The sequence below is a fragment of the Lonchura striata genome, chromosome 4 (assembly GCF_046129695.1).
Source record: "Lonchura striata isolate bLonStr1 chromosome 4, bLonStr1.mat, whole genome shotgun sequence".
Lineage (NCBI taxonomy): Eukaryota > Metazoa > Chordata > Aves > Passeriformes > Estrildidae > Lonchura > Lonchura striata.
In genome coordinates, this window is record NC_134606.1 from 32,009,327 (window position 1) to 32,061,114 (window position 51,788).

Consider the following 51,788-nt stretch of genomic DNA (forward strand, 5'->3'; position numbering starts at 1 on the left):
AATGTTCTCAATGCAAGGAAAGCCTTTTCACAACAGGAGGTCTCATCACCCACAAGGGTGGACTCCCTTGCTAGCTCGGTATCCTCTGCACATCCAGGGATGCTGCCACAAAGGATCATCAGAGTACACAGCACCTGAAGAACAGCTCCCCCTCCATTTGCTGTACAGCTGGACAGCACACAGCTCCTTAACCACTCCCCTGTGCCACTCCCTAAACAACCCCGGTGTCCCGGCACTTCTCCCACCGATGCCGGCCATGCATCATGTATCTGCACAGGGAGCTGCACTGCTTGCCTACCTGAATACCTTGTGTGGGTGTGCATAGAGCACAGATACAGACAGATACGTGTGTGAGGGAGATATATACGCCTGTCTGTCTCCATATACAGCCTTTTGAAATTACTACATTTCATATCTCCTCCAGCCTCCAAGTGCTCTTTATCATTTATGGCTAGGGCTAGGAATGGCACATTGCAACCTCAATGGATTTTATTTGCTGTAGTTTGAATCGGGATTATCAAAATCCTGTAGTAGAAAGCTTTGGTCTCTACATTGACTCCACAGCTAACGGCAGTTTGTAAAATCTGTTGAAATCCAAGAGCCGTCTCTTGAAGTGAGCCAGCCGCTTGAGCCTCGCTGGGCTCAAAGGATCTGATCTGTAATTGTCCTCGTTGTGGAACTACGACGTTGTACTTTTCCAAAGGCAACGACAGCTCTAGCATGCGCATGTAGCGGACCGAAACCAAGACTCCCACCTCAGCAGAGGGGCTAGAGACGCAAGGAGCGATTCAGTCCGTGCTGGTGGAGCTGAGCGGCAGGGATTTCTCTCTGGTCTCCGGCAAAACCTGCTTTGAGCGCTGGGTTTGTCCCAGAACAGTGCTGCCTCGCTCCCCGGGCCTGGCTCCAGCTCTCGGTGCAGTCCGGCGGGCCCAGCGCGTGTTGCGGGAGGCCGGCGACCAGCGGGAGCCGCTGCCGGGGGGTCGGTGGCGGAGCCCCGCGCCGCGCCGTGCCGTGCCCCGGCGCCGCGCCGTGCCGTGCCGTGCCCCGGCGCCGTGCCGTGCCGTGCCCCGGCGCCGTGCCCCGGCGCCGTGCCGTGCCGTGCCGTGCCGTGCCGTGCCCCGGCGCCGTGCCGAGCCGTGCCGTGCCGTGCCCCGGCGCGGCGGTGACGGGCGCAGCGCTTCCGCGCCCGCCGCCGCAGCCCTGCCCCCGCCGCCTGCGCGGCCGGCCCGGCCCGGCGGAGAGGCGGGGGGATTTCCAAGCGGCGGCGGCCTCGTCGCTTCCTCTCCTTGTTTTGCTTTCGATCTGGCCCTCTCTCCGCCCGGGCGGAGGCACTGAACTTTTAGTTTTGCTCCCGCGATTATTCAGCGCCTGTTTTCATTTCCATTTCGCGTCCCCTGGCAACGGCGGTAACCTTGAGGAATTATATAAGGGCCGTGAAAACGGGCCGGCAAGGTAATTTTGAATTGTTTGCTATATTTTTTTGATATTTATTATTTTCTTCGTGCTTAATTTTCATTTTATTTTTCCGCATTGCTGCCGTTTCCGTGTGCGGAGCAGCGGGGGCTCCCGGGCAGATACGCATCGGTTTTAAAAACAAAAGGTCGGGCTCCAGCGACCGGGGCCGAGCCCGATTCCGCGGCCGCGTTTGAGAAGGGGCGGGGGGGAAGGGGAGACGCGGCCGCGGCGGAGATGGAGCGGACGGGGGCACCGCCGCTTCGCGGGTGGGGAGGACGCTCGGGCGCACAGACAAAGGCGGGGGCGTTGGGTCGGGAGGGCCGCGGGCCGGGCCGGGCCGGGGGCCCCCGCACTTGTTGCGGGGCTGGCTGGCGGCTGCGGCGGCTCCGATAAGGGACGGGGAGCGGCGGCGGCGCGGGCGGAGGGGCGCGGGCGGGGGTCGGCTGGCGGGGGGGCGCTGCCCCCGCGGGCCGGGGGCGGGCAGGGGCGGGGCCCGGCCCGCCTCGCCGAGGGCCCGTTACACAAGCGGCGGGGCGGGGCCGCCGCCCCCCGCCCCAGCGCCGCCGCCCGCCGCGCCGGGAGGGAGCCGGGGCGCCGGCATCCCACCCTCGGGGGTACGGCACGGCACGGCACGGCACGGCACGGCGGTGGAGCGGGGCGATGCAGCGGGGCCGCGGGCGGGCCCGCGGGAGCGGCGGAAGGAGGAAGTGGCGCGGGCGCTCGGCTCCCCGCAGGAGCGGCTCCCGGGCGGGCTCGGCGGCGCGGCCCCTCGCGGGCTCTGTCCCGAGCAGGGAGCCAAGCGCTGGACGTCAGAGCCCAGGGGGAAGTTAGGAACAAGGATTTCCTTTGTGCGCAGTACGCAGGGTCAAATTTCCAGCGGTTTGCGATGGCTGGGATCGAATTTGCAAGTACCTGAAGTGTTAGATCCCTCGGCCCAGATTCCCAGAGGTGCTTAGGCCTTTGACTCTTGTTTTGATTAGTGTGAGCTCCTAAGCAGCAGAGTCTGTGTCTTAACCTTAATTCGTTAGACACAGAGCTCAGATAAAGGAATTCCGGAATGCAGAACTTTCCTTCCGGTAAGTGTACAGTTGTAATTTATAACCCACCTTACCGTGCTAAGGTCTTGCAGACAGCATTCTCTTGAAGGTATGAGCAGTTGTAAATGAAAACATCGGTTTCTGGAGATGAAATACAACATGTTTAAGTTTACAGTTATTTTATTTAAGTCTTAACAATCTTTGTCGAATGCCTGTTAGTACCATAAAAAGAGAGTTGAGTGGAGCAGTAACATTTAAATTCACCCTAACACAGAGACAGTCACACAAAAGTAGCAGAATTGATGTGTGAGGCAGATGGTCTCAGTCTGAATTGCTGTCTTTCTTTGCCACCAGCTCCGTCAGATGCATCAGTGTCCTTCTTAGGCCCCTGCTTGTAACATGCTGCCAGGGAATTACTTCATGTGCCCCTTTTTGCTGGGAAACCATGATGAATGTTGTGAGAGCTCCAGCTCCTTAGGCACAGTATCACTTCATGCGCCACACTGCAGCTCTTCAGTGAGCTTCAGGCACGGCAGGGTGTCAGCCTGCTGAGCCCTGTGTTATCTCCCTGAGGCTGGGGGTCCCAGCAGCTTGGCAGATGCAGGTAGAGCAGTCAGTCACTATTATTGTTTGGCACATATATTAGCACTGCTACCCAGTTACTTGCTGATGACAGAAGTGACAGATTTTAGATGTCAAGTCAGTCTCTAGAGAAGAGCTATTCATCACAGGCCACGCTGTGTGGAAATGGGTAGCCAAGAGGAATGTGAAGTAACATTCAGGCTGTTAGGAAGGGGAGATTAAAGACCCCTTTCTCCATTGAGAAAAGGTCTTTAATGTGTGGGACCAAGTGGAGTTAGGGGCAGTTTCAATACAGAGTTAAGAAAATGATGAAGAAAAAACGGTGCTAGTATTAAAGAGAATTTTTTTTTTTTTTTTTTTTTTTTTTTTTTTTTTAGTAAATACAGCTTACATTAGCTCTAGAATAGGCTTTATGTAAATAAAGAAGAGAGTAGGCTTTATGAAAATAAATTTGCAGCCAGGCTATGTATGCCTTCAATGAAAACATTTACTTATGTATACTGTCTGTATATTACTATATGTTTAAAAACCAAATGGTGAGGAAAGGCTGATGGATAAGGACTGTAAAGTTTGCCATGACACTCTCTCTCTTGAAGTGGTGCATCATCATGGTGTTAAAACATCTTCATGATAGACTACTTAGAATATCAAAAACTTTGTGGATGCATAGAGAGGACTGAGTAGCTTGTTATGTGCATGGTGTGGGAAACTTTTTGTTAAAGAGGAAATAGCTGTTTGGGGAAGTAACATTGGGACCCATGTCTTGATGTTCTAGGCCTGTGTAGGAAGAGTAGAGAGACTGGGGCTATATGACTGACTGCCCAACCTAGATGTTGACAATAACTGTCATATATTAAGGGAGTGTAGGGAAACTCCAAGAGTAGGAAATATGATTGTTAATGAGAGGCCTCAGTTGCCCCCATGTAAATTATGTCATGGCCCAACATGACATTTGCCCAGGTGCCAAAAACCTCTTCTTTCTGGGTGTAGCTTGTACAAATACACTGGGGTAAACAACTCTGGACAAGGTACTGCCCAGCAAGAATTAAGTTCAGGATTTTTCATTAAAAATCCCACCAGTTCTGACATGACACTGATCATAATGTCTTTAAACTCAATGTTGTTTCAGGAGCTGCAAAGGCAAGAGTTGTTGTGGCAGTGTTTACTCTTCCAAAGTAGTTCTTCGTATAGCGAGGAAAGAAATTAATCAAATGGTGAGAGGCAGCCAAAAGTGTAAAATAGTTGCAAGTCTCATGTAAATCTGCAAAGACACTAATAGTAAAGGCTCAAAGCAATTGTATGTCATCCGTCAAAAATACCAGAAAGCTGAGCAGGCTGACAAGCAAAGTAAAGCAGCTCAGTACAAGTGAAAAAACCTCTTTCAAATGTTAAGGTTTTGTCTTCAAATGGGAAAGGTGGAAAAGAACATTAAAAATGTGTCAAACACAATTAGGTAAGCCAAAGAGTCATGCTACTAAAGGCATGAGAACAATTAGAATATATTCTTTGAAGCTCATCAAACCCAGGAAGCTTGCTGATAAGTTATCCATGTGTAGGAGTGCCCAAGGAAGATAAAGTCAGTGGAAGAGTGAAACAAATTCTCTAAGCCTTGCTTCACCAAGAAGGTGTTTAAGGAGAGTCTTTTGCAAGAGGCTTTCTATTTTTTTTAAAGAGTGAACATGTCGAGGAGTTTTCCAAAGTGAAGTGTCTGTGGGACAGGGTATGAGAACAAACCATTGGGAAGAATGAAGTAGGAAGCAGGAGGTGATACTTGTTGCAGAGTTTTGAAACAACCTAAATGGAAAGTTGCCTCTTGTGTGTAACTCCTTGGGTATGCCTGCTTTGGTGCTCCAGAAATGGGATGTGATAAATGAGCTGTCCCTTTTTCAGGGTTTCTGTGGAGACTCAGAACTCAGGATGGGCATCTTTCGTTGGTCGGTTGGTTGCCAAGGGTTAGTGAATGGGACTAGTGACCATGGGTATAAATGTGAAGCAGTGACAAAGACTAGGCCTGACTTCTGTTGCCAGGGACTTGAGTGTCATGGCTCTTCCAGCATTCCCTAAAGGTAAAGCTGAGCTGCTGTCTGGTTGATGCAGTCCTTACTAAAGCAGGGCCAGTTTCAAAGTGAGATCAGTTTGCTTTGGGCTGTGTAGTCATGGCCAGTTTGCTCAGTGAAAAGAGGTTGTACCCCTCAGTCTGGCCAGGGCCTATGCTATTCAAGGGATGGAGGAAGGGATAGGTAGGAATGTGACAAGTTTGCTGGTTGTATTAACTCATTTGGAGCATGAAAATCCCAAAGACCGAACCACAAAGTCTGCAGAAAAATTATTTTGAAGGTGTGGAGGTAAATTTGCAAATGAAGTTCAGTACAGACCAATTTCAGTGTAATATTCATGGGACGGATTGCAATCCTAATTTTTTGCACACAAAAATGAGGTATGAACTGACTTTCTACTCAGAAAAAGAATCATACAACTTGTATAATCCAATGAAAAGATAAGCTCTGTGCCAAGATGTGGCTAATAAAGGACAGGACAGGTTAGGAATTATTAGGAAGGAGTTAAAAAAAGAAATAGAAAGCACTATCATACCACTACAAACGCATATTGCTCCCCTCTCCTGATTCAGGAAGTAGTGAAATTAGCTGAGCTACAGAGTAGGATGTCAAAGATGATGAAAGGTAGGAAGGAGCTTTTGTGAAAGAGTAAGTAACTTGGAAAAGAAGTGACTTGAGGGACTGTGGGGATATTCTTTAAAATCATTAGTGTCATGAAGAAAGTGAAGAGGCAAGATAAATGAGACACAAATAAAACAATTGGGAGGCAACTTAGAAAAACCAGATGTTTGTTCTGCAATACATAAATTGTGGTGCTCACAGCCACTGCATGTATGTCAGGAGTTTACTCGGGTTCACGAGTGATTAGTCAGTCTTTTGGAAAGAAACTTGCTGTGCAACTTAGCAGTCAGGACAGTTCCGTATCAAATTTTGGGCATTGACTGCTGACAGAGAATTACTGCAGATGATGATCAAGAATCATTGCTGAAAACTGCTAGTAGAAATTTCCAGTGAGAAACATAAGCTACAGTCCATTTACAGATAACAGAGAGAAGCAAGACCGCATATTGCCCTTTGTTATGTGAAACTTGTAGCATAAGATTTTATCAATTTACAGGAAAAAATTAACCTATGATAATCCTGTTTAATCTGGGCTTGCTACCCCAGCCCTTGTTAATCTGACAATGGTTACAGTCAGGTTAAGTGTATCCTGTATGCATTTAACATTGCATTGGAGTGGTACCCCTGCAAAATTCCTCTGACATTTGCAGGATCAGAACCTCAGCTTCTATTTTGTGCATCATATATCAAAAGTCATAGTCCATTTCTAGGTAAAGATACAAAACTAATCATGTGTTACTCCTGCTTATCTCTGTGTCTCATTTGTAAAGATTGCTCTTTTGAAACCTGATTCTTCAAAGGTCTGCAATGATTGTGATATTGAGGGCATAAACCATGAGGCAGTATTTACAGAAGTTTTATTGTAGCTAGTACTGCTATAAACTGTGATTAGTGCAAAACATTTTCTGGTTTGTCCTTTGAGATCTCAAGTGCAAAAACAAAACAATAAGCAATCTTAAAAGATTCTGGATACTGTGAAGGAGAGGAATGGATTTGTTAAGTTGCATATTCCTCATGTATGAATAACATTATGAAAAATATTATTTGGTTTAATTAAATAAATTCCTCTTGGGATTTTTTGCTTTTGTTTTGGTTTCAGTTTTATTTCATAAATTTTATTGCAATGTATGAAGGTTCTTCTTTGTATTGACTATGTATAAACTCTTGTGTTAAGATTAAAATAGCCATTAAAAAAACATTGAAATAAACAATTAACAGTTAGTGGAATTGAATACATGATAATAAATTAGAGTTTAATGTCAGCCCATGTGTATGTAAATATATATAGACAGATGTACATATCTACATATATATAAATACTTAAAATTAAGATATTTTGTATGTAGCATAAATAATACATTGTCCAGCACATACTTCTTATTGATAAATTGTGAAAAGGTTTTAAAACTTGCTCTTAAAGTTAGTGCTGGATATCTTTGCAATTTCTTGGAAGCTCATGTAAAATTTCTGAATTACCTAAAAATTTTGAATAACCTAGAGAAGAAAGAAAGAAGTGGTAAGCAGTACAGTAAAGTTTGATTTCTTAATTAGTAATATATTGCAAGCCCAGTTTTCTGTATGCCAGAAATCTTCTAACTCCTTTATTTGCTTGGGAGCAGATTGCATTAAATCAGTCTTTAGGACAACATTTTATCTTGTTGCAGTTTGGACACACATCTAGGAGTAAATCTGCCTGCATGTGGCATATGGTTTCACCCCGGGTGCAGAATTTAAATTTTAACTCTTAATTTAACATGCAATTGTTGATATATAGGTTGCTATCTTTCAGGATAAGCTTGGAAGTAATAATTTTCATATTGCTGTCTATTAAAGAGTGGGACAGATCACGGTTTTTCAGCTAACCTAGACAGGCTTGGTTTTGTAGCTTCCAGCATATTTCTGGTGTTAGAAATGGCGTTAAGGTGTGTCAAAACTGGTTAAATTTGTTCTTTGTTCTGAACTGCACGTGACAGTGGATGTTGTCCAACCATTTCCCTTTTGCTGTAAAATTATTTTAAGTACTTTTAAGAGACTTAGATACTTAAGATTAATACAGCACAAAAGAAGGAAGGGTTGCTTACGCACTTGGTTTTGAAAAGTGTGATCTGTGGTTAAGTTCTGTTTTTTCGGTATGTATGGAGGGATATATGTGACTTGAAGGGCCAGATAAGTGCACAGAAGACAAAGCCTGTACTGTAATATTTCTGTTGATATTCTATATTCACAGCAAGCCTCCCAGGCAAGGGAGGCTTACAGCAGGCAAGCCTCTTACAGCTTTATCTAAACAAGATACTGCCTTTGTTGTTAAATAAATTAAGTTAGAAATGAATTTAGCTCTTTATGTGCATTTCATGCATATATGTGTAACACATTTGGTGCGTGATGTGGGCTTTTGTGTATTTGGTGTACTGGCTGCTCTTTAAAGGTGTTTTGTTGAATCCTGTATTCAGGACTTTATATGCAACTGAGAAGTTAATCAAGTGGAAAATAGTGATGTATTGAATTGAAATGGATGAGACATATAAATTTGTAAAATCAAAACTAAACAGCTCCACCCCAAAACACTTTCTAAAATTGTGACAACATCTTAAAAAATTTATCTAAAATAAAAATAATTCTGCAATAGGAAAATGGGCAGGATAGGAGAGTAATGTTTTTAAATTACTGACAGCTTGCCTGTAGCATTTGAAATCCCAACAGTGTTACATGAAAAAGATGAAAGCAAAACTTGAGGATAAAATTGAAACCAAATAAAAACAAAAGTGAAACCAACTCCGTTGGTTTTCATTTCCCAATTGGCAAAAATGAAGTAAACACAGAGGAAAGAAGCATGAGAGGTTGAAAAATTAATTCAGTTTTACCATTTATTTAATGTGTCGTCTAAATTAGACTGCTGTATGGCAGTACTCCCTTAGCAAACAACACAATAGAGGGTAGGGGCTGCACTCCCTGTTTTATCCTGGTGCCACTTTTCACAGCCAGAGGTCTGGGCAAAGGCCCTGCAATATGGGAAGTGGCATCTTCTTCAGTCACAGAAGTGCTGTTTTGAAATGCCGTGACAAACACGTACACAGAGTACAGTGGAAGTGATGACATCCAAGATGATGAAAGGGAGTCAGTAATTCAGCTGGCCTGAGTTTTAGTCATGTTGAGATTCGAGTTGCTAATAGAATTGGGTGTAAAATACATGGTTGGTTTGGGTTTGTTTGTTTGTTTGTTTTTTGTTTTGTTTTGGTTTGGGTTTTTTTTTGCATTCCACCTTTGGGGTCACCCACTTAGATGGGGGCAGATCAACAGTAACCAAAAGATGTAATCCAGTATCAGCTTTGCTAATGGCATGAGGTTACTGTGAATGGTTTCACTCAATTTCCACAGATCAGTCAACAGCTAGAATAATGTACTTTGTGACGTTGAGAACTACCTGGTGAATTAGTCAAAAGATGGACAAACATTGGATGGCTGTGTAATCTGAGATACATTCATTTGAGATTTCATTTCTCTTTCTTCTATTTAGATTTGAGATTTCATTTGTCCTTCTCCTATTTAGAGATGCATGCTCCTGGCTGTACTGAAAAAAGATTGTGTGTTGACAAGAAGCTTGAACAATCTCTGCTGCGCTAAAGGTGTTCTGGGTGAAATGAAAAGCTTTAATTCCAGAGGTCCAAATCTCACACATTTGAATACATTGCATTCAAGCATATAAAAACTAAATTTTTTAGATACCAGAACAATTCTGAGATTTGAGATTGATAAGAGAATCCAAAGAAGTCTAACTTTGATAAGTTTAATGATATTTATGCAGCTTTGATGAGAAATGAGGATGAGTTGAGTTGTCTCACTCTAGCTCAATAGTATTTTAGGAAACTTCTGAGATAGAAATAGCTGCTGCAGATCACAAAGTGAGGCTAATTGCTGTTGGTCTGTGGTCAACACAAAAGCTTTAAATTAAAAGCACATTTTGTAACCAATCCTATTAACTATTCATATCCTTTATGTCCTGTGGCATAGGAAAGAGTAGCATTTCTAGAAAAAAGAGCATTAGATCATATCATTTCAACAAGAGTAAATACAGCATTTAATACTTAGTACACTTTCTGGGTGTACAAGAGAAAAATATTTCTTTCTTAAATTCTCCAGTGTCAAGCAATATCTCTGTAATAACTATTTCAATTTATTTTTTATGCTCAACACATGTGTGTCTTTCATGGTGCTATTTTTGTAACTGTAAATAAGTTCATGTGACAGACATGTTTCCAGCTCACAGTGGGTGATTCAGAGGATTCCAGCCCCCAAGTCTGTGCCTGCCATGATCTGTCTGTAAAGAAAGTGTCTACTAAGTAATCATAAGAGTGTTTTTTAAAAATCTGAAATAGTGTATACTTTTCTTGAATACTTTTTCTTAGAAGTAAAGGAGAAATTGCTGAAAGGGCCGTTTTTGCATCTCTCAGTGAGGCTAGGCAGTGGTAGTTTATGTCTTTTACTTGCTGGATCTGAGTGTTGCGCTAACAATTAGAACTTTAGGTAGCAAAGGTGTAGTTGTGGGTTAGCTATTAACTTCAGTGGTAGAAACTGCCCTTACCCAGACAATAAAATGAAAGCTTTAAGCAAATATTAAATCACACTTTAGTGTGCAAATAGTTCTTGCTGTGTGTTGCAGAACAGTATGTTATACAAACAAAGGTAGCTGTGGGAACAAGCCCAGTCCGAGCAAGGTGGATTATATCAGGTGCAGGTCATGGCCAGTGAATGTGAAAACTTCCTTGAACACATTTCTCAGTATTTGCTATCTGGAATAATTTTTTTTCTGCATCCTTGAATGCCTCTAAAATCTCATTGACTTCTTGCAATCCTGTCTGAGCCTCACAAGCCGTCATCATTGTGAGAACAGTGAGCTTAAGCACTTTTCTTTTACAATGGCTCTTTTCTAATGTATAGTACCCTATAAAGCACTCACCCTGTACTTAGGCAAAGCAGTGTTAGGCAGGACACTGAGATAAAGACTACCCAGCTCTAAAAGGTACTCTCACTGTTTAAGATATTGCAAGTATGTGCATGCATAATTTCCCACTGCTTTCAGAGGGATCCATGTAGCAAAAGTGCTTGTTAAAAGTTTTAGGGATGTCTCCTGTAAACCTAGTCATGGAGCTCATGAGAATGCCATTGAGTTTCATCAGTGAAGTGATTGTTTATAATTTTTTGAGCTTTAATAGCCTTCTAGTTTTCACTTTGCCAGACAAGCCCCTCCCAAACTTGTCTGAGTGAAATACAGGAAAGTCACCACCTCTCTTTTAGGCAGCATTTGAGAGAAAAACATTTAGAAATCCCAGATACTGAAGCCAAATTGTGGTCAGTAATCAGATGTAACACAAAGCTTAAGAAGAAAACAAATCAGATATTGCACTGATTGTAACTAATCAATTTATGGCTGCTTTTGAGACTCCTGAAGGAGGTGGCAAGGGATAGTGTCTCTTATGTGTCAAGATATGTTGCCATCCTGATGCCTCCAGAATCTGGCATCTCCCATCTTCACTCCCTGCAAGACTTGAGAAAAAAAATGAAAGAAACCCCTAGGAAACAAAATATTCTTTTAAAGCTGAAGCTAAAGCAATCATTTTGGTTTGCCACCAGACTAGCAGACATCCATGCATGTGCAGAGAAGCATTGTGGCAAGGATACTGTGGAGATGATCTTTAGCAATCTGTTAAAAGCCTGGCCCAAATTCCCAGCTGATGTAGGTTGCTGCAATGCCAGAGAAGTGGATGTTCTCAACACAGACGTTGTGTTCTTCAAGTGTGATATTGTTCAACACAGGAGCCATCACAAGGGAAATTTCATTGTGGGTATTGAGAGGCTGAACCTTGCTTCATTATGGCTAAGTCCAGAAGCAAAAACGGAACAATCTTCTGGCTTTATTGTATTAAAATAAGATGGATTTTTTTCCGTGAACTTCTAGTCTGCAAATCCAAGGGCTAACTTTAATGAGACCTGAGATCACTGCAAAATAACGCCTCATACCTTTGCTGCTGAGGGAGAATAAGCTCTATATGGAAACCAAATGAAAGAGTCTGTTTTGATGTGTAACGCCTGAATCCCAGCCAGGGCATGTTAACACCCTTTGGGTGGAACAGAAATGCTATAGGGTTGATGAAACACACTCCTTATACAGTATGAGTTCTCACAGAATTTTTTCCTGGGCGTGTTTAACATGCAGTGTGTAATGCTGATTTCAGTACATGTTTAAGTTACTTTTGCATTTGTTTTCTTTGGCTTTTGTTTTGTTTTCAGGGAAAGTCAGGTTGGTTGCTTTTTGCCCTCTGTTGCTTGAGGATAAAAGGGCTTTTCTTCATTCTACTTTGTGTATCGTTCTTGGGTACAGCAGCAGGAGAGGAGCACATGCTGAATGCTTCCCTCCTCCTCCAGCTGCCTTGCAATGAGGTGGGCACAACCTGGACACTGCATTGCAGGCCCTTGGAAGGTTAGGCAGCTGTGGCTAGCATGAATCTGTCATGCAGCAGCTTGATTTCCCAGGTTTTTCACCCCACAAAGCTTTCCCCTTAGCAGCCATAGTCCTGTTGTAGCCCTGACACATTTCTTTTGGGAACCTAGGGAAGCAGGTGAAGTATTGCCTGGTGGTTGCCTGTAGAGCTTCTTCTTAATGGCCAGGCCATACCTTACACCACTTACACCTGTGCTCTCCCATCCTGCCTACTCCCCAGTTCTTGGCTTTCTGACCTTTCTTGATGAAGTTGCCTCCTTACTGCAGGCACTGGAGTAAGTAAGGTGAATTCCTGGCTGCAGTGACTTCTTTCTTGGTGAAGGACAGGAAGGACATAGTCTTCCCTGCTGCCACCAAAACGTTAGGAAAGAGCAGGAAAGATATTGTTGTTGCTACAATGTGGATCAAAGTGTTACAGCCAACACAGGAGCTGGGTCTGTGGAGCAGACTGGCCATGGTGAATACTCAACAGAGCTCACAGTGAGAAGTGCTTAGTTAGAAACAAATCTGCCAGTGATGTCTGCCTCATCCCTCCCTGTTCAACAGGGCATCACTGACCAAATAATGGTAAGAAAAGTGAGGCACCATTACATGCAATTAAAAGACCACAGAGCATAAGTTTTGCTTTCTAACTAGCTATGAGTCCAGAAAGTCTGTTACTGGTTTTTATGGGTTTTCTTGCTTCGTATCTAAGTGAGGATTTCACATTGAATCTGTAACCCTTGTACCTCTAGGAATGGCAATGCCCACTTTTCCTCATTTACTACTCTTTAATGAAGTGTTTTGCTGTTGGTTCCAAAAAATATATGGATATTTGCATAATTTGGGATTATCAGAAAGAAGGCATGCTCTGCAGCACCTGTGGTAAGATCCTCTTCCACCTCATGGCAGATAGGAAAGGTACCAGGCAGAGGTCTTGTCTCCCCACACACTGCGGGCAGGGGGAATTCAGGTGTCCACAGTCAAAGCAGATGAGTAAAGTGCACTTCTGTTTTCCTTTTAGTGTCAGTCTCACATTTCTGAAGTATTTCTGGGCAGATGAGTCTAACAGGTTTTTTTACCTGAGATTAGGCTCTATTACTCTGATGAGTTTGACTTCTAAGCAGGGCTTTTCTCAGAGTACAGATGGTGAAATCTTTGAAAGTGGTATTCACAGCAGAATATCTGAAAAAGGTGGTCATACTGCAAAATCCTATATGAAGGCAGAGTTCAGTCTGTGACCAAAGAGCAGAATTTTGCTCCAAGTACTGTTCTTTTAAAAAAGATCATGTTTCCATGTATGCTGGAACAGTCTTGGCACAGACACAAATACAGAACCCAGTTCTCTGAATCCTAAATTTAGCATATGGTCTCATTTCAGCATATCTTTTTGGTCACATGGCGTGATTGATGCTTTTCTTAACTGCATCAGCCTTAGTAAACAAAGGGAATAGTTTAAAAGTTTATCAGCAAAGCACAAGCAAAGATAACTTCTCTAAAAATAATATTGCCTGTTCTGTATTTGCAGAGAAAAAATAAATTGATACCATGCAATATTCTGCACATACCCTCTGAGGAACAGATGTTTTTCCACAACTTTGAGTAAAGGCTGTGACCTACTTCACAAATGTGCCTCCAAGATCTTATCCCACCTTAACTTTTCACAACCATTAGTAATATATCCATATACTGGCAAAAATTTTAACTATATGCTTTGTGTTGGGGAAAGAAGAACTGCTTTTCTAGAGGTTTTTTTAGTTTTTTTTTTTCTTCCATAGGAATATACTTTTAAGAAAGTACCCATAGACACAGAGTAGCTTGTATTTTTGGGATAACCTTTGTGCCTCTTCAGTTATCCAGATGCTGCCAGAGTGAAACTGAAGGAAAGAGCACATTGTGTACTGCTCAGATGTAATGCCTGCCATGCCATCGCTTTCACTTTCTGTCTACAGCTGCTGTAATTCTAGTGAAGAGCTCTTCATTCTCAAAGGTTACACTTTCTGTATGGCAGGAGTGTTATCTCTGTGAAGGAAAAAACAAGTCAGACTTACTAGAATGTTCTTGCGGCGAGTAGGGAGGGACTAAAAGCCCTTTATCAATCATTACGGAGTGAAAATATGTGTATATGCATATTGCAACAAGCTTACACATTGTTGGGGAGTAGCCTTTGTCATGTTCTTGATGTTTCTCGTTGTAAAAAAATAGGCTGAACTGGCCACAGGATCAATAGTGCAGTAATTAAAACTTTGAAGAAGAACAAAATAATCCCTCCATAAATTGTGGTGGCAGCCAATCCATGGGCCATGCTTCTTGTGTGGGAATGGCTTTTCACAGGTTCCCAGTGGCCTCCCCCTCTATGCAAATCCCAGTGAGCTGGGGCTGATGTCTTGCCCACCTGCCACTGGTTTGGGAATAATTTTATTGATGTCTTCATGTCCATTGTTACATTTAAGCACCCACCTCCAAAACAGCAAATGCCCCTGACTGTAGTCCCCTCTAATATTAAGACATGTGGTAAAAATAGAGCAAGAAAAAGGAAATTATATTCCTGGAGCTACCAGTCTTAATGCATTTGTAGGAGGCATAATTAAAAATAGTGATTTTTGAAGACTGGCTGTCTTACTAAGAATGCCTTACTAAGAATCATAGAGTGATATCCTAGCAGGCAGTCCTACTTGCAGTGTTTGAACAAGCTCCTCTTTTCAGATAGGGTGGAAAAATGCTTTCTGAGGTCCCATCTGCAGTTGACTGTGTTTCTTGGTGATTAGTCTTCCTTTCCTCCATCATAAGAAATCGTAAGAAAAAACAAACAGGAATTATTTTCAACATAATGCCAGAAAGACTTCAACTTTGGGTCTCTGGGAATATTAATCATTTTCATGTGAAGCCTGATAAGTTCCTGGACTTCTTTAGAAAGCTGACTATGGGAAGAGTGGAGTTAGCATACAGCAAAACTGGGATGGGACCGAAGAGTGATGGAGTACAAGGTGCTTCTTTGCCACTGGTGGAGCTGGTGCTGCTCCTTCCCTCTGCTCCTTCCTTCCTCCCAGCTGGTTGTGTTCCTCTCCCTGACTCCATCCATGGTCCCTGCAGTGTGGAGGAAGATGGTGTCAAGTGACACAAGGCAGGCATTAAGCCGTGTTTCTTCTGATTAACCAGAGTGTGAAGGTTCAGGCAGTCAAGAGTAACCAGGCTTCTGGAGAGGTTTCTTTAGGCAGCAGATGGGTACCCAAGCTCAGGAGATCATGGCGGTGGGACCTGGATGCATTGGCAGCTCTGAAAATACCGTTAGACACGCACTTTCCCCGGGTTCAAAAAATACCAACAGCTGTATGTAGCGTCTTCTAGGTGCAAATGTGCAGGGAAAGTGCAACATTGAGGCTGACCAGGAGTGCGAGATGGGTGGGTAAGTGCTTTTAGTTTTACAGCCAGCACCAGATGATAAATGTTGATGTTGATGTTTTGTTGTCCTTAAAAGGATTGACTGTTCCTACTTTTTTACTTTCAGCTGGGTAAACACTGGAGAGAGGCTTGCAAGAAACTTGGCATACCTGTTGTTTTGTAGGGCTCACCTTAGTTTCTGATTTCGTAGGTTTGTTTTACAATTGATATATTTTGATGGATGGTGAAGCTGGCGTGGTGTTAGGCAATGGCCCCTGAAACTTGAAATAGACATGCGTTTGCTGCCTGTTTTGGAGCATTTCAAATGTCTTTACAAACTGGAATGACTCTTAAAGTCAGGTGATTTAATCTGACTTTAATCACTGATGGACGGACTCCAGGTCCTCCCACCTGGAGCCAGGCTTCAAGTGCACCCAGTAATGCCATTTATGGACAGACAGGAGCTACTTTTAAGGCACTGCAGATGATGATGTTTCTTTCTATACAAATTAATCATGCATTTGACAGCTCTGGATGGAGATACTGCACCTTAATTTCTCACACACAATTACTTGGTAGAGTTGACTTGGTATTTTCAATAAAAAGGGTGTTGTTGACATGCAACTGACAAAAACCCTGCTCCATTTTAGCACCATTGTGGTCATTGCTGTCCTGAGGCAGACAGGTCTGGGAATGTCTTCTGAAGACATCCAGCTTTATTTTCAGCAGCATGTGCTCTAAAAGGAGCGTGGGTTGGGGGTTTTGTTTTGATGAGCAGAAGTACGGCTGCACTTGCTCCTTTGTGAAGGACATACTCCAGAAGATTCTCACTGTTCCCTCCAGCTGAACATCATTGTAGGACTATTTTTACCTGGGTTTGAATTTATGGAAGTAAATTCAATGAATCCGATGAACAGGTCTTGGGAGCCACTCCTCTCTTCTCACAAGCCAGACTTTTCTCCTGATTACCTTGGATTAATTTGTCTTGGTGTGGGTTATGGACAGGAAGGTGTGTGCTGACAGCTGCAGTTGCTAATCCCAGAGGAATCTCAGCATGCCAAAAAAGAGAGGAGCACCTCTCAACAGCATCTGTAGGGGAGCAGCTGGGGAAACCCCCAGGAATGTGGGAGGGAAAAGACAGGTTGGCTCAACTCTGGCATGTTGGGCAAGACTGGCTTCCTTGTAGTAGCGATTGTTGGCAGCTTTCTTGTTTCCTGAGATATATTGCTTTTGTGCAAAGGCAGTTTCTGCTTCTTCCATGTTGCCTGTTCCAAGTGGGATTGATTGCTGCTACTTTCAAGATTACTTTTTTGCCTTCTGTCTAAGTTGTTAATTCAGATGGTTTGAAATTTGTCATAGGATCTCATTACCTGAAAGACAAGTCCAACAGCTAAATGGGATCATTCATATTGAGTATTGAACCTAATGCACAGTGTTTCCAGGAATTTGCTCAAAGTGCATGCATACTTGAAGATTCCTTACAAAGAAATGCATTTGTTGCAGATAATTCTTTCTGTCTTGTCAGACAAATAAAAATTTGCTCATGTTTTTAGTACATTGCCATTTGCATTTTTCAACTTTGACTCAGACTGTAGTAGGGGAAGATGGTAGAGATCTCCTCTACACATTCTGCAGCCTGGATGAGGATTGTTGGTTCCAAGGTGGGGGGAATGCAGCAGCATGACTACATTGTTTGCCACCAACCTGGGGACGAAAATAGTTGAACCCACACCACCCTTGCCCAAAAAACAACTTCCCTCTTACAGAGAAGGGGTATGCACAAGGGCTTGTCTGTTGTTGGATTCTTGGGGTTGGTTGTTTTTTTATATCTGAAGTGAACCTGAAAGGGAGCTGAGCAATTGCATCCGTTTTCTGAGCTATTTTAGAAATTTGTAGTTTACTGCAAGGGGCTGCAGCTGAAGCACGGGTGACCAGCTCCGTGCAGTAGTAAACAAAATACTAATATATTTGCTAAGAGATTGGTGTGACCATGGCTGCTGGTAAATTCTCTGAACACATCAAAGAACCTTATTGTTACATTCAGATTTTAATTCCTTATTAGTTTCAAGGAAATACATGTCCTCAGAGCAATGAGAGGAAACTTTGAACGTTTTTCTTCCTCTTGTGCTGGGTGTGGGCTTGATACTGCCTAATTGTTAGTCTGTCCCATGCCTGTACTCCCATAGGAAGAGAGAACAAACCCATTTACAGTTGTGCCATTGCTATGTGTTTTCAAATTTTTCTTTCTCTTTTTTATTTTTAAGATCAAAGGCGTCAAGAATAGTGGAGCAGAGAAGTTAAGAATGATGCAGAGAACACAGATGTGAAGAGCAAAAGAGAGAGGAAGGAGCTGAGCCTGGTGCAGAGGGGGCAAGGAGAAGCAGCAGCCTAAATGCAAGTACTTGAATGTGGAAATGATGGGTTCCAGGGTGCTTAACAGGCATTTAATGTGGTGTTTTAATCTGCCTCTAGTGCCAGTTGGTTAATGTTTTAAAAATTTTCTGCCTCAGGTTCAAGACTTTGGACTCTTATGTCAATAATTTACAGCTCTAAACAGGGAAGTGGCATTGAGGTCATGTGTGCATGTGAGAGAGAAGAGAGAGAGAGACAGAAAAAGAAGTCAGTTTGAGTCTTAACTGGATAATAAAAGGTGGCGTAGTGTATTTGAGGGGTGTGTGAAGCACTCACTTCATATCTGAACAGCATTGAAATGTAAAATAACAGCTAAAAAATCAGTGAGTGGATTGATCAGAGAAAGCTGGAGGGAGGGGATGAAACTACTCAGCCAGAATCAAAGTGCTCTGCTAAATTGCTGTGATGTAAAATTTACTTTTATTAATCCTAGTCAAGTTCATGGGACTGAAATTGCAATTTGAAAGCCCTTTTGTTAGCAGAAGTATCATTTTAGCTAGTACAATTATGCCTCCTGCTTGTGATATTTTTTCATTATATATTTTTTTTCTTGGCAAAAAAAAGGTCTTCTGGAAATGCAGGTATGTGGACCAAAAAAAAGTGTCTCCAAGAATGGAAGTGTTTTTCTTTGTGCCTTCTGGTATCCCACCTGTATCAGCAACCAAACTTTTGCTGGTACCCGATGTCATCTTCAGATTAAGGTTTTCCTAACAGATGTGTACCAGAAGAATATTTTCTGCCACAAAGAAGACTTTATCATCTCAGTTGCTTTAAGGGAGGTTCGCACATAGATCTGAAATAATGTTTATATTTACAATTGTTCAGCCTGCAAAGCTTTAATAAGTGTACTGTGTAGAGGTGGAGGAGCTGCCTGGGAGTTCTGCCTGGCAAACAAGTAACCTTGTCCCTTGTTCCCTGCAGCTCCTTCCCACGTGGGTGACAATGCCTGTCGAAAGGATGCGGATGCGGCCCTGGCTGGAAGAACAAATCAACTCTAACAGAATACCAGGGCTGAAATGGCTAAATAAGGTAAGGGGGGATGTGCATACATGTGATGAGGGGGAACTTGATAGCAGTGGCTGAGGTCTGCACAGGTAAATCAGCTCATTCCTGGTTTTCAAAGGGGTGACAGGGAGGAAGGGCAAAGCTGAATGCTTCCTGCTGAACCTGTTCCTCCAGTCTTGTCTGCCAGATCTGAATCCTCCTGCTTTGGCCTGGTAGATTTGTGGCTCATTTAAAAGCATTTTCCAACTCTTTGTTGTTCAAGTGAATGTTTATGAAGACTCTGCTTGGACTTTTTTTTTTTAACCTGGGAGCACATTGTTCAACAAGTAGCATCAGAGGCATGTGTTCAAAATACTCTCCTGAGGAGGAAGACTATGTTCTGTGTTAGGCTGAGTTGAAGCAACAATCTGCTGTTTCAGACTTGTGTGATTTCTCTGACACTTCTCAACTCAGAAGAAAATAGGGTGACTTTTTCCCTGCCAGACTCAAACCTAATTATTTGAGATTTTAAATAGCAATGAATTGTGGAAATGTTGCATGCTTTCTGCACTGTGCAGGAGAGTAATTCACCACACTGAAAAGCATGAAGCTGTTGTTGCTACAGAGGCTACTTTATTATCAGAATGGGTGGAAATGCAAAAAATCAGGGCCAGAAACAGGAACTGCCTGTCTGATTAAGTCACTAAGCCAAATAGTCTGGTATCCTCCCTATAGCAGTAGTAGTTGTGGTACTCAAGGTGCTCATTTTTAGAGTTAAAGAATGGCAATTGAAATTGCTACCTTTTCTTTCAGCTTTCAAAGCTAGAAATGCTCATGACTATGAAATTATCAGGAGCACTTTAAATTTCATCTATGAACCTTGTTTCTCAGTAACTTCCTGCATCAGTGACTCTCATGCTTTGGCTGGGTAAATAAATATTGTTTTATCCATTCCCTAGTTAGCTGCACTGTGAATTTGAGTAGGTCCTTGATCTTGCATAATGGGGTCATAGCTGAAGAGGAGACAGGTTTTTACTGTTGTCGTTGTAATTTGAGTCCCATGTTTGGGTCCTTCACCTTGAATATCTCTATTTTGGTGTTAGGTTTTCTACTTACCGTCTCTGTCTGCTGTCCTTTGCTGGGCATTCCTGCCTAATCCTGAAATAATTTTTCCACCTTGAGGTTTATTAAACTCTGATTCCCCACTTCTACCCTCTGATTTGGCATCAGCCTGGATTGCCTTTGTTATGTTTAGCAAGAAAATTGCACTCCTGAGCATTTCTGTGTAAAAATGTTTGTATATTCATTCCAACAATCAATCATTAAACCAAACATATTTTTATTTTTACTTTAAATCCTGACCATAAACAAAGCCATGCATGGAATCAATGAAGTGTCATGTGTATCACAGCCTGTTCTGCATCCACAGAATCAACCTTATAGGCTGTAGTATTTTAATCAGAGTTTGGTAAAGGATTGTTCACAGTTTAGATAAGAAGGTGTGTCAGATTATCAAGAGAATGAAACTCATGTGTGTGCACAGCTTTTAAGGAAATAAGGTTAATTAAATAAATAAATAAAATAAATTATTACCATTCTGGATTGTCATTGGCTGTCTGTTCTTGGGGGCTTTTTCTGAACTGAAGAAAGAATTAAATCTCTCTCAGTTAGAAATGACATATCAAGCATGGGTGACACATAATTCTTTCCCCTACTGTCAGTTCATCATTATGCCTCCAGAGCAAATCCCTTCTTATAGGGCTTAAAGCATAAATACTTTTGTACCTCTTTGGTGAAAATGTTATCCTTCTGAGTGGCATGAAGTAGAAAGGGAATTTCTTTGCCTTCTCTTCTTATTTCCCTTTACCTTTCTTTACCTTTACTTTCCCTAAATACTTTTACCTTCTTTACCTTTCTTTACCTTCCCAGAGAGACAAAATTGGGAGGTGTTAATGAAACAACATAGTTCAGCAGAGGGCAGAGGGGATGTCAGGAGGGGGAGTAGGAGAGGTCAGTGTTCCTCATGGATCTGGAAAAGGAAACATTCCAAGCTGTAACAGAGAGGCAACCTACTACTTTGATGGATGCTTGGAGTATTATCTTGGAGTTGGATGCTACTGTTTAAGATTTGTCCTGACTTTATAGCTAGTATATGGTCTCATGCTCCAAGCATTTTGCAGTGCCAGAGCTCTCCCAGTGATCACAGAATATTCTGATTTGGAAGGGACCAACAAGGATCCTCAAGTCTAACTCTTAAGTGAATGGCCTGTGCAAGGATTGAAACCACAACCTTGGCATTAGTAGCACCATGCTGCTGTAACCAGCTGAGGTTTGATCTACTTTCCTTTTCATGCCTATTCTAAGAATGTCACAGCTCTTCCGTTTTGGTATTCCCACTGGAATTTGGTAACAATTCCTGTTACAGTGCAAAGTTTTTGTGGGTTGTATTTTTGACTTTAGGTGAGGCTAATTTTTTAACAGAAACATGAGATTTCTACACAAAAGTCCAGTGATGGAATGCTGGACCAGTCAGCACATGGTTTTCCAAGTCTGAGAGAAAGCACTGATCGCCCCTTCCTGTTCAGGTCATTATTAGGCAGCACTGGCTGAAGAAAAATATAAGTAATGTTTGATAATGTGTGAAAGAAAGAAGTATTATTTAAATAGAAAGTATCCAGGCAAACTAGAGCAGAGCACTCTACTACATGGTATTGATGTAATCAGCTGTCTTTGCAGGATATCAGGGAAGATTAGATATTTCGTAGTTGATGAGATAATCTGTAATATCTGTATGAGAGGGTAAACTCATATATGCATTATAAAATTATAATACACATAGCTTCTGTGAGTTTGTTCTTTGTATTATAATTTGGTTTAATTCCTGTGCTTGAAGACGTCTTGGGAAGAACTTTCTGTAATGAACAGAATCACTTTAATGACCACTTAGACTGCTGCTTAGTGTCCTTGCAGCTTCTTTTGAAGCAGTGAATACAGTCGATGGTGACAGGATGCTATGTCTGGAGTCTTGTTCAGTCTGCTAGGTTTTGAATTATCATATGGTCTATTTTAATCTGGTCTATTCTTAAAGTTCTTGTTGATAGAAACTGTTTCCTATTGAAGTGATGATTTTTTTCCTATGCTTATTATAGTCTATGAAAGAGTAAAGGCAGGGAAGCTTATTTTAGGTCTGATGAATACAGTAGTGTTGTGGACCACAAATAGTGGCTTTGAGGCTTTCTTTTGACTGCTTTGAGTTGGGAAAAGAAGTATCTCTGTTGATGATTTACTTATATGTAGAGGGAAGAGTAAAGAGGCAAAAGACACGTGACAGAAGTGATGGAACTACATTAAGAGGAATATTGAGTGTGAGGACTTGAGGAGAATGAGGAGCATGTTAAATCGTTGCTTGCTCCAAATTAAAGATGAAGCCAAGCAAGAAGGGAAGAATGCAATTCTGAACAAGCAAATATGACAGAAAGGATTAAAGACAAGTTGAAGGATAAAACACAGGCTCAGAAGAAGAAAGATCACATGGGAAGGAAGGGAAATGAATGGAGCCTTGGCATGAGTGAAATATTAACCAGACAGTCAAGGAAGAACAGTGGCTGTTGGGGAAAGGGGAAAGGGTGAAAGATTTATCTCACTCGGCCAGAATCTACAATGCAGTCATTTAAATGAGAGCTGCCTGTCTAGAGTTGTATGTAGTCTGCAGAGAGAAATAGGCTCTTTTAGGGTGAAATTCAGGCAGCATAGCTCAGGTGGCTGCTATAGGAGGAGGGTGCATTTTGCCCTGGAAGTACTTTTCTCTTCATAGACTGATAACTGGATCTGAACCTGCAGTGACATAGTTTATAGTGCAATATGTCTGCATGTGAAGCTAGATAAGTATTCTTCCCAACAGGGGAGAAAAAACAAGTGTTGTGGAACAAGCTTGGTTTGTATGGCTTTGCAGAAAACAGCATGAAGAGTTCTGAAGCAGCCCTCTAGGTCAGGACAAAGAAATTTGTTACTGTGTTGTATGACATAAAAGCACATCTGATCTAGTATCCTTCTGGCCCAGTATCCTGTGTGCTAAGTGCTTGTAGAAGGAGTGTAGGAAACATGTTATTCAAGCTCTGAAAGTCATTGGGTCCCCAGAGCTGGAGCTACATCCTAAAACTGTCATCTTTAATAGTTGCCAGGGATCTTCCATGATCCCTTGGGGAATCAGTTTATACCAACACCACGTAAGGCATGCCCTGATTTAACTCTGTGTTAAAAAACAAATTTTCAAAAAATCTTTATTTGCATTTCTTTAAATGCACTTTTCTTTGGTCTAAAGTTTCTGAACTAAAATGTGTTTAGGTATCTTCAATGCACTTCTTCACATGAGTGTCTGGTTTTTTTTATCCCCACTGGAGAGATGTCTACTGCTGATATATTCTTTTGCTTGGCATACAAATTTGCAAGATCTCTTTTCTTCACCATGCTAGTATTTATTGTCTGACTTCTAAATCCCTTGATTTTGCTCTGTTCCTATGGTTGTTTAGTTTCAGATATATTTTTTCTAATCATAAAAGCGTGTGTGCTGACAAAACAATGCTTTGTATGAAAGCCTAGAAATGTGTAGTACTGTATGTTTTTTCCATGTGTCAGCTCGGAAAGCTGCCAGGCTCATCTTCTGTGAAGTGGCTTCTGAGTATTTCATACACTTGGACCGTGCTCTGCTTTGGTGATGCCAATGGATATTTTCCTGTTGATTTCAGTGACTGTGACTCTGGGCTAGAAGGGAGCAAAACACTTGGAGATGCTGAAACTGTGCTTATAAATTAGTGACTTAAAATCATCAGAAGATTTCTCAAGTCTGTCAGTGTTGGCATTTCCTGTTTGTTTTCCCTTCCAGGAGAAGAAGATTTTTCAGATTCCCTGGATGCATGCTGCAAGACATGGTTGGGATGTTGAAAAAGATGCTCCTTTATTTAGAAACTGGGCAATTCACACAGGTATTGGAACTCTCTTTTTGTCGGACATATTTTCACATTGTTTTCCCTTTTAAAATTCCATTTTCATTATTTCTTGTCTTTGCTTTTACTAACAGAGAGTGAACTCAAGTTTCCAGATTTGTGGGAGGCTAAGTGTTTTTTCAAGGCCTGTGATACTCTCCAGCTTAATTGAAGTGCTATAACTCATTTGCATTGAGGAACACAGTAAAACATAATTGATTTAAATGTTAGCAACTGGGTTCAGAACTGTCAGGAGTAGTGCACAGTCAGCACTTTGTAGACATAGGCCTTCAGGCTTTTTATGTCTTTCTATGGATTTGAGCCAGACATAATAAAGGTAAATGCTGTGCAAGCTTTTCCATGCTGTTATGGAGTCACATCAGATCTGCAGTGCCCTGGGTCTTTCTTGAGCACAAACCGTTCATCATCTGTCCTAGAAATGTGCATGAGAATGAAATCATAGCACTCTCTTGCAACCTCAACTATTGTTAGAATGCTTGTCATGGGAACCAAAGGCCGATACCTTGAAGCTAACCTATGCTGTTATTGATTTGCCTCAAATCTTCAATCACATGTCATATGTGTCTAACTTTTCTTTTCTTGTTCAGGAAAATACCAATCAGGAGTAGATAAACCTGATCCAAAGACATGGAAGGCAAACTTCCGTTGCGCTATGAACTCCCTGCCTGACATAGAAGAAGTGAAGGACAAAAGTATAAAGAAAGGAAACAATGCCTTCAGGGTGTACCGGATGCTGCCCTTATCTGAAAGACCTTCCAAAAAAGGTAGAGGGGAGAGCTTTTCAACATGAAATGCTGTTGAGGGCATTGTGTTGAGAAAAACACCTACTGCAGGTAGCTCAGTATGCAACAAGCCACTAATGTAAGCTACACATGGTGCCCTGTCTGGCTGGGAAATGACTGGAACCTAGGAACAACTATATGAAAAATGGGCTGCATTCAGAAGAGAGAATCAATGAGATGCAATACCCCCAAGCTGTTGATACTTGTCTGTTAAAGCTGATGGAGTTGTGCTCAGAATCTAGTCACAGGTCTCCTTCAGTCAAGGAATATGATTAAGGGGTATTAAAGCTCAACACATTTAACTCAGTAGGGGTCATTCAGAATATGGTGACATTTTGGTAGCTTTTCTCAAGCAAGGGTACAATTAAACTGGCTCTGTCTTGAGCTGAGTGAGAGCAGTACACTCACTCAGAACATTAAACCATGAAACCACATTGTTAGTTACAAAGACCATGAAAAACCAACCCATAGAGCATGATAATGGTGAAATGGGAAAGTGTCTGAATCCCCAAATTTAGGAATTTATTCTCCTGCCTGCCAGGAGAAGACCTAACACCAGGTCAATCTTGTAAGTATTTGGTTTCTTTTGAAGTAGAAACATTGCTTTATTTAGGGCTCATGAGCTTTCATATGGCTTCCTTACTGGTTTATGCAGTAGAACAATGGTTTCCTTGGTCCTTTGGTGTCTTGTGCAGTCTAGAATTTTGGATGAAAAGATAATCTATAAACTAAACACACAGTGTTCCTCTAACACCTGTGGCTACAGTTTGCCACTTAGATTGAGAAGTGAAAGACAAATTTTCAGTTTAAGGTCAGTGTGACTGGAAATTATGAACCATGGCATTTTTGGGGCAGAATCATACTGTGAAAGGGAGATCAATGTGCAAAAGGTAGAACATTTATTTTGAAACTGTTTCCAGTCTCTTGTCAATAGCATATTTTGTTTAGGCCCATTCCTCTGGACCATAACATATCTCTTGGCAATAGACTCGTGTAGGAGATAGAAAAGTTCATCTTTAAAGCTGAGATTCTGGGAATAGGGTCTGTGGCAGGAGAAGATTCTGCAGAAAGTCCAGTAAAACCCTGACACAGTTTGGGCCTCATATATATTTTCACATGCCCTTTTTTTGTGTCATGTGGCTAAACATGTGTGGGAGCAAAAGAACCTGGCTGCAAACATTTCTAATTTTCTGTGGTATCATGTAGTAAAGATGGGAAAAGCTCCTGGGACATGTCTGTGCTAACACTGGGGCAGAGCTGAGCTTGCACCAGCAAGTCTGAGCTTCTACATCAGGTCAGAGCAGGGGCAGCAGCACTGGGGTCTGCCAAGATGCATATTTTGTGAGAGTCATATGCAGTATGGTTTTGGAGATTTCCAAGTCCAGCATGATTGCATAAGCCACTTTTGCATGAATTGTAATATGTATTTCCCTACCAGGTTGCAACTATTTACAAAAATATTGGCTGAAGTTTATGATGATCTCTTTTCACATTCAATCAGTTAACAATCTCCCTTTTCCTGTAGCTACAGAGAAAACATCAGAAATGTGATGAGGCATATATTTTAATTTTTCTTCCCTTTAAGAATATTTTTCTCCCCCTTTCTTTTTCTTAACAGGCCTTTTTTTTAAATTTGTCATTCTTCCATATTTTCACTTTGATTTTTTGACTGCAGTTGCTTTCCTTGGTCCCACAGTGGTTCTCTTTTGTAGCCTTTTAAAAAAGAAACACAAAGCCAGTGCATTCAAGGTGATTTTTTTGCTGCCCAAGCCTTAAAGGAAGGGTAAAATTAAGTAAAATGTGTTCTCCCTTTGCTAGGAAGTCCTGCCATTTTGAGGCTCATTTTGGGGCTATTTGTTGGTGAATATAGAAACTGTGAAGGATAACTCATGGCACACAGGACTTTATGAAATCTTCCTTCTGTTGTTGCAGGAAAAAAGACAAAATCTGAGAAGGATGACAAATTCAAACAAATTAAGGTAAGAAGTGTCTGTTTAATGGTGCAAGAGCTTGTGAATACAGTCTGTTGCAAATATTTTTTAACAGCCCCAACAGTATATTGTGGTGGGTACTTGCAAATGCTTGTGGTTGGTTAAGTAACTACAGTTACCCAGGATGTTTGGGGTTGGTTTTTTTTGAAATGTGAAGGCTGTTAAAGCCATGACTTACGTCATCAATAGACACAGCCCTTGTGTTACAATGACTGGAGGTTGGAAAACTGGCAGTCTCAGCAATACATTTGCCATTTGTTTGTCTCTGTAAGGAGAAGTACAATAATTAGGGAAGGAATGCTTATGAAGAATAGAGCTACCTTTTGGAGCAGTTAATTCCTGTGTGTAAAGCACTGGAAATTAATTTTCATTTAGGCAAGGGTCAGAGCTGCACCTTGTGCTCATGCTGTGTCTGTTAGAAGGCCTCACCTGTAAAGCTCTTCAGCTGCAGCCTTGTTCAGAGTGTGGGCCCAGACTGAAGTCTGCTGTCCCTGCAAGGCATGGTGTTTCCTGGCCCCTGCCAAGGGCCTCTGTGAGGTGGTCAGTATTACATATCAGCAGGAGCTAGTCCACCTTCAATTTTTTTAACAAAAAAAACAAACCTCAGATTTCAGACTCTCATCTTTCAGTAAAATTTGTGTCCTTAGGCTGTGTGTAGCAGCTGTGTCTACAGTGCAAGGGCAGATCGGTCCCCTGCTGCTCACTTGTGGAGGGCTGTGCCATTCATGCCTGGGTTCAGGCTCTGCAGCCTCTGGCCAGGAGATTCTCTGGGCCAGGTGAACCCAGAAATGTGGGAAAAAGTCCTCCACTAAAACAGTTTGGAAAGCCAGTGCTGCCACAGTAGTTGTGACTTGTGCAGTTTCACATCAGAATGGTGTGACTTAAATTGTGTTAAAGGAGCCACTCTGTAACTGTGCTGCTTGGCTCATGCTGCCACGTGTGCTTATTATCAAGTGGTAGCTGATGTTCAGAGGGAGCCAGTAAAATTGCTTTGGTCAGAACAGAGCAGTGTGCCAGCACATACACTTACCTACCAGTGATACCTCCTGTTAGTTCTTGTGGCTCTGAGCTGGGGCCAGGTAGTATTGTCTGTTCCCCCATTGTGACAGATGTGTGCAGTGGCTAGCTTGGATTTGGAGAGGTGCTCTTCCCGTACTCAGCCACTCTTAGGCTGACTGTTGAATGTTGAAGGCTGTAGTAGTGAAGGGTAGTACATGAATTAAAGCAAATGCACATCTCTGAGCATGAAAGCTTCTTACAATTACTTTGCTTGGTGATGTGAATTCCTGAGATCCTAGTTGCATGTTTTGAATTGAACACCTCACAGTTACCTTGAGAAATGTCTTTTAGTGGAGCCCAGTGGGAGTCTACTCCACAATTTGCCTGGCTGCAGTGGCTGAATTTCTACCTTATCCTAGATGTATACTCTTGACCATGCAGCTCCACATTGAGAGATATTTTTTTAAATCCTAGTAACAGCTTTCTCTATGCATTTAGCTTAGGTTAGACATCTGAACACTGAAAATTCAGGTGATTTAACAGCAACTGTGCCAGTATCCAAGTCTCTTTGTGGGTCTGGCACCATCACCTGAGTTCTAAGATGCATATTTGTTTCTGAAGCTTGAAAGGGGCTACTAAATAAACTTCTCTGTAATCAATCATCAAAAGAGTTGAGGAAGTGCTGCATACACAGTATTTCCATGGCGGCTGCTGTGTTTGCTGTGAATTAAAGCAAACAGCACCAGATACTCAAGGCTCCAGTGTGCAGCCCTAATCTATCTCTGCAGTTGTGACCCTCAATGGGTCAATAGCAGCTAATTTTATCTTTTCAAGCTCTCCAAGTCTTTGACCTATGGGCCAGCACAACTGGTGCATCTCATCAAAGACCTAGTTGCCATTAACACTTAACTCTCCACCCTTCTGATGTGCAGAGGAATGTTGCAATAGGGTGCATGTTTGCCTTGCTTTAGTGTCTGGGAAGGTGCTTGTGTTGAAGTGACAATGCTTTTTGAGTAGATCACAATCACAGCATGTGACATCCAGAAAAAAACCTGTCACAGTGCCCCCAGTATTTTGACCCAAACATAACAGTTCAGCAGTACTGGAATGGGCTGGCACTGCAGGTCTTAAGGCTTACCTTTGCCCTACCTTTGATGAAATGCTTTAGAGCAGTGAAAATGAGCATGGTGTGGACAGCTCTTCACTTCTGTGGGTGTCTCTGCCTCAGCAAGCAGAGGACAACTTGCAGCCTTGCAGGGCTGGTAGAGTGAGAACAGAAGACTTTAGACATTGTAACCAATAAACCTGTGAGAGAGTCAATACCAGAGAGGAAGTTGCACATGCAGAATAATCCTTTTAAAGAAATCCTGAGTTAATGGAATTAAGTTTTTGATGTCTACTCTGAAGGGATTTTTTTTTATTCCCACTCAAGTGTATCAGGCTTACAGAGAGGCATCTTATGGAAAGCTCAGTCTGTGTAGAACAGGTGGTGTTTTGCAAATGCTGTTGCCCTGTGGTAATGTTTATGATGTGATCTAAAAGGCTGTATTTAGTGTAAACACTTTGGTTTGCTTTCAGGCTCGCTATAGAAAAAAAATTAAGGCTAGAATTTAGTAATTGCTGTACTTAGAAACTAAGGCTTCCTTTTAGAGAGTGCAAAGAGATCGAGCATATTTGGAAGGGAGTGAGGATGAATGTTAAATAGAATACTGTTTTAAAGCAGTGTTTCTTCCTTGTTTGTTTCAAATGTTAATCTCTTGTAGTAAATAGCTTACTACTTCCTTGCTCTCAGAAGGCTTACTCTAAATTTGAAAATTAAAAATCGTTTTCCTTTCAAAGAACAAGATTTAGAAATTAATTCGTCTCGGGCTTCTCCTCAGAGAAATATTTGTTTTAAGACAGTGTCTTGCAGAGAGCAGGGGGTATATGGCAAAAAAGAAGTAATGGGATTTATTACCATCTCAGAACAAAGAGATGAACTGTCTCCTAAAATAAAGCAACCCTGACCCAACTGTACTGTTTTCATTCTAGCAAGAGCCAGTTGAATCATCTTTTGGGATGAATGGGCTAAATGCTGTCACTTCTGACTACTTCCTGTCCTCCAGTATAAAAAATGAAGTTGACAGTACAGTGAACTTTGTAGGTAAGTACTGCTATGCTTTTTTTACATATTAAGCACACAGGTGACTTCAAAAACCCTTTTGGTCTGCCAGACTTATCTTTCCATCAGCATTTTGCACTTCGGGGAATGCCACGATTGCAGTCAGGTAGACCCATTTCTCAGTAGCCTAGGCCATGGAAGGTAGTGGTTGCAGGCCAGCCCCACCACCTTGCAGAGACAGTGAGCAGTACTGTGCCACTGGGCTGGTTGTCTTGAGAGTAAAGCACTTACAGGCACTCTTAGCTGGCTTCTCAGGGTGGGCACTTATTCTACAGGGTAGTCCTCAGCCATGAGGAGACTGTAGCCAGTGTCACATGGAAGTTAAACTGCAGTCAGATGGCAGTTTCCCATTGCTTAAAGCAGAGGTTTGTATAGAATACCATTTTATTTGGGAGTTCAATCCAGCAGGCAAAATATAGGAACTTGGTTCTTTTCACTGACACCTCCATAGCAGAGATAGTTTTTGACATCACTGAGCTAACGAAAAGGGTCATCAAAGACTGCATTTAGAAACCAGTACATTAGAAATTAGCTGTCATCTCAGCATGTGAATAATTGGTTGTCAGTAGAATAATTGGACTGGGCCTTGACAGCTCTTTTTTGGCTAAGGTTGTCACTGCAGCAAGAGCTCCTAATAGTATGACCCATTTTGTCTAGAATTCCACTTTTAAATATGACAAATATTTTAGTATTCTGCTTGGAGAGATGGCAGAAATCATGTGCAGTGACTATTTTTGATCCTCATTCCTTAGGTCACAGGGCTCTGCATAGTCATTCCCCTGAAGTACTTGTGTAGCTGAGGAGTTTGTTAATAGTTTTACTCTCTTTATGGCAGTTCATTTAGTCAGCTGTTGCTTTGTCAGAACATTAGAACATGCTCCTACTGTTATAGCTTGAAGGAGTAGCACTATAGTGCTATTAGTGCTTCCTGTTCACTGACTGAGGATCAGGTAGGAACATCCATTGTTATTTAATTATTGAGATGTGAGGTGTGCTGCTTATCCAGACTGGAGAAAGAAGCAGTTATTTAGGACTGCAGGAAGGATTTTAATGTAAACAGGGAGGGAAAGGTAAAATAGAATCATTCTGCAGAGAGACAGGAAATCAGCTGGTGGGGATGAAAGACAAACAGCACCTGCAGAGTTTCTGACATACGTGCAGCTCACTGAAAACTGTGGCATATTGCCCAAGTGAGCAGTATTTTTTGCTGTGCATTTTTATCTCTCAGGGTGGGTAAGAGTTTGTCAGGTATTGAGGAAAGAGATAAAACAGTGCAGATGGCCTGCTCATACCCTGAGCGGGTTGTGCAATATTATTTGTCTCTCCCAGATAAATTAACTGTGTGTGCTCTTGCACCACTCTCACCACACTCAATAAAATCTGGTTGTTTCTGAACAAGGAAAGGTGAAATGAAGGGGAAATTAAATATATGAAACATAATTGTAGTAATTGTAGTGACCAACTTAAAAAAACTCTATCTGGTATGTATGTAATTTTTTCTGTGCTGGCATTGTTTCTTTAAATACACATCTAAGTTTTGAAGATCTTCCAGTGGTTACCTGGCACTTCACAAAGCAAAATAATATGCATCTTTTACCTGGGAAAAACACCTGTCACTTTTCTTTTCAAAAAGCCCTGTCTAAAGATAGAATGAAGGAGTGGATTGTCTGTATAAACATGTGCATTCTTGTTTATTTATCTTAGTTCATGCAGGAATAGATGCTGTCTTTTGACTTTTCAAATTTAATAATTAGTATATTCAGGTTACTTAGCTGGAAAATTGCAAGATCTGTTGTATTTCATTGCCTACATGTTTTTCCCCACATGGGTCTAGGAAAAAATGGGCTGTTTGAACAACACAGCATTGTGTTTGTACAGAATTTAGCCTATTGTTTCCTTTATGTTCTGTGAATAAATATCTTAGTCTTTCTCTTGGGTAACCATGGTTTCAGGTTAGCCATCCTCTGAGATGGCTCCATCCCTGTGCATTCTTCTAAACTAACTCATTGGCTTTCAGTTCTGTGCTGGATTAATGCATTTATCATGTATTCATACAGCTGGGATTAAAGGAGGAGTTGTACAAGACAGAGGAAATTCTGTCAAGCAGTTTCAGATGAGTGAGATTCTGGCTTTTATCATACTTTTGCTTTGCTCAGTAACTTCTTGGTACCTTGGTTTGTCAACCTTTTTCAAAAGGTTGCAGTGTAGAACAATTAATATCTGCAAGGCATTTCAGGACACTTAGAAAGCATCCATGGTTGCTTCACTTTGTAGAAATAAGTAATGCTCCTTTGACATAAAATTTCACATACTTTTTAGGTATTAAATATCATGTACCTGGGGAAATAGGAAACTCCTCTGTTAATAACCAACCAAACTGTAGCTTTCTGTCACAGATCATGGGGATTGCAGGTACAAATTTATTTTATGCATACCATCAATAGCATTGTGAGGGTCAGTGACAATAGCCATATAACTGGAGCAGAAATTTTTCATAGATTCATGTCGTATGTACATCAGAGTCCCACAGTGTTTTGCTTGACCCCGTGGCCTGATTTTTGTATGCTGGTTCTGGCCTTCTGTTGTATAATTTACATTAGAGCATTCAGAGACCATGGGATGGTTTACAGCTTGCTTGTTGAGGATTGCAGATTTCCTTTAGAACTGTCACTGAAAATTATATCCCCTGAAAGCAGGTGGTGTGCATGGAGAAAAGTGCTGAGACTATTGAAGACTCAGATACCAAGCAGGCTCTTAGAAGTTCAACAGGGTTGAGATGTTATCAGTAATCACTTTTGTTGTTTCTAATCCCAAGTTGTAGGACATCCACACCTTGATGGAAGCACTGAGGAGCAGGTGATAGTTGCCAACCCTCCTGATGTTTGTCAGGTGGTAGAGGTGACAACAGAAAGTGATGAACAGCCCCTCAGCATGAGCCAGCTGTATCCTCTACAGATCTCCCCTGTCTCATCCTATGCAGGTAAGCAACTTGGTGTTTCTTTACACTCCTTTTTCTGGAAATGTTGGGAAGATGCTGTTGGGGGAAAGAGGGCTCTGCCAGGCTAGCTAATGAAGATTCAGAAATGGATACTCATCTATCTTCTGAATTGTTAACGAAACTCAAAAATACACAGTCCTCTGCTCATTTCCTTGGGGAAAAACTTGACAGATCTGAGTTTGGAAATGTGAGCTACAGATTTAACCTGTGAGTAATGGAAAAAGAACTTCTTTGGGTATAACGCAGAGATCTTTTAGAGGGGGATTTTCAGTGGTACAAATGACATGCTCTCTGCCTTACTAAAGATCAAAGGTCTTTTTTGCTCTGTTTACTCAGTGTCTAGCACAGTGTGCAGTGTTTAGGGCTGCACTAATGGTATGTATGCAGATATGGAGCTGAGGGCCCACACGGAGTGGGTCTGTCTTGCTGCAGACGAGAAGAGGCATGTAGTTACTGATAACAAGTGATCTTTCAAGCAGCAGAGTGTGGACATCTGGCTTCTAACGTCTGCCAGCCATCTGGATTCTCTGATACCTAAAAAGAGGATGAGATAACAGGCTTCCCCCTACTCCCTGTGAGGGTGGTTATGGTTTCCCTTTTCATCTGGCCTCTTATTTTCATATAACTGTTAGGAAGTCTTTGGCACTCATTTATCCCTTATCCAAGTCTAACAGTGTGTTCAGAAGTTTCTATGGGAGAACAGACAAAAATGTATATGTGTAAATGCTGTATAGAGTTCCCACAATCATATAAGACTTATTTCATAGGAAGCAGGACAAAGCCATATTGGAAAGTAGAAGAAGTTTCAGATACAACCTCTCCTTTCTGTTTTAGCATGGTGCTAATTTGCAAGCTTTAGGAAACTAGGTAGAAACACAAATAGAAACACCTTTTAAGGCAAATTTAAGTATTAATAGTTTGCCATGCATTTTATTCTTTTACACATGGGTTTGCCTTTGACTTATTAGACTGAAATTTCTTCCAGACACATTTTTATAAAGTATGTAATTTTTATCTTTGGAACCAAGTGAATAGTATGATGTTCTTTTGGACTGTCTCCACTGTTAGTCTCACACATGTTGATAAATGATCATGCTTCCCAAAATGTTTAGTCTGCAATGACCAAAGATTTAGAATTTAGAAGACCTTTGCAAAGCATAAGGCAGGGAGATATGAGTGCTTAAATTTATTAACAGAAGGGAGACAAGGACCTTTGAAACATCTTCTTTGCAAATGTGTCTTGGAAAACTTTTCTATCTATGCAAACATGACAATTATGCAATCTTTTATCTTCAGCTATAGGATGTAAATTCTAGAAATGCAAACAGAAGTCACTGTATTGGTCTGGAAGTCATAGTGGTTTCTTGGACTGTAATGATAGAGAAGGGTGGTCTGCTGACCATCTTGACATGAGCAAATCATGACCTACCTGCCTAATGTCATTGCAACCAGCCTGCATAAGGAAAATGAAGGGTGATTGAAGTACTTCTGATATCCCCTTACACTGTCTTAGTACCTTGGTGGCCTTCAGTTGTCCTAACTTATACCTGGATCTGCTAGCTCAAAAATCAGATAGCAGAGTTTCATGCCACTGGCATGCTTTTGAGTACATCTCAAGACAGCTCTTGATGATCCTGGCTACTGTAGCTAGAGGCCAGATAGAAGTACTGCAAGGGAGAAGTCCTGGGACAAGTCTTATTTAATGTATTGATGAGCAGAAGATATATTGGAGACATGTTTGTGAACTTCACAGGTGACAACAAATAGGGCACACCAGTTGATATGTTTGAGGGCAGAACCGTCATTCAGAGAGTCCTGGAGAGATTGCTGGAATGGGTCAGCAGAAACCTTATGAAGTTTAGCAAGGGCACATATGAAGTCCTGTGCATTGGAAGGAAGAGATCTTTACAACAATAGCGGCTGGGGCTGATGGTATGGCGAGTAGCTCTGCAGAAAGGTGGGTAGGCAGTGAGCTGAGTGCGAGACACCAGAGCACCTCAGCCACAGAGAAGGCCAGCAGTTTTCAGGAGCATGGCCAGTAGATCTAGGGAAGTGATTATCCTCCTCTACTCAGCACTAGTTGTGCTACTTTAAAAGTATTGCATCCAGTCTTGAGCTCCCCAGGCTAAGAAACATACAAACAAACTGGATCTAGGGCAGAGGAGGGCTACGCAGGGTATGGATTCTCACTCTGTGAGAGGATAGAGGGACTGAGGCTTGTTCAGCCTGGAAAAGAGATGATTTTGAGGACTTCATAGCAGCTGCCTCTACTGCAAGGATGTTCCTGAGAAGGCAGAGCCAGGCACTTCACAGAAATGCATGGTACGAGGATGAGAAACAGCAGGCTAAATTGAAACAAAAAAATATGGTCCACCTGGATATAAGAAAAAGTATCACCTGTTTTACCACAAGGACAGTCAGGTAGTGGTGCAGGATACCCAGAAAGATGGTGCTGCCTCCATCCTCAGAAGTTTTGAAGACCTGAAGGGAGAAGGCCCCAAGCAACCTAACCTAATCCTGTAGCTGGCCCTGCTTTGAGCAAAAGGTTGGGCTGTAGACCTTCTGAGGTCCCTTCCAGCCTGATTTGTTCTGTGAACCACTTTTTGGGTTTGTTTTTTTTTTTAAGGATTTGCTTTTGAGGCCGGAGCAAGGACAGGAGTCTGTGTGTTAGAACCCTGAAATTTCCCAGACACTCTTGTGACTATTTCTGCTTTCCACACAGACCTGTATAGAACCACAGGAACCTTGGCCTTGTGCTTGTGGGTTTCCTCTGTCAGGTGCTACTGGCTGAATGGCAGGAAAGAGTATGATCATAGCAGCTGTACAGGAACAGTTAGTTGAGCTCTTCTAAAACAACAACCAAAAAAAGTAGCCAGATATGTCAGCTGTCCTACATAAATCTGGTTTATTTCAAAACACCTCTGGTTTCTTTCTGAGGTTACTCAGGCAAATTACGTGAGTCACCCATGTGAGTTTTTTCATATATCCACTGATGTCTGTGAAGTCCTTTTGGTTTTTATTACCGAGGCTGTTGTCAGCTGCCTGTTGTGTTTGACACTGATTCAAATACCCTTCTTGATAGAAATAACCTCTCTAGCTTTCCATGCCTTCATGGCCAGCTTTCCTGGCTTTGCTAACTATAGTGCTATCTCTTACTCAGCATTTTGTTATGTATAAACACCAAGGATGGATTCCTTTTCAGCTGCATCACTCTGTTTTTGTTGTGACACGCTTCTTCATGTCAAAGAATATCTGTTACTTGTCTCTATGTGGATTCATTCTATTGATTCTGTCTTCTGGGCTGTTTCTCCTTTGTGCGTATTAATTTTCCTTCTCGTCCCCCCAGTATGGCTTAATTAGCCAGCGCACATTGACACAACTTTCTCTGCCTGGGTCAGTGAAGGAGAAGCCCTGCAGTGCATTAACTTCACAGGTCATTGCAGTTAGATTTAATGTTTTGGACTGTTCCTCTGCTTACTGCACACTGTGGTAGAGACTCTGGCACAGGAGAGGTGCTGGCTTTGGAAGCAGCAGTCTGGAGTAGCTGGGCTGGAGTAAAAGGACTTTGAATACAGTTTAGATCCTGGAGTCTGAGCAGTGGTTCAGCCCATTGATTTACAGTCTTCTGCCTGAACCTAATACTTAACCAAACCTTGAGAGGATGACAAAGTACTGCCAGTCTCTCTGAAGATGTGAAGGGTCACAATCCATTAGGCATGATCCATGCACTCTTAGCACTCATGTCCAGTGTAGAGCATGAGATTGGCCTCTGGGAAGGTAGAGTTGTAGGGGCTGTGCAAAGCAGTTTGCATGCACTAAAATGCATAACACAGAGCTGAGAGTGAAAATTGGGGTTTCAGAGCCCTCTTGCCTGCTATGATAATTCATCACATCATTCCTTGAATTGTGTGATTTCTGTGTTCCTTTGGATAAGCCCCATCTGTGCAGCCCTGCTGTGGGCTTTGGAGTGTTGGTATCCTGATAGATGCCTAGGGTTATCCTCCCAGGAAACAGGACACTGTGGTTCAAAACCCCACAAGCTGAAGGAAACCTGCAGTCCAGGCCTCCACTGGATTAGTCTGGGGAACCAGTGGCTGTGCTGAAGGCAGCAGGAGCCATCACTGCGGACTGACAAGAAGGGTTTCTGCCCTGTCTCAGAGGTATCTGAGGCACAGCAGTCTCAACCACTCATGGGCCAGGAACCTGATCCTCAGACAGCAGGGGATGTGTCTTCAGGCACATGTAGGCTTAAAAATACAATAAGACTTCCTGGATTTAGGGCTCTTCTGCAAGGGAGGGCTACAGCTGCAGGAAGATGGCTGTCCCACTGGAACTGTACTGTATTTGTGCTCTGGTTCAAGTGATGAGGGTGAGGGAGGCCGTGTGCAGTGGTGGGGAGGTGATGGGGCTGGAGACTATTCTATTGCCACTTGCTCAAGTGGGGAGTGAAGGGTTAAGAAACAGGCTGGAGAGTGGTAGCAAAATCAAAACTATACCAACTGTACCAGAGTATATCAACAGTAATAAAGCCCCAGAAGTGACAACAAGCGCTTGAGGTGGCAGGCTGAAATAACAGTTCATGGAACAAAACCACATTTATCTCCTCTAGGATGGAGTTGTTACTGATTTTGCCTGGAGATAAAGATTTGGACAGAACTTTGTCCATGGCAGGGCCTGGAGTGGCTGTAGAGGGCAAGGGAAGGGGGGCATCCCCTGCTTGCTGGAGAGTCTTCCCAGAAAGCACAAATCTACTTCTTCCCTCTCTATTACTGTCTTTTCCAGAATAGATATGTTAACTAGGATAACCATGTGAATTTACCCCAGTTGTTCAAGGCAGCTGTGCTGTCTAATCCTGCTGTGGCAGGGTCTCCATGGTTCTCCATTGTTTTCTGGTTGTTTGACTTGATTCTGTTTGCTTCCACTTGTTGGACATACATCAGTCCTCTTGAGCTGGAATTTGTTACTATAGATAGAACAGCATGAGTTTCATTTTTGTTTCTATTTTGTTTGACAGAAAGTGAAACAACTGACAGCATTCCAAGCGATGAAGAAAATGCAGAGGTAAGTGCTTTCTGGATTTTTAGCAGTTTGGGTCAAGGTCTCCCTGAGATATTTAACTCCCTTCTCTATTGCAATTCTGTTTACCCAGGGAATATTCATTTTGGTAATAGCTAAGGAAGAAAAGCAGTCCAGGAAGGTTCAGGGGATACAGACGATTGTCAGAGACAGATGATTGTCAGAGAATTAATAGCTCTACAAATTAACTTCTCATCTGTCCAAACTACAAGATTAATTTGCATAATAATATGTTCTGCAGTGCCATCAAGAGTGCCAGCTAGTATGTTAACATGATGCATTGAGGTTGCTGGGTAGTGAGTATTTTATCTTGGCTGAAAGCTCGCTACTTCATTTTCCTTAAATGGCACCTGAACTCATATAACTGGAGGAAATGCTTACACTTATGACTGAAATGAACCTAGAATATTTGAGGTAGGTGGGGCAGAGAGCTTTCCTGAGCAGTCAGTTGGGTATTGCTGGGTGAAAGGAATCCATGGGGAAAATAACCTGAGCTGCACATATACAAAAACACCTTGCCTTTTATTTTGGGGCTGTCATCAAGGTGCCAGACCTACCAATCTCTATGTGTACCTAAAAGCCAAATTAAGCTCATTGAGGGCTCTTGGATGCCCTGTGCTCCAGCTGTATTTTTGCATAAGGCCTTTTGCAAAGCTCTCTCCTGCTGTGTCCCTCACCAAAGGCTCTCTGAATCCTCCTTCTTGGAGGACTAGCAGTTATACATCTGTATAACAACATGGCTAACCCACCTGGTCTCTGGTGCCTTGGCTGGGGTAGTGCCAATGTGTAGACTGCCAGTAGTGACTCCACAGACCTCCTTCAACAGAACATGCCATTGCAGCGTCTGTGGTGGGCAAACAACTGGATGATCATCTTCCCTGTGATGAGGGATGCAGTGTCAAGTGACAGTGGTTTCCCAGCAGCCTCACCTGTATTGCTAGCTGTATTGTGTTGGGTCTCTGTGCCTGCCTCTGGTAACAGAGGAGACACTACCGTTTGAAGTTCTAAATATCTGCATCTATTTTTGTCTCTGGCATACTGGGAATAAGACCTTTATTTTCCATTCAGAGGAGCTATAGATAATGCCTCTTGAGTGATGGAGGGCCAACAAAATTTAAGCCCATACATGACATCAAGAAAGGAGAAATGGCTGAGAGCAAAGTTATCCTAAGCCAGTGACTAGAGGCTCAGGCTCCTAGAGGTGCAATAATTCCCATGCAATATGTGGATATTCCTATCTTCATCTTGTTACTTGGAGTACTTCACGAAGTTGTGTTCTCTTACACAGTCTTCCTTTCTTCCCCCATTTCTAGGGACGACTTCATTGGCAGAAAAAAAACATTGAAGGCAAACAGTATCTCAGCAATCTAGGAATGAGGAACACTTCTCATATGCTTCCCAGCATGGCAACTTTTGTAGCCAACAAGCCTGACCTCCAAGTCACCATCAAAGAAGAAAGCTGCCCACTGCCTTACAATAGCTCCTGGCCTCCTTTCCCAGACATCCCTCTGCCACAAGTAGTGTCCACAGCCTCCACAAGCAGCAGCCAGCCAGACCGTGAGACACGGGCCAGCGTCATCAAGAAAACGTCAGACATCACTCAGTCAAGAGTTAAGAGCTGCTAAGCCTTTGACAGTGTGGTTTTTTAGCTTTGTTTTGTTTGTTTTTGTATTTTATGTTTCTCTAGGAGAGGTTCATCCCTTGACGCACAGAGACAAACCCTAAGGTAAAGCCTTGGCAATATAAAACTTTGCAGTGTCTGACTCCAGTGCCGGATTGTTTTTAACTCAGGACTCCAGCAGTCAGTGTGTATACCTGAACCCATATTTCCAAGGTTGCTACATAGGAGAAGAACCCAAGAACTTTGGCTCACTCACAGGTTCCAGTGTTTCATAAGAGGACCAACCGACCACAAGGGAAGTGATGCTGCTGCACTTCTTGCTGTCAAGGCTGTGATGGAACTGAAAGCCTCAGAATGGGAGAGAAAATGTGAACTAGCTGGAATATTTTTAAATAAAGAAAAATCTATTGTGAATATTGTACATAGTGCAGTACTAGCAAAGTTGCAGTCTGCTTCTGCACCTTATTAAGAAAGCACTTACAAAAGGCCTTTTATTACCTTGCTCTACTTAATGGCACATTGAAGGTCCCTCTCCACCTGTATTCTTTTCCAAGGCTATTCTTGCTGAAGTGTCTTTAAAGAATAGAGGGAGGGAAAGGAAACTAAAACTTTCCATGTGGATTTCATACGTTCTGAGACTGCTTTCATCATGTTTGTTTCTAATCTGCTATGCTTGAATGCCGCGTGGTACAATAGAAAAAATAAAAGAAACTTATTACAGAGATATTATGCAAATTCCCAGATTTAAAAAAGAAGAAAAATACTCTAATTCTAACCAGAGCAAGCTTTTTTATTTTTTATACAGGGGAATATTTTATTCAAAGTAAAATTCTAAAGTGAATATAATTTTTTTTAATCTTTTCTACAGCAAAATTTATAATTTTAAGATTCAGTCCTTGGTTATCAGCAGTTATGACATCCTTGTGGCACATTTTTTTTTAATTTTGTAAAGGTGAAATAGCTTTTATGAGCTCATGTAGCAATCAGATTATCCTGTGGATTGATAATAAATATGGTATATAGTTAAATTTTTAATAATCCTCTTGTTTGTCTCTCATTTTAATCTTTCAGAAGCCCCAGATGGCATGGGTTTGATAGGTGAATGTGACCTCTCAGAGTGAGCAATTAGCATAAGCTGCCTTTACAATTTCTGGAGTACCCATCCAACAGGATGGGAAGTGCTGTGCTTGAGGCAGCTGAAGGTGGAAAGGGCAACTAGAACTGAAAGGTCACTTATTCAAGTTTGGCCTCAAATGTAGAGGTTGGGAGCTGGGGCACCTGTTCAGCTGTTACTCCGTGGCTGTGCTTTGAACAGGTTACCTCGTGGAAGGGATTGTGTCAAAATCTATCCCCCACCCAATGCAAGCTCAGCCATACTTCCGCCGCTCCTCATAGATCCTCATGTGGCTTGTTTGCAGCTTCCTTATCTGGAAAAATCTCATTTTGCAGTCTCAACCAATCAATGGAATGAATCAGAAATCAAGCTAGCATTGTCCAGGGCTTTCAACATAATTGCATGATGGCAAGTTCTGATTCCTGGAAAGCTGTAGTGTATCTAAGTAAGGGTGCACAATGACTCGTGTGGTTGTGGCGATGGGCAGGCTGTGACAGAGAGAAGTTGAGAGCACTCACCTTTTTGCAGTTTTTTAAGCTGTTGGGTGTGACACAGATTGATTCAGGTACATAAAATATGTGGACAGAGTGCCCTTCAGATGTGATTACCATTCTCATACCAGCCTGACAGGTGTGTGAGCTGAGAGCAGAGTATATTGGGCTGATGCGCAGTCACATGCACAAAAATGACTGTGTCACAGGGAGATCTGTTACCTGTGCTTGCACAAAGTCATAAAAGCCATCCAGCCTTTAATAACATAACTGCCAGTTCAGCTCTAAAACACTGGGAACGAGGTGCCTGTCCCTTAGCACTACAAGCAATACAAAGTTAATCTTGTGCAATTCTGTGATGTGCTCAGCTGAGATGCCTGCGAGAATCTCTGATGAGAGGCAGGTTAAGGGCCAGGCTCTCAGTACATCCTTACATCTCACTTCCTTAGATGCCTCAGGAAGACACTCCCTGCCCCTGTGCTGCTTCTGGCATCATCCCACTTGGTAGTGCAGGTGGCAGGCCAGGTTGGCTTCATCCCTGCTGCCTCAGGTTAGCTGCTTTTGCCGTCTGTCTGTGAACTACTTTTGCCGACTGGATTTATTGCAAGGGGCTAGTGAGGGGAGTGCTGCCACATGTGTGGGTGTTTCTTAAGCCAGAGAGGGTGTACTGTCTCCCTGCTGATGCTGCAGCAGAAGAAACAGCTCAATGACCTTTCTGGTGAGTGCTTTGAGGGGGATTTCCACCTCTGCATTAACAGCAGCAGGTGCACAATGTTTCTGTCAACAATAATGAAAATAGTAGTGGGGAGGAAGGAAACCATGGGGACCACAAATAGTGCTTTGCCCAGGACCCCAGACTTTCTGAGGAGGCAAAGGCAGTTGCACAAAGGCTTGGGATGCACAAAATTCAGCTATGGTACATTACAGCTTTTCAAATGAGTTTTTTTTCTGTGTGTGGTAGCTTTAAATAACTCAGCAAAGGCACAGAAAGGCCTATCAAAGTTTGGTATATTACTTTTTGATGAGTAGCTGATAGGTCGCTCCTTTGTGCTAGTTCTGCTCTCAATAACACACCCATGATCTAAATAATTCAGCAGCAGCTAAAAGGTGTGTTGCTAAGCTTCTCACCACTAAAACTCCAAGCACTGCCCAGCCTTCTTGGTGAATTTGTGTTCAGATCTAATTTTGGACTGGTGTAAGAAGGTGAAATGTCAGTGGAAATAGCTCCTTGTTTTATACAGGCTAATATTGCTGTAGAGACAGTGGAGAGGAATCTGAGTCACTGATTTTATTTTCATTTTGTAAGGAGCACCTCTCTCAGGCCTCTGTGCTCTAGCTGTTCTCGAGAACACCAGATAGCGCCTTCATTCCCTCCACTCTTGAGGTACGGTTTCTCTTATACCCCTCTTTCTGTCCTTTAAAGTTAGTGCCTTTGTATATATTTCTCCAGACTGATTCTTAGGAGAAGATGAACTTTTAAGGTGTCCAAACCAGATAGAAGTATTGGGATTTGCCAAGGTGCTGCCCTGAAATGTGGAGGAGCAGCAGGAAGTTGGGCGGGTGCTATGTGCCCGTTTAGAGATATTATCTCTCACAGTCAGTGGTGTTAAGTTTCAGTTTTCGGTAGTATTTTTACTCTCGGGCAATTTCTTTCTTTCTTTTTTTTTTTTTTTAAGAACTTTAAATATTACTGCCACACAAGTCACTCTAACATTTTAAAGGCCACTTTTTGTTCCTGTTGCACATGACAATGCACAGGTCTGTCAGATACTTTTCTGAATACAGTTCTCTTGAGGGCAAGAAAATATGGACATAGAAACAGGGGTGTAGGCTTGTTTCTGTTCAAGCCCTCAAGAGCTGATGGCTATTAAAGCGTATTTTAGTGCTTGGGGTGGGGTCAGCCTCAGTGCCCTGGAGGCTGTGTCAAGCTTCCAGGTGGTCATGGCATTTGTGTGCACATTCAGCCACCCGGGGATTTGTGGGACTGCTGCAGCCCAGCCCAGCTCCTCCTCCCTTCATTTTTGTTTTCCATTTGGCTTCTGTTATAAATGAAAATTGATCCAGCCAAATTAAAAACAAAAATAAAATATTTATTTTGCAATCAAATTCTATCTAGCCAGCCACAAGGAAAGAACAGTGCCGAGCCTGGGATCGAGTGTGCAACAAGAAGTCAGCCTCAGTAGAGGTTCCCTCTATGCCCACACAGCACCCTCCTGGTACGAGCAGTTTTATAGGGAAAATTCCACCCGAGGCCAGGGTTTCAGCAATCAGTCCTTTTCTTTCCCTTCAAAGTCCCACACATTGGTGAAATTTCTTTTCTTGACGTTGGGGTGGAACAATGCAATGTCCGGTGTTGATGAATCCCCTGGTGTAGGTACGGGAATGGCATTCACATGTATTGGCCCGGAGGATTTCCATGATATCAGTGTCAGGTCGTTGACGATGAGCAGCACCTGGGTGCCCATCTCCAGACCAGCCACATCCATTTACTTGTAAATCAGGTTTTAACATATGCCATGTTTCACTTACGAGGGTGAGGGGGGACTCCTAATACAAACGTGTGTGTTTCAACAAATATTCAATATTACATATACCATATTAAAACTAGCGTGAATTATATCCACTACACATAACACTTCCCTTCACATCTTTGGTTCCTTTAGCCATTTCACACGTGCACTATATGACTTCTGCAGCTGGAGTTCGCTTCATATCCTTTCCAGTCTGGTCCTCCTTTGTCCCTCCTCCCTGGCTGCCTTCCTGCCCTCTCCGCCCATCATTCTGTAGGGCCCTGCCAACCCCCTTTGCCTCACCCTCCAATTTTCCCCAGGGGTGTGACTTGGTGCTTTCATCCTCTCCTAAGTAGCCTCCAGCAGTGTTCTGGGCATCTGTAGGGAATACTTCAATCCTGTACCACCCTTGGAGCAGTGTGCTGGTTTTGGCTGGGCCCAAAGTCTTGGACTAAATTAACTTAATGGACATTCTGGAGACACTTGATGGGCATTTTATGAGCATTTTGCAGGGAAAGATATATGTGTATTTTTCAAAGGATGGGAAGGAAGGAGGTGGTGGTTTATTAGGATGTATTGAATACTGTGGGACCTAAGCATGACACAAATGGTGTAGGGTAAGGAGTGGAGAATGTGCTGGTTTCGGCTGGGGTAGAGTTGATTTTCTCCACAGTACTAGGAGGAGTCTATGTTTTGGATTTTGAACCAAAATTGCCCACTGTGTCACCTAAGCCTTTTTGCCTCTAGTGGACAGCCATGTGATGGAAGGGGATAAACCAGTTCACACGGACTACATAAAACATGGCATGGAGCAGCCCTAAGTCACCAGTGTGGGGCTTTCCCCTGCCCCAAAACACCGCCCTGCTCCTCCCAGTGCGGCTCACAAAGCATGGGGGTGTGCACCCGCCCCCTCCCACACAGCCCGAGTGCCTCTGGGGGTGCTGCATCCTCCCGTGGGGTGCTGTGGTACCCCACTGTGCACAGCCACAACCCTGCTGCTGCGAGGACAGAGGACCCTGCAGATGATGCCTTTCTAGGTGGCTTTCCCTAAAAGCCATTTCCCTGAACGCTTCCGCTGCCCCAGCACATTCCGTGTGACTCATCCTTGTATTTGAACATTTTGCAGCTTCCTTTGGCATTTGCCATACTTTTCTGGAGAAAATGAGGTAATTCCTGTTTTGCTGGAAGGCCTTACAGTGCCATGGCTCTGTGCATTTTGGGACAATATTGCTACTCCCGTTTGGAGACACAAGTTTCTTGGTATCACAGAGAGACTTTGTGAGCATTTGGTGCTTATTGGTAGAGGAAAATTTACAGGGAAAATATAAATTATGAGCATTTCAAAGGGTTCTTCTAAAATGAAATATATAAAATGAATTCTATAAAATAATAGAATCTCCTGAGGTTGAAGAGACCCACCAGGATCATCAAAATCCAACTCCTGGCTCTGCACAGGACAACTCCAAGAGTCACACCATGTGCTTGAGAGCATTATCCAAGCACTTCTTGGACTCTGTCAGGTTGATGCTGTGATCACTTCCCCGGGGAGCCTGTTCCAATGCCCAACTACCCTTTGGGTGAAAAGCCTGATATTCAACATAAACCTTCCCTGACACAGCTTCCTGCCTCTCCTGTTAGTCCCATCACTGGTCACCACAGAGAAGACATCACTGCCTGACTCTGCTTCCCCTCACAAAGAAGCTGTAGACCACAATGAGCTCTCCCCTCAGTCTCCAGCTGACTGAGACCTCAGCCACTCTTCACACGGCTTCCCCTCAAGGCCTTTCTAACAGAATGAATAGTTCTACAATTAATTGTGTGTAGATATGGCACTTAGAGACGTGGCTTAGTGGTGAGCTTGGCAGTGTTAGGTTAATGGTTGGACTTGATGATCTACAAGTAGATGATTCTATGATTAAAATATAAATGCAATTTTTCTGAAAGAAAAAAATTGAAATACTAGTTTAGAATTGGTTACCTAAAGATCAACAACCCACCCTGCCATGCCTGCCCCCTCGGCTGTTTGGAAGAGTCTGCCAGGGTACCCTCATGTCCTGTGTCAGGCTGAATACACCCTCCTTTGGGAATGCACCCAAATGTCCCAGCCAGCTCCTGCCACAGCCAGAGCCAATGTGCTCACAACTGGCACAGCAGCTGGTAAATGTGAGCTGGGGAGCTCCCCACACTGGGAACAGCAGGGCTTCTTTCACACAGCCAAGTGGCCACCTCTGCTGAAGTTATCCTCACCTGAGCTTCTTCATTTCATGGGTTTATACTTTTAGGTTCCAGATGGGATAGAAGAAAAGCAAAACCAGAGCAGCATGATAAATAGTAGGGAATTACATTTATGGCAAATCTGCATTTATTCTTGGAAATCTGGTTAACTAGGTTCTAAATAGTTTTACTTAAATCTCTGAAGTTTCCATCTGAATAAGGTCTTTAAAAGCAGAGAGATGATAATAAATCAAGTTCACTGCAGGCTTAGCTGCAGGGACAAATTATCCCATTGCACTGATCCACTCTGACTGTATGCAGCAAATGCTAATTTGAGGTAACATAGCTTTGATGAAAGAAAAAAATGGGGATTAGCTAAAGGAACATCCATCCCAGTAAGTCAGAGTGATGCAATTTTTATTTAGATGCTTTAATTAATCAAACACCATCTTCTTGTGTAAAGAAGCTTCTTGCTGCTCTGTGGGACCCAGAGCATTCAGGTGCAGGACAGCAGTATGCGAGGCCACTTCATCAGAATTATTACCCCTCTCAGTCCCTGTGCACATGATCACCACAGTCCCGCCGAGCTGAAACAATGTCCCAGCTGGGTCACTTCAGGTGAAGCCAACAGGATGTGCACTGGCTCCCCTTCCCTTGGCAGCAGCACAAACATCCCCAGCAGCACGCCGGGAGCTGGTGCCTGTGGCCAGATGCATGCTGTCCAACAGCTGCTGGCTCTAGACAAGAGGTGCTTTTTTTTCTCCTGTGCTAAATGACACACAATGCCAAGCCATTCAATTACCTTACAAAAGAAAGCCTGGTTTCAGCAGGCATGAAGCTGCCTGGGTTATTTGGTCCTCCTTTGGATGTTTTTTCATGTGCTAACTTGAAGTAAGTTGCTACAAAGACAGGCTTCAGCTTCAAAGAGCAGTGTGAGAAAGAGCAAGCTGCCTGCCCTGAGCCAGTTGACCCCAGTGGAAGAGCTGAAGGCATCAGATATGGTTGTCAGGTCATTGGGTGTGACTCCAAAGCCCCCAGATGGATCTGTACCCACCTGGAGACCAAGGATGGAGGAAAAGTGTGCTTGAGGGTTTCTAGAGAGCTGCTGTCATGGGATCTGGGGAGGAACGTCCTGCCCAGCACCTCTGCCACATTTTCCAATGGCTTTTGTTGATCTGGAGACCAGAACATGGTTTGTCCCTTAGAGCTACAACACCTGTCATGTGTATCTTTTTTAGGACAGAGACAGCAATGATATCCTCCAGGATATCCCCACATCAGCTCAGATGCTGGGGTACCTCTGCATCTGGGGTGCAGGGCCTGAATGGCCATACCCTGATGTCCAGAGGGTTTAGGCTGTGGGAACTGCTGTAACTCACAAGCCAATTGCATTTTTCCTAAACACCCCTCCTTGCAGCAAACCAGGTCTGTTTGGCCAAAGCTCAGGTTACCCTTCTGAATGCCGTGTCAGTTTGGGAAGAGTGGGGACCCTCTTTTTTGGAAGGGTAAATCATGCTCTTGAATAAAAATTTGTGCCAAACTTATGCTGAGAATTTTATCTGCCTAAATATAATAAAATTTATATGCATTGGTTGAGGCCAGTTCTTCTGGATTTTTGGCAGAGGCCAAATTGATGAAGACCTTACTCTTAGTAATGTCTAATGGACTCTTAGTAGTGTCCATGACTTCAGCTTCATTTGAAGATCTTTTACATGCTTCTTATTGTAGCAGCAGCACCTTTCACAAAGTTCACTATCCTTTGTTCAGGCAGTAAAGTCCTTCAGCTGCAACCTGCACACCTTCTTATGCATCCAGAAAATTGCAGTAGCTGCTTTTGCTACAGAGCTGCTCTGAAAACTCACACTTGATTGCTTCTCCAATGGGAATCCCACACTGTCTATCACCTCTGCTTTCCAGGATCCAGGGAAGAGCTTGCCCACCTGGCTCCCAAGCTGCCTACCTTCATGGTTACAAAAAAAACCTGTTTAAATATTTCAGAAACTCTTCAAAAAATGAAATGTTTTAATGGGGTCTCTGACCCTGTTTCTATTTAAAATCCTGCCAAACTGTTTGTCTCCTGCAAACATGGGTGCAGTTACTGTCAGATGGGCAGTACTGCCCAACAGCATTGAGGTCAACTCCATTTTTGTCGCAATTGGGCAGCAGTTTTGCAAAAGTCCAGCCATATCTTCCACTGAGCCTGAACTTTCATTCTGCTTTTGTATATCTCTGGTAGGTGTTTCTGCTCTGCTTGGAGTCAAACTCCTTTTTTCATTGCTTTCCCTAACTGAGTAAATATGTACTCAGTGCCATGACATTGTTCTTTGGGCTTGGGCTGTTTCCAGCTGATTAATTATTACAGCCATGCCGTAGTTTTTACAACAGGAGGATGGGGGATGTGCGTCAGATTGCTGGCCTGAATGGACCAGTATCCTGTCTCTGAGATTTTGGATAAGTATTTGGACAAGATTATTGGAGCCAGGGCAAGGGAATTTGCCTTGCCAGAGTGAATTTGCCCTTGATAAACCCCCTGCCATTTGCTGATCAGCATTTTGAAGAGTTTGTGAGCTGGAGGTTGTATTTGAATGATTATTTGATCCCAATGGACACACCTTGCACAAATGGGCTCTCTGATATTCCCTGGCAATGAGTTTCTTCATCCAGATATATATTGTGTAAAAAAATACTGCTCTTCAACTGCTTCAGAGCAATTGACTGATAATTTAACCATAAAGCAAGCATTCTGATTCTGTCAGATATACAGGCTAGGAAAGTGATTACATGTTCCCATTTCCCAGAACCATGAATTCACGTGGTGTTACCTGGACAAGCATGTTAGCAAATGACAGTGTTCAGTGAGACTCTCTGGGCACACAGTACTGGTGGAGCCCAAATGACACCTACAACAGTTGGGTTTGCCGAGTCCCTGGGTGACCAAACGGAGACAAGCAGTTGTCCTTCCTCAGCAGTGCTCCTGGGAGAAGGGCGGTCAGGGAGCATCAGCTGGCACAAGCAGCACTGTCAAACTTGAGCAGCCGAGCATGAGCCACTGTGTAACCCATCCCTGCTGCTTCTGGAAGCAATCTGGAGCTGCCTGCCATTGTGCTCCCTGCCCAACCATGAGCTATGTCACTCTGCAAAGAGACAGCATATGCAAATGTCTTGAACATCTGTATTTCCAATTATGCAAGGAAAATAGCCCACTGTGTGCAATCAACAAACATATATTTGAGTTCTTAAAAAAAGATTTTCTTTCAGACCACTGTCTGGTTTTTACTGAGGAGTGTTACTTTCTTTCAGGGGGAATTGCAGGACGCTTGTGGCCACAGCTCGGCCCCACTTTGCCGGATGCAGAAAGCGCCGTGCTGAGCAGAGCTGTGTGTGCTGAGCACCCTGCCAGCCTGCAGCAGCCCCTTCCCCTGGCAGCCCACGGGCATGGGGGGCACACGGTCATGCCTGTGCCTGCACACAGGCTGTCCCTGCAGCGGGAGGGCCAGCAGGCTCTCCCCACCTTTTACTACCTGATAGAAAGCAGAGATAGCCGAGAAATTTCTTTGGTGACAAAACGGGCCTGGAAACAAGTGTTGTTGTCAGTCACAGGCTGCACATGGCACCCTGTACTTGCGGAACCCCATAAGCTTTAGCCAAAAGCCTAGCCTTGACAGGGATGGGAAGGGGGAGGAGAGGAAGGTAGTACTGCCTGGTTTTTCTGTCCTCTTGGGCTACCCTTTCTTTCCTATTTGAGTGAAAGTGGCCACTGAGTTGAGAAGCTTTTAGGCAGGATTTTCTAACTGCTATGCCACCTGCTTCCCCACAAACCAGGCAGAATCCAATTATTTTCTTCTTATTCACAGGCTTTTCAAAGAAATAAACACAGGTAATCAGGTTTAAGCAGAGATTTATTTAATCTCACTGCCTCACCAATACTTTGACCATTTCAGAGCAGTTGTGGATGAAATGCTGCTTCATTACACAGGAATTGCTCACAAATGCGGGGAGAGCTGCCACCACGCACCCTCGCCTTGGCAGCGGTGTGCATGTGCCGAGCCAGGCTGGCCGTGGTGTCTGTGCCCTGTGTCCTTGGGAGCTGGCAGTGAGAAGGAGCACGCTGAACAGCAGCTCTCCCAGGCTGTGTGCTGGCTCCCGGGGCAGGGCCAGCACAAGGGTGGGCAGCAGGGCTCAGCTCTCCCAGCACCCGTGTCTGGAGCTGCTCAGTGCAGGGGCTGCCTGGGCACGGCACGGGACAGGCACAGCACGCTCACCCTCCTTCCCTCCAGCCCTTTGCACAGGCCTGCTGAATGGGAGAGAGGAGAGAAGAGAAACAGGAACTTCTCTTTGGAATCGCATCAGCCCAAAACTGAGAGAAGAAGCGAAAGTTAAGTAAAAAGGACTGTTTTTAGCAAAGGCTGTTGAACTTCCTAACTTCACAGTGAGCAGTTCCTATGCTACAGTCTGTGGAGGCATGGCTTGATTCAGTGCAAAAGTTTCAGCTCCGTATTTCCTGTCACTAATTTGTATTAATTACCAGTTGGCATTATAAGAAACATTCTCTTGGTGTCTTCTAATGCGGAGGGAAATCTCAGACTATCTCTAGAGTGAAATTTAGCAAAAAAGTATTAAAGTCTCAGTTTCTGAGTTACTAGGGAAGCATTAGATGAAACTAGGAGCAGCTTTCTACACCCACTGTGGTTAGTATGACATATCACATACTTATCCTAGCCCAAAAAAGAAACAGCACCTTGACTATTTTTCAGTGCCTGCATCTCTCAAAAAACTCTGGCACAGTAGAAATATGGGCCTGATCTTCAGATGAATGGTTCATAGAATTTTGAGTTGTGAAGGCTGAGAGCAGCATAGTGGGAACTCACACTCAGTAGGGCTTCCAAAAGTGGGTAGGGGTAAGGTTGAATGGCAAGTCAGAAAGATTTTAGCATCAACTCTAGTGCAAATCTAGCTTGTAATCCTATTAAACTCTAGGAAGACAATGTTTGCAGGTACCAGTGACCTCACAGGTACCACCAGGCACTTGTTCACTCTGCTCCAGTGTGAAAAGGACCCTGATATTTCTTCTTGTTTTATCATTGCATGTCCCAGACATGATCAAAACCAATTTTGATCAGAAGAGGCAGCCTTTTTTTTCAGATTACAAAAGGAGAAAAAAATGGGATTACCACAAGAATTCTGTTCTGTAGTGTATATGACTAATCCATGAAAGATGCACAGATTTACAGCTTCCATGGGAAAATAAATGAAACTATGGCATGTTCCTCCACAGCTTACATAAAGTAAAACTTCATTGTGATGCAGGGATCAAAAAGCAATGTCTCCTCTCAGAGAGACTCAGGATAAAGAGTTTCTTGAAATAACATTGAAAAATACTGTACTGGGCACTTGATAAGCTTCCCATCCTCAGGATGATATTCACATCTGTTGCTCTGGGAATAAGAAAACATTTCCTATTTCTTAAACAAAACTAGGCTAAGATGGAATTATAGCTGGGAGCAGATTAATAAATTTCAAAATTAAAATATATGGCAGGACTGTAGCAATTATCTATCAAAACAAAGTCTGTTAAAACTCTAGAAAAATCAGAACTGCAGGTAAATTTAAACGGAAATGTAAACACATGAACACAGAGAGATATAGGCAGCCAAGCACGGCAGAGATGATGGTGCCTCTGTGAGCATGGTGTCAGTCCAACCCCACAATTTTGCGGTAGCACCTCATGGGATACAACCTGCTTCATCTGGTGTGTTCAGCTGAGGGCCCTGGGGCCTTGTTCTTACACAGTTTTGCCTCCATTTATATGAAAGTATATGTGAAA

The 51,788-nt window shown here is 42.9% G+C and overlaps 1 protein-coding gene across 5 annotated transcripts; it reads left to right on the top strand.

The window, feature by feature from the left end:
• The first annotated feature begins 1,211 nt into the window (after positions 1-1,211).
• On the top strand, positions 1,212-40,673 carry IRF2 (interferon regulatory factor 2). 5 transcript variants are annotated; one of them, XM_077782892.1, is made up of 10 exons: positions 1,212-1,452; positions 17,873-18,006; positions 18,942-19,049; positions 23,887-23,986; positions 24,595-24,771; positions 26,722-26,768; positions 29,811-29,922; positions 32,756-32,920; positions 37,953-37,999; positions 39,328-40,673. In XM_077782892.1, the coding sequence occupies exons 2-10, from the start codon at positions 18,001-18,003 to the stop codon at positions 39,637-39,639; spliced, it is 1,074 nt and encodes a 357-aa protein (XP_077639018.1). In that variant the 5' UTR covers positions 1,212-1,452; positions 17,873-18,000; the 3' UTR covers positions 39,640-40,673. The 5 variants fall into 5 exon arrangements, with proteins under 5 accessions (XP_077639018.1, XP_021399183.1, XP_077639020.1 ...); XM_021543508.2 differs by having other exon boundaries at positions 17,873-18,002; XM_077782894.1 differs by lacking the exon at positions 1,212-1,452 and adding an exon at positions 1,675-1,721.
• Positions 40,674-51,788: the final 11,115 nt, after the last annotated feature.

Coding starts and splice junctions, on each gene's coding strand:
- IRF2 (XM_077782892.1), top strand. Junction 19,050..23,886: donor GGCTGAAATGGCTAAATAAG/GTAAGGGGGGAT, acceptor TTTCCCTTCCAG/GAGAAGAAGATTTTTCAGAT. Junction 38,000..39,327: donor GCGATGAAGAAAATGCAGAG/GTAAGTGCTTTC, acceptor CCCCATTTCTAG/GGACGACTTCATTGGCAGAA.